This window comes from Chiloscyllium plagiosum, chromosome 2, assembly GCF_004010195.1.
Source record: "Chiloscyllium plagiosum isolate BGI_BamShark_2017 chromosome 2, ASM401019v2, whole genome shotgun sequence".
Lineage (NCBI taxonomy): Eukaryota > Metazoa > Chordata > Chondrichthyes > Orectolobiformes > Hemiscylliidae > Chiloscyllium > Chiloscyllium plagiosum.
This window is the reverse complement of record NC_057711.1, coordinates 73,869,079-73,941,167: the sequence shown is the minus strand read 5'-3', so window position 1 is coordinate 73,941,167 and position 72,089 is coordinate 73,869,079. Positions and strand designations below refer to the sequence as shown.

Below are 72,089 nucleotides of genomic sequence, written 5' to 3'. Positions count from 1 at the left end.
GAATTTGTTCAATGGCAGAATCACATCTAATGTTGGACACTATGTTCTCTGTTTTGCAATGATGGGATGGTTGCCCACAACCAGCCTGCCGTCTGCTGTGAACTGTTATTTGATATGGTCTGACAGTCATTAGTGCATATTGCCTCCATACCTCACATCCTATTAGTCGTAAAACTCAAAAACCACATTTCTCATTTGTGTGGTAAACAGAACATCCTTTTGGCTTGAATGTCATTATCCTGTTAATGGAGAATATCACTCATGCATTTACTGCAACGTAGGAGCATGAAATGGCAAGCTTCAAATGTTTCTCAAATGTTTGACGCCACTTTTCCTTCCAGCGATTTGACGCCACTTTTCCTTCCAGCGATTTGACTTCATATAACATATTAGCAACAGCTACATTAATGTACTCAGAGCTGACTCTGCTTTTGAGAAACAGAATACATACACAAGAACATCCACTAAATTGAGATGGGAAGGCTCAGCCTGCTGAGATAAAAAAAATCAAAGTAATACATTGCGATGAATGTGTACCTTTTTTATTTGCGAGCAGGAAGCAGATACCTGTCTCAGTCAAGTCCACAACTGAGTGAACACAACAGAATGACAAGTGATCCCTCTGGTTTCCCCTGAAGTCACTCATCTTACTATTGTATGAAATGTTTGTATAATACAGAACTGTCACACCCATGTACTCAATAACATTTCAGTTCACTATTACTGAGACTGCTGTTGGGGTTAGAGTTCATGGCTGAATTAAGTGATGTAGTATTATAAAGTATGATAAGTTAATAGAAAGTGATGGGTAACCTGGATACAATGACATCTCCCACAGATCTGTACAAGTGCAATGTATTCAAGGATGGTTCTAGAAAAAAAAAACAATGTAGAGAACGAAAGATGTGCATTTTGCATATTATGTTAAAAATCCACCTTTCTGTTTAACACAGTTACTCCATCTTTAAAACCAGTAATTTATTTCTATTTTCCACCAGCTTCATTTCATTTACAATGAAATTCCAGAAGCACAGCAACTCATTGACAACCTTTTGCATGACAGTCTTCGAAAGACAATAGAAGCCAAGGAATCTTTGGACAAAGTACAACAAGATATGATAAATGCTGAAAGGGTAACTGATGGAAAATCCACAGATTTTACTAGGTACAACATCTTTTAACAAAATAAGTACTTCAGATGAAATCTAGTTCAGTCAGTCTACCTTGTAAGTTATACCATCGCTCAGGGAGTTTCTGCTCATTTTACCCTTTTCATTTTCACATAGCACAGGGGATGACAGTTAGACATTGGCCTGGATGTTCACCAAGTCTGGGATTCCTCCCAGGATTCCCAATTTTATGTCTGTTCCCTTCACAAAATGCATGTTGACTCTTGTCTGATCTCCTTCAACTTAGCCAGATGCTCTGCCATAATATCTCTAATATGATTTCCTACGTTTTCACTCTGACCTAAGTTAAGTAACTCACCTATAGAAGCCGAAAGGACTGTGGATGCTGTAAGTCAGAAACAAAAACAGAACTTGCTGGAAAAGCTCAGCAGGTCTGGCAGCATTTGTGAAGAGTAATCAGCGTTAACGTTTCATGTCTGGTGACCATTCCTCAGCCCCTTGCTGAAGAGAGGAGTTTTGGAAATTTGAAATTAATGCATGAATTATCTCACTATCCACTTTTTAAGAAGATCTCCAAGAACCACACTGCAGGTCTTTTTTATTCATGAGAATGATTTTCCTGAGTTTCTCCCTCACTTACCATTATAGCTTATGCCAACTACCAACTTAATTAATCTTCATTTCCTTATTTTCTATTATTAAGACTCCACTTTCTAGACTGTCAGTGTTCTCTTTGCTATCTCTTTTCTTTAGTAACATGTTAAATGTAATATTTCTCACTAGCTTTTCCCCATGCACTTTAATTCTATGATCATATTCGGTTGATGTCAATGATTCAGAGCTAATTGACATATTTTGCAGGGATCAGATTCCAGAGGAATTCCTGAGTTTGGAAGAAGCCCAAGTTGATCTTTGGGAAGCAGAAATTCTGCTGGAAGTATTAAGTACAATCAGGTCTGGATGTATTAATGATCGACTGAACTTTATTATCGCAGGTAGGATACTTACATTTGAATGAATAGAATTATTTAACAAGATTACCTATTGTACTATTAATTTTAAATCCCTTTGAAATAATTACTTTAAAACTGTTGAACTTCCTTTAGATTTTTTTCTACACTTAGAGTCATAGAGATGTATGGCACAGAAACAGACCATTTGGTCCAAATCATTTATGCCTCCTATTGTTTCTCTTGTGTTCTTTCAAAACTAGAGGTACAGCTCTGTTATTTCATCCACCCAGACAGATTCCACTGTCCCTTTATGACAGCATCCAACTTTTCCTTTCTGATTTCCCTGCAATAGCCTCCATTACGTCTGCCAAAGAAACTATTCCTAAATTTACTGGATCGATGCATCCTAGCATTCTTATCTGTAGTAAAGCCTTCTATGAGTCTGTTCTCTCCAAAAGTGACTCAAAGATACAACATTGACCAAGCTGATTTGAATTCTGAAGATTAGAAATAGACTAAAACTGAGAGGGAGTGATCTAACCTGAAGAAGTAACCTGCATGACTTCATGCTCACTAATCGATGATGTAGATAGATCTGTCGTGATGTTACTGGGAAGGAGTGACCACTAGATAGTCTGAACTCTGTACTGAGTTCACCCCTGGCAGCAGCAAATTTGTTTCCTAGGAGTGTCAGCAGACCATGTAGCCTTTTGGAAATGCTCCACCATTCAAAACGAGCATGATTGATCAATGCCATTTGCCCACCCCATCCCCATAACCCCATTTTCCATTGATAATCAGAAATCTGTCAATCTCTACCTTAAACATACTCAAAGACTGAGCTTCTATCAGCCCCTGTGATAGAGAATTTGAAAGGTTCACAACCCTCTGAGAGTGCAAATTCTTCTCATATCGGAAATCAATGGTCTTCCTTTATTTTTAAATTGCCCCCCTGGTTCCAGACTTACCAAGCAAGTGAACCATCTTACATATATCCAACCCATCTATCCCTTTAAGTAGTTTGTATGTTTCAACAAGATCACTTCTGAAGGGAAGGGACAGGAAGTTTGGTAGGGATGTGAGGGCATGTATTTTCACACAGAGGATGGTGGGGAATCTGAAACTCGCTGCCCAGAATGGTATTAGAGGCAGGAACCCCCATAACATTTAAGAATTATTTAAATGTGCACTTACATTGTCAAGGTATTCAAGGCTATTGGCCAAGTTCTGGAAAATGAGATTAGAATAAATAGGTGGCTGCTTTTGACTGGTTCAAACTAGATGAGCTGGTATCAGGCCATATTCAGTGCCTCTATGACTATGACTCATTCTTTCACGATAATCTGTAGCTCCTGACATCAATCCTTTCACTAAGTCTTCCTGTCTACCCTCTCTATGCCCCTCATAATTGTATACATCTCTGTCACAGTTCCTTCAGTCTCCTCTGCTCCAAGGAAATCAACCCCAGTCTGTCCAAACTCTCTTCATAACTAAAACTCTCCAGTCCAGGAAACATTCTGGTTAATCTCCTCTGCACCCTCTCCAGCTGAATCACATCCTTCCTATCATGTGGATTCCTGTACTGTACACAATGCTCTCTAGCCTTTGTCTAACCAATTCTTTTTATGCAGCTCCAGGGTAACCTCCCTGCTCTTATAATCTATGCCTTAGCCGATAAAGACAAATATCCCATATGCCTACTTAGCCATTTTACCTACCTGTCCTGCCCCATTAAGGAACCAATGAAAATGCATGTCAATGATCCTCTGATCATCAAAATGTGTTCACTTGCTTTGTTTATCTTGCCCAATGGTCTTCTTGAACAAGAGATAATCTAACCATCTCCCTATCACTGAATACCTCACTGCAATATCCTAGGAGCTGCCTTTGACCAAAAATGAAATGTCAGTAGCCATAGAGGTATTCTGGTTACAAGAGCAAGGCAAATGCATGGAATTCTGTAGTGAGTAGCTTACTCCTTACTTCCCAAAGTTAGTCCACTATTTGCAAGGCTCATTTCAGGAAAGTGATGGATTACACTGTATTGTCTGGATGAGTGTACCTCCAATAGCACTGAAAAAACTGAGGGTCAACCTCGCCTCCTTGATCAGCAACTCACTTGCACCATCTTCAAATTCATTCCCACAACACCAGTTCACAGTGGCCATGTACCACATATAAGGTGCACTGCAGCAATTTTCTAAGCCTCACTCAATAGTACCTTCCAAACCCCAAACCTCTACTACCTCTCAGGTCAAGGGAAGCAGATTCACTGGAACACTGCCACTTCCAGGTTCCCCTCAGAGTCCTACACCATCCAGACTTGGAACGATATCACTATTTCTTAACTATCTCAAGGCCAAAAGCCTGGAGCTCCCTTCTGAACCATACACTGAATGTACCTATCCTAAACAGACTGCAGAATTTCAAGTTAACAGTTCACCAATACCTTCTTAAGAGTCAGTCAATTTAGGCAATAAATGCTGGCCTAGCCAGTGAACTCAATATGAATGAAATTGTTTGCTTAGCACAGGCAGTGTTGGAGATGAGAAACTGGCAGCAGGGCACATGAGCAGATGGTACTTCCATCTTATACCATAGTCTCTTTTTCCATTCACCTTATGATCACATAGAATCCACAGTGGGATTATCTTTCACTTCAAGCAGTCTGGCATTCCCATGTCCTCAAGCTGTGAGCTGTCCTTTTGTAAATGATGCTCACAGAGGCAATTTCTTACTTGACCTCCTCCAGAAATATCTTTGATGCCCCATAACTCTTACATCTAGCTTCATTAGCTTGAACTCAGCCCAAAGCCAAGCTAATGACTTGAACAGGAAAATATAGCTCATTGTGTTGGCTAACAGTGAATAATGAGACCTGACATTTTAAAACAAAAGCTAAGCTTTGGAATGGTAAGAATGCAGAACAAACATGTGTTGAATATAACGTACAATATCTATTGGCTTTTAGTTGCCTTTCTTTTGCTCTGTGCCTAACATGCATATTTTTCTGGCAGAAACTCTAATCAGGCTTTCAATGCAGAGAAAAAGCATGTTTTCTTTGCTTGAATTCATTTAAAATGGTGGTTTTTGCTTTCAGCTTGGATAATTCATGCTGAAGTGTTACTTCTATTTTTTCATTCAACTCAATAGAAGCCCTCCATCTTTATTAATTACATTAAGTAATGTTCATAAGTTACAGCAATTTCAATAATTCTTTTTTAAATGATATGTTTAAAAGGTTCTCAAAAAATACAAGAGCCAAAGTTCGGGTTTGATCTGGGTCGAGAGAAAATTAAACATCCGTTTGCTGCTGATATCAACATTAGTCATGGACAGGTGAGTAAAAAATACACTATTGCTTAAAGAAAGCAGCATTTTATTAGAAAAGTGATTTTTGTTTGTGTCGATTCTTGTGAAATTGGTTAGGTTTGAAAATGGAACATTTCAACTTACCTCAGTGCCAAGTACCCCTCATAAACAAAATATTTAAGTACAGCTTAAGTTTCACTCAATCACTTCATCTTAGAGTCATAGAATCATAGAGTCATACAGCACAGAAACAGACCCTTCAGTCCAACTAATCCATGCCAAACATAATCCCAAACTAAACTAATCCCACCTCCCTGCACTTGGTCAAATCCCTCCAAACATTATTTGTTCATGTACTTATCGAAACATCTTTTCAACATTGTAACTGTACCTCTGCATTCATCACTTCCTCTGTCAGCTCATTCCACGCCCGAACCACTCTCTACATAAAAAATTGCACCTTTTTAAAATCTTTTTCTCTCTTTAAAAATATGCCCTCTAGTCTTGAAATCTCCCACGTTAGGGAAAAGATACCTGCCATCCACCTTATCATGATTTTATAAACCTCTATAAGGTCACTTCTCTATCTCCTACACTCCAGTAAAAAAAATGTCGCAGCTATCCAGCGTCTCCCCATAATTCAAAGCGTCCATTCCCAGCAACATCCTGATAAATCTCTTCTGAGCCCTCTCCATCTTAATAATATCCTTCCTATGATAGGATAATCAGAACTGGGCAGAATACTCCAGGAGATGCCTCACCAACATCTTGTACAACCTCAACATACCATTTCAATTCGTATACTGAAAGATTTGAGCAATAAAGGCAAGCTTGCTAAATGCTGCCTTAACCACCCTGAGTTTATGTGACACAAACATCAAAGAATTATGCACCTGAGCCCCTCGATCTGTGTTCCACAGCACTACCCAAGGTCCTATGTTTAATTGTCTAATGTGTGTATGCAACTACAGAAGTGTACTGCATTCCTCAAATCAGAGCTTACTACCAGCTATATCATCTGAAAGTTGACTCACCAATTATTTTTGTAACCAGTCCAAGGGTGTTTCCAATTTGTGTATATTCCTCCTAACACATGCACAAAGCTTATATCTTTATTTCTACAATTCACAAGCACTGACTTATTGGCTTCAGATAGACCTTTTTTAGTTCATTGACACAGCATTCGTATTTCACAAGAAATAACGAAAGTTGGAAGATGACTTGAATGCGAAATCTGAGGACCAACTTGAAAGCAAGACTCCAACCTCCAAACGTCTCTCCAGTCATTCACTCAGGCATAAGATTGGATGATGATACTACATTCTGGCTACAGTTACACAAACATTAAAGCATTGCTGTAATATAGTTCATGTGGATGCTACAGCTATATCATAGAGGTCATATTAAGAGGAGAGTTGCTCCCTTTGCGATGCAGAGTGATCCCAACAGAGTGAGTTCTATTCCCACTCTGGCTGAAGTTACCTTGAAGGACTCTCCTTCTCATCCTTTCCTATCAACTGACCCTCAGAATAAACCACCATCAGTCATCTCTCTCTAATGAGAGAACATCCCTGTGGTCTGGTAAGACTTTGGTGACTTTTATCAGGAAGGCGCAATTGGCCAATGGACTGAGGTGTGGCACTTGGAGTTTAATTTAGATGAATGTGAGGACTTATACACTTACTGGCAAAGTCCTGAGGAGTGTTGCTGAAAAAAAGAGACCTTGAAGTGCAGGTTCATAGTTCCTTAAAAGTGGAGTCGCAGGTAGATAGGATAGTGAAGAAAGCATTTGGTATGCTTTCCTTTATTGATCAGTGCTTGAGTATAGGAATTAGGAGGTCATGTTGCAGCTATATAGGACATTGGTTAGACCACGTTTGGAGTATTATTGTGTTCAGTTCTGGTCTTCCTCATATCGGAAGGATGTTGTGAAACTTGAAAGGGTTCATAAAAGGTTTACAAGGATATTGCCAGGTTTGGAGGATTTGAGCTATAGGGAGAGGTTGAATAGGCTGGAGCTGTTTTCCCTGGAGCATGGAGGGATGAGGGGTATAAGGTAAATAGACAAGGTCTTTTCCCTGGGGTAGGGGAGTCCAGAACTAAAATGCATAGGTTTAGGGTGAGAGGGGAAAAATTTAAAAGGGACCTAAGGGGCAACCTTTTCACGCAGAGGGTGGTACGTGTATGGAATGAGCTGCCAGAGGAAGGTGGCTGGATGGGTATATGAATAGGAAGGGTTTAGAGGGATATGGGCCAAGTGCTGGATAAATGGGACTAGATTTTGTTATGATATCTGGTTGGCATGGACAAGTTGGACCAAAGGGTCTGTTTCCATGCTGTACATCTCTGACTCTATGACTCTAAATAAAACATTTAAAGCAAAGAAAGTTTAGGGCATTGGAAAACAAAAATTAGATCATGGAATATCTTCATAGTAGTACTAAACTACTTATACTGAACATGGAAATGAATGTGTCAACTTGTGTTCCATTGCTCAAAAACTTATTGTTGCCTGACACAGAAACAATATATATATATTTTGAATGCTACTATGTAAGTGCTTAATGTAATAGGAACCAGCAGTTCAATTGAATAAAGTTCATAATTCAAAATGTTTTGATAATTAAAATTCAATTTTGCTTTATTTCACTGGTTGCAATTCACTGTCTTGTCTCTCCTGGCTATTCACTTATGTCCTCATCAAAGTAAGCAAAATAACTCTTGGCAAAACTCTGACCACAGTAACATTTTCTACTATATTTTCTAATTTTTGAGGGATCGATCTATGTTTGAAACATAGATTATTGAAGCAGAGAAAGGGGTCATGTGGTGAATCAACACCCAAAAGTGAAACATAATTACAGTAAATCAAGAGTAATTTAGCAGAGGAAAGGTAAATGTCAGTAGCTGAGAAAGAATCTGGCCTAGCTGAATTGGAGTTGACGGGCAAAATGGTGTCTGAATAATGTGGGCATGCACAAAGTATATTCCCAAGAAGTGGAAATGGATGGAAAACAAATATAGAACTCTGCATGCGCGAACAGATTCGAAATGAAGATGAAGAAGAAAACTTGTGTCAGGGGAGCAATACAACCAAGAACAGGCTGAGTATAGAAGAATCCAGTAGGAAATGAAAATGGAAATGAGAAAAACAAAGATAAAAAATGAGAAAAGACTGGCTACTAAAATAAAAGGGAGTCCCATAGATTTTCTATCAGAACATAAATAATAAAAAATTAACACCATTTCTTTCCTTTTCTCTAACTGAACTTAAGAGGTTGAAAGATAACTTGGATGGAAGGACATTAGGGGAACAAAATTCAACATCAGCAGGATGGATGAGCAGTGCTAATAAGCTGCAGACTCTACAAGATGAGGTTGGTAAGCATTCTCTCACTTGAGCTTAATGATAATATCTGTACTTTAACCTTTGATGCATAACAGAATTCTCAATGCATATTTTTCAGTGATGTTTTATGAAAGCACTCATAATACAACAGAGATTGAGCAGATTGCAATGTGTTGACAATTTTATATCATTCAGTCAATGTTAGAAGTGGGACTGAATGTAAATAATCTTTTAAATTGACTAACTGTGACTTAATCCATGGGTTAGAATGCAGAGTTTCCTTCCAGTTGCACCACATTTCCAACAAGTACTTTTAATGCCCAATGTACAATATTAAAAGCAGAATTGTCTAATGGACACATACTTCTGGTGCATAATTGCTAACGTAGTACAGGGCGTAATGTTCCATTTCACATTTAAATGCTTTGGTTAGTAATTTTATGATGCAAGCCTAAGAAAGCCTAATGCCAGAGTATGAGTTTTCATTAATTTCTCATTTGGGACCAAATGATATCAGGACCTGAAAGGTTTGGCTGCTCAATGGGGCACCCAGATGCCCCACTTTGTGTTCTGCCCTTGAATATTTTCCAAAGTGCCAATGAAAGCAAATCCCCCAAACCTACTCACCCCAACTGGTGAAGCAATTATTTGCATTGTGGATTCATTGGAAGCTTTAATATGATAGTTCTTTTAATGTTCATGGAGATGACCTGTTGGTTTTTATACCAGTTGTGTGGAAATGGAAACCATGCATTGGAGATGGGAAGTGTTTAAAAAGTAAGTGAAATGCTTTTGATTTTTTTACCATTCAACATTTAATGCTGTAACATGAATTGAATCTCTATTTTTTTAAGGTGGATCATGACAGTGCTGTGATTGAAAGATGTAACTAACTAACCCTTAAAAAAATGTTTGCCAGATTGTTACTTATACAAACATACAGCTGTCAAATAAAATAATTAGCACTGCAAATGTGGGAAAGTCTTCTGATGAATTAAAATTGTTCAGAATAAAATGGTAGAATTTTAATGTGTGAAAATGTAGCCTGGAATAATAACAATGTCTAATTGTTTCAAATTCGCACTTTCTGTTTTTGTATTTGGCCTGAATATCTGTTGCAACTGTAGTTCTGAAGTCTGTTTGTTCATTGGCGAGTTTTATGAGCTTTTTATCAGCTGCTGACTGTAATAATGTAGTGTGTTCATAATGTGTATAGTGGATGAGGATGTGGGGACTGTCTGAAGGGTAATTTAGGGATTCAATTGGTCAGAAAGTTTAACTCTGAATAGAGGAGCTGCTGACAACATCAGAAAAATACAGCCAAGAGTGCTTTTGGAAATGAATGTGGCCCTATGAACCTATCACTTACTTCCATTCCTACTTCAGGGATGTAGGTCCATCACCAAATCACTTAGGGCCTGAATTGCCAAACAAAATTCCAGCAGTCTCTAGACAGAGATGGAGAAAGGTAGCAGGAACATTATGTGAGATTAGGTCCATCTCCCACAAGAAATTCTGGCTATAGGGTGACATGTTACATACCACAATTTCAACATAATGAAGGCAATTTGTTTTATGAAGAGATTAAAAAGGGTATGTGAGCGGAAGTAAGTTATTTTAATGAATAACTTTAAATAACAAAATGTAAACAGGAGAAATGTTTTTAGCATCACTAGTCTGCAAAGAGAGAAAGTTGACATTTTCATAGGAAAGTGGCCTTTCCTGTATCAATAACATGCAAATACTCGGCGTTAAATGTACAATCCAAGATCTGTCTCTTGGAGACATCTGTCGAAATTTCAGTTCTTGTGGAAGAAGTCAGACATCCAATGTTAGAGGTGTCCACTGCTTACTGACTTGCACATATGAGAAATGTTTTCACATTGAGGATACATTTCACTCTGCGCTAAATGGATTAAGTGCAAATCAAATCTAGTATCTCAAAACAGGGCATCTATGAGGAACTTTGGGCCTTTAGCAGCAGCAGAATTGGATTCAACTACAATCTGCAACCTGATGGTTTAGCATGATCACTGTTCTAAAACTGTCATTGTGCCGGGTGATCAACTTTAGTTCAATGAAACGTACAGGAAGATATGTGAAGAACAGCACCAGACATATTCAAGACAAAAATGAAAATTGCTGGACAAGCTCAGCACGTCTGGCAGCATCTGTGAAGACAAATCAGAGATTATGTTTCAGGTTGAGTGACTCTCCCACAGAGTCATTCTGATGAAGGGTCAGTTGACCCGAAACATTATCTCTGAACTGTCTCCACAGATGCTGCCAGACCTGTTGAGCTTTTCTAGCAATTTCTATTTTTGCTTCTGATTCACTGCATCTGCAGTTCTTTCTGTTTTTATTAAGCCTAAAAATTAGATGTAAATCTGAAAAACCTAAAAAAAAGGACTGTTTACATGCAGAAACAACATGCAATAAACTGACATAGGCAATCCCACAACCAGCAAATCAGATCCAAGCTCTGCAGTCTAGTCACATCCGGTCCAGTAAAATGGTGAATGTTTATGCAATGGTGTGGAGGAAGAGAATCCATAAATATCTCCCTACTCAATCATGAGGGAGCCCAGTACATCATTGCAAAAGACAAGGCTAATGTCGTTGCAACCATTTTCAGCCAGACGTGCCAAGTGGCTGAACCATATTGTCTTCTCCTGAGGTCCAATCATCATTGATGCCAGATTTCAGCCAACTCGACTCATTCCACAGATATGATTTGTAATGCAAAGTGACTTGTCAGTATTTCTGGAGCCCTAGATTCTTAAAACTTATGTATGGGTAAGAGAGTGAGTTCCGAGAGACCTAATGGGAATTTCTTTGCATTGGAAAAGTTTTACAAATAGAGGGATTAAACACTGAAGAACATTACCCTGTTCTGTTAGAAGGATCTGGAATTGTTCTTTTTTGTTCACATGAAGGCTTTTAGGTTTAGTACACTGGTGAAGTAGACTATGTGCATTTGTTGTAAGAGCTGGACAATGTTCAGATTGTGCTGATAAGTGTAAGTAAATTCACATCACAATGCCAAGAGAGAATCTAATAATTTCCCTACAATATTCAACAGAATTGCCATCACTGAATCTCCCACGATGATCATTCTGGGGAGTTACCATTGACCAGAAAAGAACTGCACCAGCTATAGAAATGACTGCTGATTACTAGATCAAACAGGGAATTCTGCAGCATGTAACTTACCACCTATCTACAAGGCACAAGCCAGGAGTGTGATGGAATGCTTTCCACTTTTCAGCTCCAGAATATTCGAGAGCTTGATACCAGTCAGGATAAAGTATCTCAGTTTGGCAACTCATATACCACATTAAACATGCACTCCCTCCACCAAGCAGCAGCGTGTATCATATGTATGATGCAGAAACTCACGAAGTCTCACAGACAGTTGACTGAGGGGACAATCAAACCCGGGTCCCTGGTACTGTGAGGCAGCTGTACTAACCATCATGCCCCCCCCTCAATAGCATCCTCTAAAACCATGACCTCTACTAATTACAAAGATAAGGACAGCTGATTCACAGCAACACAACCACCTGCAAGTTCCTCATGCTAGTCTGACTTGGAACTATATTACTGTTTCTTCAATGTTGCTGGATGACAATTTCTGAAACTTCCTTCCTAACAGCAACATGTTGTACCGATGCCACCTGATTTGCAGAAATCAGTTCACCACCATTTTCTCAAATACAAATGGAGATGGGAAAGTAAACGCTGACCCACCCAGCAATGCTCACATCCTGCAAATGAATAAATTTAATAAATTATGTTCTCTCGTCAAAATTCTGGTAAACTGAATCCTTTATTATCATCACCAAAAGGTGATCAATTCACCACTGGTATATAGATTTAATTTTTAAAAATATTCTTTTTGTTGTAAACAATGAAGATCTTTTCACCAACATCCATTTTTATTTTCTGTGCAGTTGGAACAGCTGAAGTTGGAAAATAAAAATCTGGTGAAGAATTTGAATACTGAGAAGACTCTGAGAAAGAAATACTGCAATATGGTGGAGGATTTGAAAGGTGCGGCTGAGCATTATGCGTGGATGAAATTCATGTCAGATTTGACAACTCTCATCAATTTGTTCAGAATTAATATTGCTTTCTGCAAAATACAAAGGAAGAGCAGGCAAAATAAACATCACCATTGATTCACTAGGTCAAGTGTGACTTATCTGTGATCTCATATCTGAGGTACATCACCTGAATGAGATGTAATAAATATGTACTCATTGACCGTTTTTCATTTGTTACCAAAGTCCCAATACTTAAAATATTTTCAGTGATTTGGTCATAACGTCATAACTATTAATTCATCAGTGTAGACATCATTGCATAACAGCACAATACCATTGCTATTCATTCTGAGGGCTGCTTCACTAATGTTCTTTAATGAAGGAAATCTAGAATCCTTACCCAGTCTGGCTTATATGTGACACAGCAATGTTGTTGATTCTGTGCTGCCCTCTGCACTTGTCAAGCAAGCTTCTCAGTTCAAGGATATTTTGGGCTGGGCAACAAATGCCAGGCTTGTCAGTGACATCCGCATTCCTCAAAGGATTTTTTTAAATAAAAAGTCAGCAAACAAACTGAATGAAATCAGAATGTCATAAAAAACTATATCAATAACATTTTAGTGATTTAGGCAACAATTGCAAACATTTTCTCATCTCTTGACATCCATTAACTTCTTGTTCACTTCTATTCAATTTTCAGCTTATGGATTATTTATGCCCCCTATTCATAGCTGACCAAGAACCACTGTTGATAATAATGACGGTCTTGTGAACAGACATACCTTCCGCTCTTCTCCAGAATACCCTGGCCAAAAACCAAACAGGCAAGATCATAGTGCGGATTTTGCACAATGTAAGGGCTTTACATGGGTTCTATTCTTTATTTCCTAATTGCTGAATGAAATCTGGCAATTGCTTGCTCGATCTATGGGAATGCTATTGTAGCAGCACTCAGAGTTACCACAGATCCCAGAATAAATTCACAGAGATCATTATTGGTGATAAATGTAGCAAGTCATTTTATGCAGTAAAAGGATTACACTAGAGTTGAAAATGGTGAAACTGTGCTTGCACGTACCACTTTCCATTATACAGGAAAAATCCACGTCTTCTGTCGTATACGGCCTTTGAGTAAATCTGAGCTAACTCACGGAAGCCAGTGTATTGTCCAATCTCCTGATGAGTATACGGTGACCATCAAAAGTAGCCATGGAGTGAAGGAGTTCCAATTTGATCAAGTATTTGACGGTTCCACATCACAGGAAGAATCCTTCAGAGATATAAATAGGTTGGTTTTAATTATTAATCAAAATTTCAGAAAGTTGTCCTCAGAGAGATTGCAGTCTATTAAACATAACATAGGAGCAAAATACTGTGGATGCTGGAATCTGCTCTGATGAAGAGTAATCTAGACTCAAAACTTTAGCTTGCTGTCTCTCCACGGATGTTGGACAATAGGCAACCAACTAAGTAAGTTCTATTGTCTATGCTGAACTGTTCTCCCATTATCACACATTTTAACACATTCCTCACTTTTACAAAAACTGCTTCACCTTATCCTTTTCATGCAGGTACGAGCCGAACGCAGAAAACCACCAACACAAAAGACATCAGGCTCTACTTTCACCTCCTGAGGAGAAAGCCAGTGAAGCCTCAGATTATGTCATGGCACTTTTGCGATTGGCATTTATTTGGAAGAGTTGCTCCACTGATCATATGACAAACGCATACTATACAGTGAAAGTGTGTCATGCGTACTGAACCTTTTGCTTCCCAGGAGAGTTATCATTGCATATTCGAGAATCCTGCATAATACTTACAGGCGAGGTGGCAAGGGATTCAGGTCCATTCCCCCACTGCACCCTTTGATGTCTCACAAGAATTGAGTTCATTGTTGCCTCTAGACTTCTCTAAATGTTGCCGTGATTACTTCTGCTTCATGGAAATCTACATGTGATTTGCAAGCACTAATAACATAGTGTCCATTGCTTATGACTAGCATTTTCACCCCACATACTTGTACACTACATGCATGAATGGTGATATGATTGCAAATGATGTGTGCCTGCATTCTGCAAGTGGATTATTTATACCTTTGCCCTTTCATTGTCCTCCCAGCGAGCAAAGGTACCCATCAAACTGACACTGACTCCACAATCCTAGGCATTTTCCCAAGTATTTTCCAGTTGCACATCACTTCTAGGCATCGGAAAGTGATGGCAGGGAATGCAATATGGAATATACGCATCAGTACTAGGCTCAGCCACTGCAGTTCAGTAATGCCTAATGTTATGTGCCACTGTCTGTTGGTGGTGACTACCTATAACATTCCCTCCCACAGCATTCTGTACTCAGCTATTCATGGACCCTAGCACTGTCTGGTCTCCACCTCCCATCAACGGACAGCCCTGAGTAATAACTGACAAGAACCGTGTCCACTCTGCTTCCAGGTCCCAATTGATGATTCACTATTCTCCTGACTGCTTGCACTGGACCTGCATAGCTGAATATGGCCCACTTCCTACTCTGCAGTGAGGCGGGACCCTTCACCATGACTGTCCTTAGTGGATGACTGACCCTGGAATGTGGGCAGACACTCACACTGAGTAACCAGACCAGGACCCCCGCCTGACAACAGCTCCCTTGACTTGACTGAGGCCAACTCCCCACAGACAATTGAACATGGCTATTTGGTTGCAGCACAGGCAGTGTTTAGCACACAGGTGCATGATGTAGGTGTGCGATTGGTATAGCACAGTGTAACACACACTGGACTGATTACAGTTAACATGCAGTCTGGCTCAGTGTCTGTGCTAAACAGCAATTCAGACTCTGGCTAATAAACCAACATACTAAAAAGCAATGCAGGACAAGGCTTTGAGAATCCAACTAGATGCTAGGTGAATCCTAAGAGAACAAGCTAGCAGCCCTCAGGTGCAACCCAGTCCAGTCTAGCAGCTGGGCGTCTGCTCTTGTGTGCAATGTGTCGTTGCTGAAGCATTTCAATGGGTGCTCCCATTGCAGCATTAAAACATAGCATTTTAGGCAAGTGCGTTGGAGATGTACTATGATGGGACAAAGACAGTGGAATGTTATAGACACCACTGCTGTGAACAACAGGTATGTGCAACTGCTACCTGGAAGCGTACCCATAAACATTAGTGCTAGGTGTCCAAGATAATTGTCCAGAGGTGCAAGTAGCAAGCTGGAATTACTAGGTTCCCGCTTGGATTTTCACGTCAGGACGTCTTGGCTTCCAGTTTCTAACCATTCTGTGATACAATAGGAGGGTGTTATTAATAAGGAGAGGTTTGCAGTTAATGAGAATGTTAACCCCCATTATAATCGCCATTAGTGGATCTCTCACCACACCCTAGTGAGAATCTCATCCTGATGTCTGGACCTCTTTGGGAAAATGTAACTGATTGCCCTGATGTCACGAAAGACTTCACTGGATTTCTCAAACAATTCTCCTAAATTTTGCTCTGTAGCTCATGTCTCTCAAGGCACTATCAGGTTCCACGTTCAGGTTTCAGTCACATGACTGGGGTTCCTGGATGAGTCACTGTATGAAAGGATTGCCTTTGCATCTGGTCAAAGCCTTTGTGTGCTATAGAAGATACCTATGGGGGCTATTATCGATATTGCAGAGAGTTTCAATGGTTACCTCTCAAAACAAACCTGGCTGGGGAGATGCAATATCTGTGGCTTCTTCATGGAGTTTGATTAGAATGCCTATACAACGCAGGGGGATGTGCCATTCCTTGTATTATTCTAGCAAGTCTGCCCGTGAGCATGGTCTCACTCTTGTCGCTGATACAATAGATGTTTAGGTACTTTCTAATCAACCTGTTCAGAGATGTTATTTCTGAAGACATTGGGACTTAAACCTGGGCCTGCAGATTCAGAGGCAGGGATATTACCCTGGCTTAATTTGGGATGTTTGTGTGAAACTGGAGAAGGCCTTCCACCTCACACCTTATTAAATAGGTCCCCTGGCTTCTAACTGTTTTGCAGGGAAGTGGGAGGGGACATTAAATTCAATCCCTAAACTCTCTTTCTCTTGCCACAGATGCTGCCAGAGTTACTGTGTATTTCCAGCATCTTTTCTTTCATTTCAAAGTTTACCCATCTGTCATGTTTTGTTGTTATTTATTTTTTCTGTGTGACCATTGCTTAAGATATTAAGTATTTCAAGAGAAGGTCAAATTCAATAAAGATTATTTGCAACCAAGTTATCACCAAGTTCAAGAAACGTATAACATGTCATCACACCTTGGTGTCTCAATAGTATCGCTGATGGAATTTGGAACAAGTTGGAAGACTTTTGTCATAGTCCATTTCTTAAAAAGTCCTATATTTCATTCACCATTTCACTTTAAAAGACTGATCAATTGACCCTATCTGTGCTGTTGCTGATTTTGTTTGATGCATATACATGGAAACGTTAAATGTTCTCTTCGGGGCATAATAGGAAGTCAGTGCATAAAAATCATCTATACGTGAACCAATGTTTTGTGTATGTATTGTATTAATGTAGGACTGTCCTATACTATTGGAAGGTAATTATTCTGGTTAACCGTTGAATCAGTAATTAATGCATTGTGCACCTACAGGCTAATTGAGTCAGCTGTCGATGGCTACAATGTGTGCATCTTTGCTTATGGTCAGACAGGCTCTGGGAAAACATTCACAATGATTGGAGAGAAGGAACCAGCAAATCTAGGAATAATACCCAGAGCATTCAAGAGAATATTTCAAATTATACATGAAAACCAAGCAAACTTTACATTTAAGGTGAGATGGTAAAACAATATAATTTTTTTTTAAAACTTACTCATAAACCTTGAATGTTTTAGTACTTGTCTCTAATTTCAAATATTCTGTGTAACAAATTCTGTATGTCTGAGGTTCTGATGTATGGTATTGAAAGCATGAAGATATCTTTGGAGTGAATGACAACTCTCGGATCATCTGATTCACAGCCCCTTAAAGTTGAAATAAAAACAGGAAGCACTGGGAATACTCTGCAGGTTTGGTGGCATCTGTGTCGAGAGAAACAAAGAATAAGATTTCTTCAGAGCACGTGCACTTAACTCTGCTTCTCTCACCACAGAGTCTGCCGAACGTGCTGGGAATTTCCAGTTTCTTGCTGTAACTTACATTTATTTTAGTGTCTAATTCATTGCCAATTCTCTTCCAGTTCAACTGTCCAACTGGAATTCTTTTACACTGTTTTATCTTGTTCACCTTCATTGCTTTCAACTTGGTTTCTTTCACCATAGATCCTCCCAGACCTTCTGATTATTTCCAGCACTTACAGGTTTTATTTCAGATTTCCAGTATCTGCAGTATTTTTGCTTTTACTTTACCTTAGGGCTCAATCCTTATTGCCAGCTCAATGGTTGCTGCAATACAAGCCTTCCATTCCACTTCTCACCAAAGAAACAAATCAAATAAAAAGGAGATAACATGAAGGGCCTGCATTTGCAGTGACCATTGACATATTGAGTATTGACACCTTATTTTGAAGTGCAGTACAGCAAAAAAAATGGAAGTTGTGCAAAAGTTCCATTAAAATTTTTGAAAGTGCATTGTTAAAGGCAAAACCTGGAAAGGGAAAAATATTCTAACATAGAGAAAACAACATATCTGCTTCATGAATGATTACTAAGTAGATCTCACTGTCTGTCACACTAATGTTTTTACAAACGCATGGAGCCACACAAACCCGACTTCTTTAGCAGAATTGATTAAGTGCTAGTTGTTTTCTATGAAAGCCTCTTGAACTGCTGAGTGTTCCCAGGATTTTCTGTTTCTGTTGCAGTTTTCCAACATCTACAGTTTTGTTTCTTTCCTTCACCAAGAAGAAATGGATGCATATTAAACTAAAAGAAACCCCAAGCTCCTGGAGTTTAATGTCCACCATAAGACACTGATTCAAATAGCCTGAGGAGCTAGGAGAGAAAGTAGTACACAAAATAATTGGATGTGATTCATTTCAGAGCATTTAGTCTATTTCTTCAGTAAACCCTATTATTATGGGATGATTTTTGGATTTTCCCAACAAAGGGCTGGATCATACCAGAAAACTGTCAGTTTCAGGGTGTTTCATGGAGGGTTTCTCTCTGTAAACTCTAGCAAGTTATCTTATTCAATTCTTCACAGTTTACCTCATTCCACTACAGTGCCCACTAGCATTCAGTCCCAACAGTGGAAGTATTTGGCATTGTCAATACCTCAGGATTCCTGAAACCATGCTTACAGTCCAGCCATGTTCAGATCAAGCACTGCCAGCCAGGAGCTGCCCTTCAGTGTGTGCATAGTGCTTCAGCTACAAAAATGATGCTGCCATAGTGCCATAGCATGTAAAAAAACCTGTCTAAGGGTGTGCTACCGCCCCCCGCCTCCTCAATATCTGAGGTAGTGAAATGCTTAGCTTATTAGGGACAGCATGTCTTTTGATAAACAACAAGTTTCCAGTCAATGAGTGATTAATGCACCCAGCTCTCAATTGCTGGAACCTGATGTCAATTATGTCCTGACTGGCTTGTTGTGCCTGATGTTGCACAGCTCTATCCTACTGAAAATGATGTACCTCCAGCTCAAAGTCCTCATCTTCCTCTTTGGAAGACTGAAGTCATTCTTCCAGCAATTCTGTGTCCAGCACACCATCTCTTTGCCTGCTCCAGCTGTGTAGAACATAGAATGCAAGGACAATACAGTAGACTGTGTTTGGAGTGAACTGTTAGACCCCTGTCCATGGAACTTAGTTGTGAGGTTGGGACTGCTGGACTGCTGTCCAAGATGGAAGTCCGGTGGAGCAAGTGGTGCCAAGGAGTTGCCATGGACCCACTGTGACTTTCATGTTGAGAATTGTCACAATCAAGTTTTTCTCTAGCACATGGGAGAATAGGTAACTGAATGAGGAGAGATTAGGCACTCACGTAAGTTCATGCAAATAGGCCACTTGATGCTCATTAGCAAGATTCTTGATTCCCCATTCAAAACCTACTTTCAGAGTCGGACATTTTCTATCAGTGAATGCTCTTTTTGCCAATCTTGTAACATTCTCCGTTCTGACTTATGATTGCCTGTTTCATTCAGGGGCTGAGAAAATTCAGCCTGTAGTGCCAGATGTAGAGCTTGGTTCTTCTGGTGGGTGTATCGTTGATTATAGTAACATTAAATTAGTTCATTTAATATGTACGTCTGTTATTTCCCACTCATAGTACAAGAACGTCCTACCTGATTGCCAGGCCTGGGGTCTTCCATATTGTTTCAATAGCGATTCTGTTTTAAATGGAAGGTACATTCGTCTCAGTCCATTATTTTGGCATTTTGTTGACTGGCTTCTGTATCATTGTTTAACTTAGGTCTTGACTTACATGTTGGAGTTACATAATGATCAACTTTTGGACCTTTTCATCAACCCTTGTGAAGGTTCCACTACAAAGCTTGAAGTAAGGAGGGATAGAAAAGGATTTGTATACATCCAAGGAGCAGAAATAAAGGAGGTCACCAGTGCAGAAATGCTCTATGCATTGTTTGAGCAGGGTTGTACAAATCGCCACACAGCAGCCACAAGTAAGATGGGACATGTCACAGAAAACCATCTATTTATCAAATAAGGCCAAAGTTTGTGTAACTGTTAGTTTAATGCATCATATGATTTTAATGGAGGGGATTGCAAGTGTCTTGTTTATTTCATCATATTATCTAAGGTTGACACCTATTTGGTAATTATGCATTGTACTTGTATTGAAGAAGGGGAGATGGGTGAGTTATATGTTCATTAAAAATCTATCAGACATATAAAGCATGCATTAAATTAAATATGCCACATGGTTGTATGTGCATTAAAAGATCCTGAATAGTTAGAAGTGTATCCTCATCCCATCTTTTTTCTCAATATCTTGGACATTCACCTTTTTATTGTGATTCTTTCTTCTACATCCAAAAAAAAAGCATACAAATCTAAGTGCAGAGTTCTAATCTCTTAACCTTACCTTCTGTTATTACAAAGATCTTTTTTTTAAACAGAAAAATAATTTCATTCTTAGGTCCAGGAAATGGATTTGCAGAATTAGTTTCTAGAATTCCCGAATGCAAAACTACTTGCCAGCAGCTAATGAGTTTTTCTTTGTTGATGATTCCTATTTAAATATCTCAGACTGATAGACAAAATGCATACATGTCATTTAGGTCATAACGTACTTGTGTAGATAACCAAGATGCCCTCTAGCACTCTCCTGATCAGTTCTAAGAGCTTTGCAGGAATTTAACATAAATCCAGATAGATCTACAAACAGATCCATTTCCAAAAATATTTTTTAAAAGTACTGGCAAAGCTAGGGAATGTATCGGGGTCAAGTTCATCCAGCATGGCATGAGAAAAAACATATTGTCAGGTTGTTTCACAGTCTTTCTCATTTTTCTTTTCAGGATCTGAATTAGAGTGAAAAATCAGGGAATTATTTGAAGGAAAACAGTGGGAATATGCTTGGTAGGACGGTAGTCTGATAGAAAGACGTCTGTGCCAGACCATCAACATTTTACAATTGATATCAATAACTTAGATTAGAGGAGTGAAAGTATGTTAACTAAACTTCCAGATGATCTAAAAATAGCTAAGAATGAAAGTTGTGCAAAGGACACAAGGAAGTTGCAGACCATAATATACATTGGGTAAAAATCTGACTGATGATAATGTGGAAAAATGTGAATTTGTTCACACTGGCAGGGAGAATAATAAAGCATGGTAGCCATACTGTGTTAAAGCAGAGCATTTGGCCCACTGATCCTCTGAAGAGCATTTCACCCTGTCCCCGTATCCCAACATTTCCCATGTCTAATCCACATCCCTGGACATTATGGGCAATATAGTATGGCCAGTCTACCTAATCTGCAAATCTTTGTTTGTGGAAACAAACTGGAGCACCCAAAAGAAAACAATACAGACTCAGGGAGAATGTTCAAATTCCACACGGGCAGTCATCTGAGAGTGAAATTGAACCTGGGTCCCTGGTGCTATAAGACATCAGTTCTAACCACAGAGTCACCATGCCACCCTATTAAATAGAAAGTGACTGCAGAATTCCAAAGTGGGATCTAGGTTTTCTAGTACATGAATCAGAAGATGTTAGCATACAGGTACAGTATGTAATCAAGAAAGCTAATGGAATGCTATCCTTTACTATGAAAGGAATTGAAACTAAAAGTTTGATTTAGTGAGACATGACATTGGTGAGACCAAACGTAGAATAATGCATGCAGCTTTGCTCTTCTTATTTAAAAGATGTTGATGCTACTGAGATATTTTGGAGGAAGCTTGCTAGACTTAAACCTGGGAAGAGTGTGTTCTCTTATGTTGATAGGTTGGGTAGACTGGATACATGTCCACTAGAATTTAGAAAAGTTACTTAACTGAATAGATAAGACGCCTGAACATTCTTGACAAGGTGGATGTAGAGGTGATGTTTCCCCTTGTGAGTGAGTCCAGAAGTAGGAGCACAGTTAAAAAATGAGGGGCTTCTCCTTTAGGACAGAAATAAAGGGAAAACAATTATGAGCGTTGTACAACTTTCAAACTCTCTGCCTCAGAAGGCAGTAGAGGTAATTTCTTTGGACATTGTTAAGGTGGAAATGGACAGATTCTTGTTAGGCAACAGAATCAAAGGTTATCAAGGAGCATGTGTGAATGTTGAATTTGAAACATAAACATGAATTTGCTGAAAGGCAGATCAGGCTTGAGGGGCTGAAAGGCCGATTCCTGCTCCTCATTTGTGCATTCCTGTGTACAAAGTTTTGGGTGGCATGAAGGCTCAGTGGTTAGCACTGCTGCCTCACAGCACCAGGGACCCAGGTTTGATTCCCGCCTTGGGCATCTGTCTGTGTGGAGTTTGCGCATTCACCCCATGTCTGAGTGAGTTCCCTCTGGGTGCTCTGGTTTCCTTCCACACTCCAAAGATGTGCAGGTCAGGTGAATTGGTCATGCTGAATTACCCATAATGTTAGATGCACTAGTCAGGGGTAAATATAGGGTAGAGGAAGGGGTCTGGGTAGGTTACTCTTCAGAGGGTTGGTGTGCACTTGTTGTGCTGAAGGGCCTGTTTCCATACTGTAGGGAATGTTCTAACTTCAAAATATGCAACAGTGGAAATAGTTGTTAGATTACTGGAACCCAAACTGAGTTATTTAACCAATAGTTAGTAACAGGTGATCAAAACCTAAATAGTACTGTCTTAGTGCTTTGTTGCTGGAGTTTACCCTCACCTTTGCTCTGCTCCAAATTCTAGGGCGAGGGCCATTTAAAAAATAACATAGGTACTTACTCACTCCAATACCAGTGCCATTTAGGCTCCAGCTCATGGACTCAGGAAGATTTTAACATGACTTCCTCTCAGAGGCAGAATGTTTCTGACAATCCTGTCTCTTGATGTTAGTACAGAGAAAATACCAGGATAAGAAGCCCTATCGCTATTTGCCTCAGAGTCAGAATGGAACAGAAACTTAGCATAAATGGGTCTTGACCCAAATCAGGGGGCTACTCCCCTCTCACTTTACTAATTCTCATTTTTTATGTGGTATAAATTGATTTTCCTAGATATAACAAGTAATCCCAAAATGTGTAATGCCAACTTTGTAGTCACATGCAGCCTGTTGTATGTCAGTTCATTCATTTTCTCATTTTTTTCCAGAAACGAACAATGAAAATTCACGATCCCATCTGATTGTTGGAGTGACAATAAAAAGTACCAGTCTCAGTGATGGAGCTGTAACTTATGGAAAGCTCAGTATGATTGATTTAGCAGGAAGTGAGAGAGCATTCAAAACAGGAGCAACAGATGATCAGCTGAAGGTCATTCTCTTCCACATTTTCATTAGTTTTCTCTCTTTCAAATCGCTACTTGTTATTTATGATAGCAAGGTATCTAACTGACTGATCCTTCCAAAACATTATTGAGTCACTAGAAAATTGAGAATTGAAAATGGTTTGTCCTTCCTTTTAAATATCATTTTGTTGTACTAAATTTATTGTTACTGAATAGATAGTATACTGGTCTATTGAACTTCTTACTCTGTTTCTCTGCTCAGTCTGCCATGGATCCATCACATATGATGATAAGTTTCATGCTGTCGTAAACTATTCAGATTCTCTCATAGACATGCCTGTCCTTCTATGCCTTGAATTTCTATGATTTCCAACTTTGTGCCAACAATGGAAATATATGTTAGGAATTGAGGAATGGACTTTGTCACATTTGTCATTAATTTAAATAGTGCATGGGGAGGTACCTGACTTTTCAATGTGACAATCACTCATTAACTGCACAATTAGAAAACCACAACTTACAGATATAGTGTACCTCCCACAGTATTGCACAGACTGAACATTTTAATTGTGGGTAGTTCTGTCATGTCAACTTAGTTAAGCCCACAGCATTGTCACGTCTAAATCAAAAGGTCATGGAATTAAACCCTGTCCATATCCCTCTGCAAATTCATAAGCTAATCTTTACTGAAGAGGAAGTGTTGCATCGTTCAAGATGTCATTCTCTGGATAAGGCATTAAACTATAGTTTCACTCAGGGATTGAATATTTTGTGACACAATTTGAAGAAGAGCAGGGAATTTTCTAAGTCTGCCAGCCAAATTTTCTTTCTCAGTCACCACCAAGACATTAACTCTTCTCACATTGCTATTTAATCGGGTATTTGCTGTGCACAATAATCATCATTTCAAAGGAAGAAAACATTTTTTTACATTACCACTGATATAATAAGATGCCATATATTAGCAAATGCTTATTTGGTGTACACCTGGGAGTTCTGCTGCTTAAGGTAAACCTAATCGATGGTACTTGCTGACAGCTGTTAGCTGACAGCAAAATAAAATGATTTTAAAAAAGATTGGTTGGCATTAAAACAAAACAGGCATAATTTTTCCAAGAGTTCCTACATTAAGAACAGTGTAATGGATAAGGTCTTGCAAATCTCATTGACTTCTGTGATTGTAAACTGGGGTAATGTTGCTATTGCTGATTGATCTTTTGTTTATGGATGACATCACCTAAGAGTCACAAATTTCTCCAATGGATTTTCATGTGACTGAACGGGCTGACTCCCCGCAGATCTTTGAGCACTTGAGATGTGATAAGGAGGATGGAGTTTAGGACTTGTTTCTTCTTCTTTCCTTTTCCACTTCTGCTGCTGCTAACACTGAGGCATTTGGACTCAAAGCTTGATGGGTGAATTGTCAACAGTTTGAATGATTGCTAACAAGCTCCTCCTACTCATTAATGTAAATACCACATCTCAACTATAAACTTAGTTTGTGTTGCCATGAGGCTTGTCACTTGAAGCTCTAGTCTACAGATTGTAGATTTGGCTGTCCTGCTGATCACCTAGTACTATGTCTATGATACATGGCCCATAGCTTCTTCTTACTGAAGGGTGTCTACCTACTGCCCCTGGTAGGCATTTGGGTTACACCTTGTACTTAATATGGTTTTCTGTCAGTACATCACTCACCTGTACAGACTATTCCATCCTTGCTTCATGGCATCTTGTGGACATCACTGACAGATTTACACAAATCTCCAACTCATTATATCCTTTTGCAATACTGCATTCCCTCTGCAGTGTATAGAATCATAGATACCAATTTTTTGGATTTCCACCTTATTCTGTGCTTGAGCACCAAATTTGCTGCCAATTTCATCGCAACAATAATGTTGACAATACACCGTCATTATTAGTGCAAGAACTGGCCTGCTAATAAACAAGAACCTGCAATTTTTTGAATGAGCACAACCCAACAGAAGTGACAGACATTGTATCGATTTCATCTCAGCCGAAGGTGCCAATCCTACTAGCTGTGGGTTTTTTCTTTGAGTCTTAAACTTGAAAGTATCAACTCACTTAATCTTTAGTATTGCACATCAGGTACAGCAGGTTTAAGAATCTGCACTTCGTTGGTGAGTTTTTCCATTTTTAGTAGAACTTTGAGTTTACTGTGAAAATGTTAAAACAAAACAAATACAGAGCAGACCACAATGAGAATACATTTATATAAAGTGGTCAAAAATTGTAATTAAGGGACTGCAGGATAAATTATTTCCTTCCCATACTTAAAATCTGGATGTAATATTGAGGAACACCTGACCCAAATATGTGTTGAGGTGGTGATTTATTCTGATGAAAGGTTGGATGGATGAATGTGAAAGACAGAGGAGAGTTAGACAGATTGTATAATTACACCATTAACTCTCTTGCATCCAAGGTTTCACTACTGTCTAAGCTACATAATTGGTTTGTGACCAGATCATATGTCTCTTTGTGGTATGCGGAGGAAACACTATCTGCAACAAAATTAAAAATTGAAACACTACTAATGAAAAGAAAATGATTTTTAAAAAATAATTTTTCAATAGCATGCAGAAATCATTAATTAAAAGTTTACCTGTGTACTTTTATCTTCTGAGGATCACAGGAAGCTAATTCCATCAACGAGTCTCTGAGATCATTGGGCGATGTCATCTCTGCTCTCTCAGGGGAACAATCCTTCATTCCATACCACAGTAACAAACTCACATTGCTGATGCAGGACTCATTGGGTGGGAATTCAAAGACACTCATGTTTGTGAACATTTCCCCAGCAGATTACAATGCTGAGGAAAGCATCAGCTCATTGACGTGAGTATTCAACTTCAAACAAAAGAGTAGAGTAAAGCAGAAGAAGTGTGTTGTTGTGGTTTGACACACTGGCAAACAAAAAGCTATCCACCATTCCAAACTGATGCTTAGGATTCTATAATATTTTTTATAGACTAAGAGGAATGGTAATATCATATTTCACACCAAGGGGTAAGCTGTTCTGGCCCCAAAACAAGGATCAAAATTCTGGCCTGTGTGATAGTTTAGAGATATCTGCCTAATCTATACAAAACTATGATCACATATACTTTGGGAACTAACAAATTTAGTAATGTTTGTTTTAAGTGATACCTTTGAAACCTGATTTTTCATATATGTAAACAGGCATGCAGATAATAAGCAGAGTGACTACTGCTATTTGATTGTTTGACTCATTAAATTGAGTGAACTGACCGAATTTCACATTGGCCCTGTAATGGTGGTGCGTTGCAAATAGTGCCACGGACAATGAAAGCCATAAAATGTTGGCACTGGTGAACACTTCCACTTCTCTGGCCACACAATTCCCCAAGAAAGGTCCCAAATTAAGGAAGTAATAGCAGAACATTTGGAAAGCTGTAAACTAATCAAGCAGAACCAGCATGGCTTCATGAAAGGGAAATCCTGTCTGACTAATTTATGAGTTTTTTTGAAGAAGTCTCAACCAGAGTGGATAGATGGGAACCAGTAAATGCATTGTTTTTGGACTTCCAGAAAGTGTTCAACAAGTACAATGTATATTAATCACCTGCAGGAAGTGAGCCAAATTTGCAAATGGCACAAAAATAGGTGGAAAGAAAGTTGCAAGAGGACTACAAACTGTTTGCAGAGAGATATTTATAAATTAAGTACGTTTGCAAAAAGTTGGCATTTTGACTATAATTTAGGAAAGTGAAAGGTTGTTAACTTTGGGAGGGAGAACCGAGCTTAAAAATGTGTTGCTGGAAAAGTGCAGCAGGTCAGGCAGCATCAAAGGAACAGGAGAATCGACGTTTTGGGCATATTTTTAAGCTCTGATCTCCAGCATCTACAGTCCTCACTTTCTCCAAGGGAGAACCGAGTCTTATTTAAATGGAGAAGAACTGTAGAAAGCTGTAATACAAAGGGACTTGGGCATATTTGTGCATGAAGGCTCACACACAAGTGCAGCAGATAATCAGGAAAGCTAATGGAAGGTTGGCTGTTATTTCAAAGGGTTGGAGTACGAGTAGGGAACTCTTACTGCAACTCTGGTTGCATGATCTCTGGTATAGAGGGATTATCTTATGAGCAAAAGTTAAATATCTAAATTTAGAAAAATGAGAGGTGATCTCATTGAAAAATGTAGGATCTCTAAAGGACTTGACACGATAAATGTTGAGAGGACGGTTCCACTCAATGGAGAGTCTAGGACCAGAGGGCATAGTCTCAGAATAAAGAGACTCCAGTTTAAGACTGGGACAAGAGGAATCTCTTTTCTCAAAGGGTTGTCAGTCTTGGGAACTCCTTGTCACAATCGAACCATGGAGGCAGAGTTGTCATCTTAATTTAATGCTGATATAGTTTGATTCTGGATCAGCACTGAAACCAAGGGTTATGGGAAATGCAGGAAAGTAGATGGGAGGAATGTTTGATCAGCTATGATTGTACTGAATGGCGGGAGCAGGCTGAAGGGCCAACAGCCTATTCCTGTTCCTATTTCTTATGGTCTTATTGACTATGCTGAGTAATTGATAACATTAAGAGTGGAAGATTGTATGAGTAAATTCACTCAAGCCATAGCAGGATAGGCAGAATGAATCTCACACAACCAAAACCTTCAACTAAAAATGGCAAAATTAGAATCTCAGCTCATTCTTGAGACAACAACAGAGATTCCTGGCACACAATGCTAACAACATCTGGGCCTATCTATACTTATGCAATTGATTCCTGGTGGCCATCATTAACGGTATTGTGCATTTGGAACACACACTCTGTTTTAACTAAAAGTTGCAGTCACCATTATCAATGAGATGAGGTCAGGAAAACTTTACAAAGACTATCAGTGCACCACCTCCTGTACCACCACAGGATGGCGAGAGATGTAACAACCTGGATTATATATTTGCCATGCATTTAGTCCTGTTTTAGAATGAACAGATGGCACTAACTTAAATTGTTGTTCAAACCTGTGAACAGATTTCCTAATTATTTTAAGCAGAGCAAGCAAATTGTATCATTCTGTATGTCCTTATTCACTATTTATTATTATTCTAATGTGTTCAATAATCTGTAGGTGAGTTGGATATTACCAGTAAACATTGTTAACTACTATAAAATGTTTCATTTTATTATAGTATTTAATTGACATGCGGATGTGACTGCAAATAAATATTTTCATGATTTATTTTTAAACATGAGAACTTTTTCTGCTTTTCTGAAGTACTGATTTAACTTACTAATTCTTAACATGTAGTTGTTAATTTGATGTGCAAATCCAGCAGTTTTTCTACATTACTAACTGTCCATTAAAAGGTGATGGGGATCTTGAATCACTATAGTTCATTTTGGCCATTTTGATACAATCGAAGAGCTTGCTGGGCCATTTCAAGGCAGGTTATGAATCAATTATGCTGGCACAGAACTTAAGTCACAGAGTGGTCAAACTGGGTAAGAAAAGCAAATATTCTTCCATAAAATGCTGAAATTTAAATAATATTTCTATTTTGCTTTTGAAACAGTTATGCATCTCGTGTTAAATTGATAACAAACAATGCACAGAAGAATTCTGAGATCTAAGAGGTAGCTCAACTCAAGCAGGTAAGAAAGAAAGTCAGCCATTTTAAACACACAAAAGCAGGTAAGTGCAAGACAAAAAGCTTCAACAGCATGTCTCTTTTCTCAGCAATTCTCAAGTTCAGTGCTTCATCAAGTGAGGGATAATATGACCATGTTGAGGAGGAGGGTGTTCTGATGGATGTAGCAGATGAGTGGCACAGTAGTCGGTATTGTTGCCTCATAGCGCAAGGGACCCGAGTTCAATACTAGCCTCAGGCAACTGTCTGTGTGGAGTTTGTACATTCTCCTTGTGTCTGTGTGGGTTTCTTCTGGATGCTCTGAGTTCCTCCCACAGTCCAAAGATATGCAGGTTAGATGGATTGGCCATGCTAAATTGCCCAAAGTGTTCAGGAATGTGTAGGCTAGGTGAATTAGCTGTGGGGATAGGGTAGAGGCATGAATTTGGTTGGATGCTTTTCGGAGGGTGGGTGCAGACTCAATGGGCCGAAAAGCATCTATCTGCACGGTAGGGATTCTATGATTCTATAAAGGAGGTACCACCCTTGGCTAATCACTGGCCTCTGGTGTAAACAGTGAGACCTTCCAGTCGAGGAATTTAACATCAGCTTCCCTTGCCGTATATAGAAACCCACAAGAGTCAGGAGAAGGTATGTCACTGGTCATTAATTAGCCACTTCAGGGCTTTAGTTGACCCACAAGTGGGTGAGCATCCCAATGCCTTTGGTAAAATTGTGGCAGCAGTGTGGTGTGGCATCAGGAATGGGGCCAATGGGGTGCTCAATTCTACAAATGCCCAGCACTTGCTAATTCTGTCCACAGGACTATAAAATTCACAGAATAACAAACCTCAAACTTAGTACCTGGATTATTTTTTGTACAACACTCTAGTGAGTACAAGACTAGTAAGATGAAACTGGTTCATGCATGGCCAGAGGAGTTGGGCAGGAGGTAGGACAACAGATTTCAGGGGGTATTAGGATCAGTTCTGAACCTGTAGGAATCTGCCAAAGGTAGATGTGTTGCACCTCCATGGAGCTCAGTCCAATGTTATGGATGTGTGTTATCTAGTACTGGGGAGAATTATAAACTGATTTGACAGAGGATTCAGCACCAGGGTGTAACATCAAAAACTGCAGCATGCACTGCTGCCTGGAAATAGCAAATTAAACTCAATTCTGACATAGGAAAGATCAGTGATTGAAGCCAATTTGAAGCATTCTAAGATGGCTTTGAAGTGCATGTATATAAATGAGTTTTCTGTGCTACAGACACTATGATATAGCAACATTACCAGCAACCTAGTTCAAAGATGGAGAGGATTGGCAATTTAATGTTCTTGACTAAAACGCATTCAGGATAGATAGGAAAGGATTGGTGGTAGTATTATTCAACAAAGCTATTATAATAACAAGAGTGTAAAGATGATGATCAGTGACCAAAGCATAATGTATATTTGGATGGAATTAAAGAACAGTAGAGGAGCTATTGTGCTGGCAGGAGTAAATATAGACTGGGAAATAGTGGGAAATAGTGGGAAAAAGATACAAGAGCTGTGTAAAAAAACAATGAAATCTCACTGCTGGCATGTAAGTACAGGATGATGAAAATCCAGAATATTTCCTGCCATATGAATGTTGGTCCATATTCTGGCTACCAGGTGGGATTTCTAATTTGAAGCAAAACAAAAGAAGAACATTTGTTTGCAAGAGACTGGATGGCACAAGAATCCCTACAGTATGGAAACAGGCCCTTTGACCCAAAAAGTCCACACCAACTCTCCCAAGCCCATTCCCCTACATTTATCCCTGACTAATGTACCTAACCTCTACAAACACCATGGGCAATTTAGCATAGCCAATTCACCTAACCTACACAGGTTTGGATTGTGGGAGGAAATCGACGTAGACATAGGGAGAATGTGCAAACTCCATACAGACAGTCACCTGAGGCTGGAATCGAACCCAGGTGCCTGGTGCTGTGATGCAGCAGTGTTAATCACTGAGCCACCATGCCACCCCTGCAGTGGTGTCATTTATCAGTGAACCCAACTGAAAGATAATGTACACGATGTAAACTTCATATACATATAATGTTATAACCTGAAATAAGTTAACACAAGAAGCTTCTCGGAGATGAGTGACATGTAAGCTATTTGTTTGTAGCCTTTAGTTTATTTCATATCTCCTTCACCTCATAACCACCATCACCATTTCGACCCAACTCCTACTTTGAACAGGTGAATCTGGGAGAGTTGTTGAGTGTCCAAAATACAGTCACAAGCCAAGAATCCCGATACAGCAAGTATACTAAACTTCACCAAAGTAGAAAAAAATTGAAATTAGTTAGTGGATCTTTCAGAAGAGAGTTAGAATTAAATTTTACTGGTTCATCTCAAAATTGTTCTCAATATTTCAGCATATTTTGAAGTCACTTATTTTAAAAAATGAACACATTGTTCACTTTCTTTTTAGATTTTTGCAAAATTGAAACATGAAGAATGGCTGGAAGAAGTGTATTGAGTGGTGTTCCGGCTTTGACTTGAAACAACAAATTGATAAATTAAGCAAACATAATGAAATGTTTTGATTGCCATTATGAGAACAGCTTTTCACTCTATTGAAAGACAGATAAAATGTGCCTTTTGCAACATCCTTTGTCCCCTGGTTGTTTTTAGGTTTTATTTATTTACTGTTTTTTAAATTCACTGCCAATTTTTGCACTGCACCTCTCGTATTGTTTTTGAACTTCAATATCTGCAGACTGTCCTCTTACAAATACATGTTTTGAATGGTTTTCTCAGTTATTGGAGAAATTTCTGACACGCTAGGAATAAAGCCAGTATTTACAATGTTCATTTGTAATGCCCATCTGTGCTTTCCCTGTGAGAGTGGTATTGGACATTTTTCCTTGGTTGATGGTATTGGGTAGGAGACATTGCGGCATTTTAACCCAGTAGTGATGAAGTCCAAATGAGAACAGTGTGTGTCTGAGAGGAGAAAATGTGATGGCATGCACCTGACCTTGTTGCTCTTGTCCAATTTCTTGGTCAAAATCATAGAGTTGGGACGTATTGTCAAAGTAAATAAATTTGCAGATGATGAAAGCATGGGCAAACGTCCCCATGCCTTCGGTAAAATTGTGGCGGGAGGGTGGTGTGACATCAGGAATGGGGCCAATGGGGCATTCGAGTCTACAAATGCCCAGCACTTGCCAACTGACCAATCACATTACCCCGATCTTCTTGTTGAGCAGTGTTAAAGTATCATGAGGTGAACCAGTTGATACTGTATACCCAGCCTGTGCCCATCTCTTATAGCCCGGTTATTGATATAGCTAATGCAGTTAAACCTCTAGCCTGTGATGTTTCTGAGGAGGTTGAGGATGTATACATCATCCTGGAAATGCTATTGAAGGTCAACAGGAAGGGGTGGATGAGTCTTTTCATGTTAGTCATTTGTCACTCCAAGCCTTGATTTAATCTAGGTTCTGCTGCAAGTTGAGCTGCTTAATAGCAAAGCAGAACATGGTACATTTACAATGGGAAGAGTTTTGCTGATCGGCAGGATTGTGATGTTGCTGAGAACATTGACATGTTGTGGACAACATTGATAAACTGTATGGGTTTTCAATAACAACAATAACTAAACAAATTTCTTTTGCCAGCCAGTGATAAAGTCCTTAGAAGTGTAATAGCACTTAAAATCTTGCTGGATATTTTACGAAAGAAGAAATAAATGTAATTAAAATCCAGGTTTGATGTAATTTTTCTCAAGATTAATTTTTAGGGTATGAAGATCTCTGGCAAAGTCAGCACTTTTTCACGCATTTATGAGATGTAGGTTTCACAGGTGGGGTCAGCATTTATTGTCTATTCCTAACTGTCCTTATGCATCTGGGGATGAGCAAATTTCTTGAATTGTTGCAGTCTGTCCTTTGGACTCTTTGACAAGTTTACATACTAAAACACTTGACCCACGTGTTCTTGTTAGTGAGATGGGGCATAGAATTCGGTTTGTGATTCCTCGATTTTATTAGTAAGATATTCCTTATTAACAACACAATGTGAACTTTTTCACACATTATTTACTCTTTATACGACTCTATCCAAATAAGAGAGGATGTTACACACAACAATTCATGAGTTTGAGCTGGGCAGCTGGAATCCCCTTCCTCTCTGACATGGGTCTTGGTCTCTTCCACGACAGTGGGTCTCGCAGGTCAGGCTGGACCTTGTCCTGGATCTTATAAGGTGCTGCATAATGTTTTTTCATGACTCTTCCCTGCAGCTCTTCCCTGACAGAATGACTTCCAGATCTGTGTTCTTATCTCCCCTCACCAGGACCTCTAGTGCCTCAGCCTCATTCTGAGGGTGTGCCGCATTATCAAAGGTACTGTGTTGCAGATGCAATATTTAAATAATGTGTCCTGTCAGGCAAATGTAAAAGATTGAAGTCCATGACGTGGTAAAAAAACAGAGAAATAGGCCCCATTATGTCAACAAATATTTATCCCTCAACCACACCACTAGAAGCAAAGAATGATCTGATGTGATATAACTACATAGGATCACTGTGTTCCCTTTGTTATAAGATCTCAAAAACGTGTTGGGGTGTTTTGAGGTAATTAAAGATATTATATAGTTCAATGTTTTTCTTCTTTAACTGACATTTGCTGTTTGGAGTTGAGACAAAATACGGACAAAGCATCTTAATTTAATTCAATGCTTATTGTTAACACTTGTTTGGTATTGTAAATAAACATTAATAGAAAGATTGGATATCCAAGAATACTCTTTTGTTTGTAAGCAAGTATTGTGTTGGAATGGTTGCTTAAATTAATACTCACAGCCTGCAGTGCCATCTGGTGACCATTTAATAAATTTCTTCTGTCTAATTTTATACAGTTAAAAACTACACAACACCAGGTTATAGACCAACAAGTTTATTTGGGGCACTAGCTTTCAGAGTGCTGCTCCTTCATCAGGTAGTTGTGAGGTAGGTGAAGGAGCAGCACACCGAAAGCTAGTGCTTCCAAATAAACCTGTTGATGACAACCTGGTGTTGTGTGATTTTTAACTTTGTCCACCCCAGTCCAACACCGACTCCTGCGCAACATAATTTTATTTGTTTTTTTTTAAATTAATGAGATGGTTATGGAGGTTCTAAGATGAAAAAGCATGAATTGGTACGTACTGTAAGCTGAGATGGGATCAAAAAGTTGAAAAGAGTTTGTAGATCTTTATATCATGTTGGCTGGCACCAGTTTAAATGGGGCAGACATGGACAGTTCTAGCAAGTCAATGCTGAGCAGATATGAGGTTCTGTGAGCCATCAGCAGCAGCAGAATTGTATTCAGCTTCAATCTGTAGCCTGATGGTCTGGCTAAAGTATCACTACTGTACCAATACCATCAAGTCAGTAACTCAATCCTGGTTTACTGAATGGTGTAGGAGCAAACCAGGAGCAGCACCAGGAGAACAATTCATACTGTGAAAAGGAACTTCACCATTAATCTCCCTCAGACAGGGTTTCTTGGGTTGTTTTTTCTGAGTTGATTCAAGTCCATTATCTTGTATAAGATATAAATGTGTACCCAAGCTTGCTCCTTGTCGACCCTATCAGTCGGCATTTCTTTGAAGTGTAGATGGGAGCCAAAGTAAGCTGCAGATGGGAGAAAAGAGAGAAAAATAATTAGTGACTATGTACATAGCAACGTCATAAGGCAAGTGGAGCATTAAGAGCTGGGATATTGATTTCAGATCTGAACGTATTTAGATTAGTGTCCAAGAGAAGCTCATATTTAAGTGTCTTAAAAGAGAGAAAAATAATTAGTGACTATGTACATAGCAACGTCATAAGGCAAGTGGAGCATTAAGAGCTGGGATATTGATTTCAGATGCTGAACGTATTTAGATTAGTGCTGGAAATGTGTTGCTGGAAAAGCGCAGCAGGTCAGACAGCATCCAGGGAACAGGAGAATCGACGTTTCGGGCATAAGCCCTTCGATATTTAGATTAGTGTCCAAGAGAAGCTCATATTTAAGTGTCTTCAGCTTTACTGGGAACAGTGCAACTTTGGCTCTTAAGGATTGTCCATATTGGTGAACTGGGAGCATAGCTGCCATGGATGGGTCTGTTCTGTAATATGTCTGAGCTCCAAATGACAGAAGCCAGGACCTTCAGAAACATTAAGTTTGTCTTTGCACCATGGACATTCTCCCATTGTTGCTTTGTCATCTGCAAACCACCCACCATTGCATGTACTGGGGGAGAAAAACATAAGATTTCAACTTTGAAAATCAGAGAACAATGATGACTGATCTTGTCTTGATTATGTGGACATAGATGAAACAGTTTGGAGCTGTATGAGCAATGATTGTATTCTTGCTCACCTACATAATACTAGACATGCTGTATGAAACATGACCTGGTGCAATGTGAGTATATTTAACACTCTACTGATGAGAGTATAAAAGGTTTCTGATTGGGCACTGGGCTCCCTTTCAATGCCAGTCACTTGGCCATAAGGTGATTGGCCACCTGCACCAAGCTGGGCAGGGCATCACTTATTGCAGCCATGGTCTATGCAAGTCATGCTGCAACAAGAAACAAAAAGAAGAGCATTGGGTACTGTATCCTGATCTGAACTAAGGAATCCAAGCAGCAATGTTGGAAATGAAATCGCACACACTTTGTAGTGCATGGTGATGACAATTGTGTCCTTCAGCTGGTCTGTTCTGCAAATGGTTTCTGCAAATGGTTTCTGCCAGATGCTGGGGATCCAGCATCTGTTAGAACAAGGAATCACCGGGATCTGGGATTAGTGAAGGAAGCTCGTTGGCCAGAGGCCATGATCTATATGGATAGGGAGTCAAGGGGCCAGGGTGAGTGAAAATGAGCATCTAATATAGGGACCAGGATCTGAGAGCACGGAGCGTTAGAGAAGAAGAATACCGATGTGCAGAATGAAATAGTCTTGAGACAACCACTAAAAGAGACAGTTTGGGTTTTGAGCAGGACATCTCTGCAAGTTTGTGCTGAAAAGTTGTGATAGCAACTGATGCTACCTCTCTTCACAATGACCTGGTCACTTCCAATACAAATCCAAATTGGATCAGATCAAAACCCAGGTGCCAGTATATCCTAAACTGGTTTCATACTGGTTTTACACTGGTCTATACATTCTTTCCCCTGTGGCATATTTCCTTTAAACTGCAGGATGAATGTGTGATGTTTTTCTTTCAGTTTTCTTCTCTCAGCGAGAGTCAGGGAGTCATGTTGATTATCAGCCTATCACAATTCATGTCGATCACGGCCATCTTGTGTATGTTATCGATGAGCTGCACAGAATTTGTCAATCCCATGCACATGATCCTGGCATTCCAGCTTATCCTTCCATGACATATCACCTTCTTTCTGTTTGTTTGTTTGCCTGGTATGATGGATTCCAGTTGCCTGTTGATCAGAGGCTCTGAGCTCTAGCCGCATAGTGAAGTAAATAGGCCTTATTGATCAGGGGGTTTGAGATGGGCAGTGAGTACCTCAGTAGATCATGGGGATTCCTCCCATAATTGGATGCAGGCCCCAATGCCCATTTCTGGCTGGGCTGAACTGCCCCCCTCATGATATCTCCCATACTTTGTTCATGATGTAACCTATGTAGTTATTATCACATCAGATCATTCTTTGCTTCTAGTGGTGTGGTTGAGGGATAAATTTTCATTAACATAATGGGGCCTATTCACTCTTTTTTTCCACATTATGGACTTCAATCTTTTACATTTGCCTGACAGGACACATTATTTTAATGTTGCATCTGCAACACAGTACCTTTGATAATGCAGCACACCCTCAGAATGAGGCTAAGACACTAGAGGTCCTAGTGAGGGGAGATAAGAACACACACCTGGAAGTCACTCTGTCAGGGAAGAGCTGCAGGGAAGCGTCGTGGAAAAACACTATGCAGCACCTTATAAGATCCAGGACAAGGTCCAGCCTGACTAGTGAGGGGAGATAAGAACACACACCTGGAAGTCACTCTGTCAGGGAAGAGCTGCAGGGAAGCGTCGTGGAAAAACACTGTGCAGCAACCTTATAAGATCCAGGACAAGGTCCAGCCTGACCTGCGAGACCCACTGTCGTGGAAGAGACCAAGACCCATGTCAGAGAGGAAGGGGATTCCAGCTGCCCAGCTCAAACTCATGGAACGTTGTGAGTAATATCCTCTCTTATTTGGATAGTGTCATATAAAGAGTAAATAATGTGTGAAAATGTTCACATTGTCTTGTTAATAAGGAATATCTTATTAATAAAATCTCTCTAGGACGCAGTCCTGAGCAAAATTTATGGAGACCCTGGACCACCCAAATATTGGGGTCTCTTCTCAGCTTCCCTGGTTGAATCCAAAGGAAACAAATCACTGTGATTAACATGATCCTGGTTGCTGGAGATGCTGGAAAAGAAATGCGTTTACATGTCAGTCCACCTTTGTCCCCACACCAGGGCTAAGATTTTCAGAATACCATGTTTCCCAGCTACTCACTGCTGTTCCAAAGAGCATCAATTGCATGAAAGTGGTTTTCTGCCCCTCACCCTCCAAAAAACTGCAGGGGGCAGGACTGTGATTGTAAGTGGTACCTAGAGCAAATGCTCCAGAGGTTTCAGGTTGAGTTAGGGAGGTGATGTCTATTTGGCAGAGGTGAGATACTGGGTGGAGAGGGGTGTAAGGGTATGTGTGGAGAAAGGGGGTTCCTGTAGGAGGTAGACCTTGAGGGGTTGAGGGGACACTCAATATTGGAAGAAGGACATTAAAGTAAGGCTTCCAAACTGAAGCCTGAATGGGGCCATTTTGCAAATAATCTCCCTGCTCCTGTTCCTACGGCCAGCCATAAAATTGAAGTTTGGTGGGTCGTTCATTGGCTTCCTAAGGGTCACAATTAGAGATATGTCCTAGCCCACTCCCCACCATCCCCCCAGTGAGGTCCACTCCTACTGGAATGGGACCGTAAAATTGAGCCCCAGTTTTGTTTTGTCAGGCCTTGGTCCATTGACCTTCTACTGTCCTGAGGTAACCAAAGGGCAGTGAAGCTAATCTTGCATGTGGATCATAAGTACCAGGATATGACCACACACTTGTGGACCAGCACACCACATGTATGGGAGACAAAGCTCCTCGGACGTTCCTCTGCAGCTTTAGTCTGGGACCTCGAAGAACCAGTTACCACAAGGAGTCACAGTCAAGGAGGTGATGATCGGGAGGCTGTGTGCTGATAGGGAAGGATTTGCAGACAGGGCTCTTTCTCTTCGTATTACTGTGAGCCACTGATGTGGGCTAAGAATGAAAAGCAAACAAACACAAAAACGAAAGAGAGACTAATGCTCTTTACCCACAAATAGATGGATCACATTAACTTATTAGAGGCATAAATTCACAATTCAAATGCAAAGGTACTATTGCACTGCAAGAATGTTGGCTCATTCCAACAAAATTGATACAGATCTAGTTCCCCCTGTTCAGTGAGAAGGAAATCTTGTCCTTATCATTTTGATTACATTAGTTATGATATTAGCAATTCAAGTCCACCACATTAGTCAGTGTGTTCCCTCAGATTCCAGTCACAGGCACCACTTGCCCAACCAGTTCATATGATTATGGAGATAGCGATGTTAGCAGCCTCGTCTACAAGTACACTATTGTGGTCAAATTCCTTCAAACCCTTAAAGTGTGGAAGTGTTCATCAATTCACAATGGTATTTCCAACTCAAGGGAGAAAAGTGTCTGTAACTATTTCAACAAAGTGTGCAAGTTAAAAAGAGGACTTCATTGGTTCAACACCTTGGTAGAGTCTCTTCCTGAGAGTGAGATAGAATGTTCCAAACAATGTATAGCTTTAAGGTGAAATTATATAGTTTGCATTTTGTGTGCTAAGAAGGGGCAGAAAAAGTTTATAGTTTCATTTTTTCAGATTGTTCTGGGTTTGCAGCCAAACAATCTGGAGCTTAGTGAATATTTGAAGTTCTCTACCCAGACAGTCAAGGAAGTTGAATTCATTAAGTAATTTCAAGATAGAGATTGATAGATTTTCATTTAATAATGACATCAAAAGACATAGGGGACCACAGGAATATAGCAGATGACCAGCCATTGTCAAAACAGCAAAGCAGGCTCAGAGGTTCTCTGTTCCTTTATAGATCTTGATTGAAGGAGTTGTGAGTGACTGGAATATTGAGCTGTAACTAGGGATAGTCATCCAGTTTGTAGGGTATGGAATACGAAGATGCATCCATTGACTTTGACCCCTCTCGTGTGAGATCATTGCAGTTTTAGTGGCTCTACAAATCTCAGGGCTTGGATCATGGCTTTAATCTCCATTACCAGCTGCTCCTAGTGTTTGTTGTTTATGTGCTAGAAGAACCTTTTGGATCTGTCGAGCACAGAACATCCTTCTTGCTTGCTACCTCCTCTAACAACGTTTCTGGTAAAGTATCTGAAAGCCTTGGAGCTCAATGTCTCCTGTATTTGACTTCCAATACTTCCAGAACGTAAGCTCACTTTAAATGATAAACAACAGACAGCGGCCAGAGTGCAGATGCCAGTGAAAAGCAACTGGAGCAGGAATACCAATAGACAGTGGCTGGAGCGGGGATCCCAGTACACAGTGACTGAAATGGGAATGCCAGCAGACACTAGCCGGAGTGGGGATGCCAGTAGTCCCAGTGTGGAGCGTGGTGGCAGCCAGCAGTCCGACTCCGTGGAGGCCCCCTGCTGTGGAAAGCCTTTGGAGAGATATTGTAATGTTTGTCTTTTTAACTTTGCCTCTTGTTTTTCTGAATTGTGGTTAGTTGTGTATAGCTGTAATGTAACTTATTTTTTTCTTCATTTCTCTATTCTGTAATGAAGGATGGCTCTGTAAGTGGCAACTTATAAACTTTTCACAATAAAGCTAATTCAATTCAATTCCTTCCATTCATTTGGCATTGGGAAATTTTAATTTTGGTCTCCCTGCTGGTGGACGCAGTCCATGAACAGTACAGTCCACATAGACTGCATTCCAATACACCAGTGGAACAAAGTCAGTATGCTGCCTATTTCAATCAATGGGAAGAGGTAACATGAGTCTAACTTCCATTTTCAGGAACTGTCCAATGTAATAGTCCCTTCAGTGCAATGCAGAGACAAAGACCAGTATCTGTGGGCAAGTAGAAGAGATTCCATAGACCCACTTTCTAATGTTTGGCAACATGTATATTCTCAGCTCTGATGTTTGAGCAGGATCAGTGACCCTGGTCAGATTCAAAATTACCCATTTACATTTAGATGTCTCCTGCGGAGAAAAGTCCTGCTCAGGGCCCTGCTGAGCTATGTAGCTATGTACATCCAAACATATGAAGACAAACAGATAATATGGATCCTGGATAATTGGAGCATGGATAGTTCAAAGGCAACAAACTGTGCTCGAATATAAAACTGATTATCCATTCATGATCTTTTCCATACCAGAAAACGTATCAGTTGGTAATAGTGATGAAGTCAAAACTATTGTTGTGGAAAGGCAAGTTGCAAGAGGGATGCAAACAGTTTACAGAGATATTGATTTGTTAAGTAATTGACAAAGAAGTTGGCAAGTGAAGTATACTGTGGGAAAATGTAAAGTTCTTCATTTTGGAAGGAAGAACAAAAGAAGAGAATGTTATTTAAATGGAGGAATACTGCAGAGAGCTACAGAGGGACATGGGGGTGCTCCTTTGCACAACACAGAAAGCAAGCACCCAGTACAGTCGATAATCAGGAAGGCAAATGAAATGTTGGCCCTCATTTCAAGGGGGTTGGAGTATAAGAGTAGGGAAGTGTTACTGCAACTGCATAAGGTGCTGATGAGGCCACATCTAGAGTACTGTGAGCAGTTTTGGTACCTTTATTTAAAAATCAATGTTATTTCAATCTAAGCAGTTGAGAAAAGTTCATTGGGATGATCCCAAGTATTGAGGGATTATGTTATGAGCAAAGGCTGAAATAGGTTGGGCTATTTACTGGATTCTAGAAGAATGAGAGGTCATCTCATTGAAAGATATAGGATTCTATAAGGAGCTTGACAGAGTAAATGCTGAGAGGATGTTTCCCCTCATGGTAGTGTCTAGGACCAGAGGGCATAGTCTCAGAATGAAGGGGCACCATCTTAAGACTGAGATGAGGAGGAATTTCTTCTCTGAGAGGTTTGAGAGTCTTGGAACTCCTTACCACAGAGATCTGTGGTGGCAGAGTCCTTGTGTACATTTAAGGCTGAGATAGTTATATTCTTGATCAGTAGGGAAATCAACGGTTACAGGGCAAATGCAGGAACATGGATGTGAGAAATGTGGTACCAGGCATGATCCTATTGAATGGCTCGAGGGACTGAACAGCCTCTTCCTATTTCTTATGGTGTTACGATCTCACTGTCATTTTTCTTTGCAGCGGGTGAGCAAATCAAAAAGAAAACATAGACATGACATCTGCTTGAATTATTGATTTATAAAAACAGAAAATAATTGAAATGCACAATAGGTCAATCAACATCGGCATCCAATACAAAACAACGGTATTAATCTAAAATATCTTTTTTTTCACATCCTAAGATCCTGAATCATGGGAATAGTCTCAGATTATGGAAAAAATAATGTTATGAAACTAAGACAGTAAAATGAAATTGAGAACATAATAAATGAATGATAGAGATCTATATAACTATGTGCAACCATATAAATAAAGATAAATAGATAATCTGGATGCTGGATAAGTGGAGCATGGATGGTTCAAAGACAGCAGGTTGTGCTTGAATATAAAGCTGATTATCATTGCATGATCTTTGCCATCATCATTGTGCTGAGGTCTAACTGTCCATGACAGTTTCCTCCCAGATCAGAGGTTTCTGTCTGTTTGTCCTCATCTACACCAACAGCACAAGTAGTATTTGTGGCCAGCAGTTGTGATGAAAGAGCTAACAAGAAAGCGTAGTGAACATAAAAATCGGAGCCAGGATAATACTGTCTTTATGATAAGTATTAGAGAGAATGGCAATTTTAAAAGAAAAGAGGAAATTGTGTAGAACAAGTACTTGAGTTGTTGCAAGTGAAAATTGAGAAGAATAGGAACAGAAATGTGATTCTGACCAGAATTAATTCATATTTAAATAAGTGAGCTTGCATAAAGATTTCTCCTTAATTGGTGCATTACATACACAGACTTAGCAAGACTGAACAGATTACTCTGGGTTTTATTTTTCAAAGAAATGTCAGATATATTAAAATTCAATCACAAAACACGTTTCCCTGACAGAACACAACACCTCCTTTGACCTGTTATGCCAGATCGCTTCATTTCTTTTCAAAAACAGTTGGCAGCAAAGAATTGCTTGATAAATGTCAGAAAGGATGTAAGACTAAATGCTTAGTCATATAAACAAAAGTAATTCAGGTGGAATGGTGAATTTTGTCCTGTCTTTCACATTTATAAGGCATTTCTTAAAATACGCAACATTGTTGGAATTACTATTTCTTTATAAGATTTTAACCAGCTGGATTTAAGCAAGCTTTTCAATTTATTTTTAGTTCTGAGTAGTTTATTGATATGTTATTTTGTACTCTTATTACCATTTAGTTAAGGCAATCAATTTTGCTTTGGAGTCAAATGCCCTTCGTTCTTTAGTTGAGGAAATTTGTACATTCAAAAGATAAACTAATTTCAAATCTTATCATAATTTTCTTTTTATACTGAGTGTATTTTAATTAGCTTTGCCTACTGATTTTAACTGCTTTTCAAGGTTTCAGATGGGTATACCATTAACAAACCTATACCATACCATTAAAATATTCCTTCAAAATCTTTATAATTCCAGAGAAAATTGAGTAAATACAGAGTATGTCACACCATGAAGTGGAAATTGAACTTTTGCACACATTGTACAGACATAAAATGTCCACAATTAAGGTCATTTAACCGACATCGATCCAATGATATACAATTTGCCCAGGTAGGTCCAGACCACAAAAATCAGAACAAATTCAGCACATCCAGTTGCCACCTTATCAGCCTCCTTGAAATTAAGAACAACTTGTAAAGGAATAATCTGCTTACTGGCACTCAGTTTGGGTTCTGCTTGATCCATTCAACTGCTGACCTCATTACAGCTTCGGTAGAAACATGGAAAAAAAATCAGCTGAGCTCATAAAATGTGAAGGCGACTGATCTTGATGTCAAGGCACAATTTAACCAAATGTGGCATCATGGGACCTTAGAAATATTGGAGTCAATAGAAATCAGGGGCAAATCATTTGCCTGGTTGTAGTCCTAACTAGCTTGAAGAATGTGGAAATGTTCATTGCTAATTGTACAATGCATTAGTACCATTCATAATTCCTCATAAATTAAAATAGTTCACGTCCAAATGCAGCAAGATCCAAACAAAATTTAGGATTATACTGCTGAACGGCAAGTAACATTCATGTTACACAAGTGCCAGACAATGGCCATCTCTAATAAAAGAGTCTTCAGCCATTCTTCCTTGACATTCAATGGCATTACTACTGTTGAAATCCCCACTGACAACATTTTGGAAGTCATCAGTGACAAGAAACTAAACTGAAATAGATGTGGCTACAAGCGCAGGTGGGAGGCTGGGAATTCTGCAGCAAATAATTCACATCCTGATTCCTCAAAGCCTGTCCTCCATCTACAAGTCAGGACTGTGTGGAACCCTCTCCAGTTGTCAGAACGTCTGTGACTCCAACAATACGCAAGAAGCTTGAGAGAGGGGAAAGAAGCCCACCAAATTACAACCCCATCTAGCACCTCCTTTCATCACTGAGGCATGGTGGCAGCACGAGTGCACCACTTACCATATGCACTGCAACAACTTATCAAGTTTCATTTGACAATACCTTCCAAATATGCAACCCCTAACAAGTTGAAGGAGAAAGACCATAGATACACCGACAATTTCCCCTCAAAATCACCATGCTGACAGTACAAAATTACTGTTCCTCCCCTGTCACTGGGTTAAAGTCCTGAAACTCTCTTGTTAATGCATCGATGTCACACGCAGTTCAACAGATAGCTCATCACCAACTTTTCATGGACAACAAAGGATGTAAGATAAATGCTAGTCATTGTTTAAAAACGTTTCTGTGGATCCAAGAGGATTAGAGAGTCATAGAGCTGTTGAGTACAGAAACAGACCCTTTGGTCCAACTCATCCATGCCAACTAGACATCGTAAATTAATCTCGTCCCATTTGCCTCTAAACCCTTCCTATTCATATACCCATCCAGATGCCTTTTAAATGTTGTAATTGTACCAGCCTCCACCATTTCTTCTGGCAGCTTATTTCATGCAAGCACCACCCTCTGCATGAAAAAGCTACCCCTTAGATCTCTTTTAATCTCTAACTTCTCACCTTAAACCTCTGCTGTCTAGTTTTGGACTGTCCATCCCTATTCACCCTACCCATGCCTCTCACAATGTTATAAATTTCTATAATATCACCCCTTAGCCTCCAATGTTCCAGGGAAAATAGCTCTAGCCTATTCAGCCTCTCCCTATAGCTGAAACTCTCCAACCCCTGGCAACATCCTTGTAAATCATTCCTAAACCCTTTCAAGTTTCACAACATCTTTCCTATAACAGGGAGACAAGAATTGCAAGCAATATTCCAAAGGTGACCTAACCAATCTCCTGTACAGCCACACATGACCTCCCAATTCCTATACTCAATACACTGACCAATAAAGATAAGCATACCAAATGTCTTCTTCATTATTCTAACTACCTGGTGCTCCTAGTCAATAAACTATGAACCTGCATTCTGAGGTCTCTTTGTTTGGCACCTTACTATTACACGTATAAGTCATGCCCTGGTTTGCCTTTCCAAAATGCAGCATCTCACATTTATCTAAATTAAACTCCATCTATCAATCCTCAGCCCACTGGCCCATCTGATCAAGATCCCATTGTACTCAGAGGTAACCTTCTTCGTTCTCCTCTACACATCCAATTTTGATGTCATCCACAATTTTCCTAACCATATCACCTATATTCGCATCTAAATCGTTGATATAAATGACAAAAAGCAGTGGACCCAGCACCAATCATTGTGGCACATCACTGGTCACAGGCCTCCAGTCTGAAAAGCAACCTTCCACCACCATCCTCTGTATTCTATCTTCAAGCCAATTCTGTATCCAGATGGTTAGTTCTCCGTGATCTAACTTTGCTAAGCAGTCTACCATGAGAAACCTTGTCAAACGCCTTGCTGCATTCCTTATAGATCATCTCCAGCACTCTGTCTTCATCAATTTTCTTTGTTACTTTAGATAGAATCCCTACAGTGTGGAAACAGGCCTTTTGGCCCAACAAGTCTACACCGACTCTGAAGAGCATCCCACCCAGAGTCAGCCCCCTACCCTATCCCTGTAATCCTGCATTTTCCATGTTAATCACCTAGGCTGCACATCTTTGGATTCTGGGGGGAAACCAGAGTACCCAGAGAAAACCAGAGCACCAGGAGGAAACCCACACAGACATGGGGAGAATGTGCAAACTCCACACAGTCGCCCAAGGCTGGAATTGACATCCCTGGCACTGTGAAGTAACTGTGCTAACTACTGAGCCACCATGTTGCCTGCTTTTTTCAAAAAACTCAGTCAAGTTAGTGAAGCATGATTTTCCACACATAAATCATGTGACTATCCCTAATCAGTCCTTGCCTCCCCAAATACATGTAAATCCTGTCCGTCAGGATTCCCTCCAACAACTTGCCTACCGTTGATGTCAGGCTCACCGGTCTATAGTTTCCTGGCTTTTCCTTACCACCTTTCTTAAATACAGGCACCATGTTAGCCAAACTCCAGTCTTCTGGGACCTCACCTGCGACTATCAATTATAAAGGCATCTCAGCAAGGAGCCTAGTAATTACTTCCCTGGTTTCCTCACAGAGTTCTAGGGTACACCTGATCAGATCCCAGGGATTTATCTACCTTTATGCGTTTTAGGATATCCAGCACCTCAGCCTCTTCAATATGGACAATTTTCAAGATGCCATGATTTTTTTCCCACTTTCTCTATCTTCCATGGTCTTCTCCACAGTAATTACTGATGCAAAATATTTGTTTAGTATGTCTCCCATCTCCTGCAGTTCTATACATAGGTGGCCTTGCTGATCTTTAAAGGGCCTTATCCTCTCCCTTGTTACTCTTTTGTCCTGAATGTATTTATAGAATCCCTTTGGATTCTCCTTCATTTTATATGCCAAAGCTATCTTATGTCCCTTTTTGCCCTCCTGATTTTCCTGTAAAGTACAGTCCTACACTTCTAGGGATTCTCTCGATCTCTGCTGTCTATACCTGACATATGCTTCCTTTTTATTCTTGACCAAAACCTCAGTTTCTCTAGTCATCCAGCATTGCCCTTCATGCTAACAGGAACATGCTGTCTCCAGACACTTGTTATGTCATTTTTAAAAGCTTCCCATTTTCCAACCATCACTTTACCTGTGGATATCTGCCTCCAGTTAGCTTTTGAAAATTCTTGCCTAATATCATCTAACTTGGCCTTCCTCCAATTTAGAACTTCAACTTTTAGATCCAGTCTATCTTTTTCCATCACTATTTTCAAACTAATAGAATTATGGTTACTGGCCCCAAAGTGCTCCCCCATTGACACCTCAGTCACCTGCCCTGCCTTATTTCCTAAGAGTAGGTCAAGTTTCAAACTTCTCTAGTAGATATATCCACATACTGAATTAGAAAACTTCCTTGTATATCCTTAGTAAAATCCTCTCCAGCCAAGCCCAGTCTATGTTTGAAAAGTTAAAATCCCCTACCATAACCACCCTATTTTTCTTTGATGACTAAGATCTCCTTAAAGGTTTGCTTCTCAATTTCCCGTTGACTGTTGGGGGTGTGATGAGGGTGGTGGGGGGGGGGCCTGTAGTACAATCCCAATAAGATGATCATCCCTTTCTTATTTCTCACTTTCACCCAAAGAATTTCCCTACATGTACTTCCAGCAATATCCTCCTTAAGTACAGCCATAATGCTATCCCTTAGCAAAAATGTCACTCATGCTCCTCTCTTGCCTCCCTTTCTATCCTTCGTATAAAATTTGTATACTGGAACATTAAGCTGCCAATCATGTCCAGCCCTGAGCCACATTTCTGTAATCGCTATGATATCCCAGTCTCATTTTCCTAACCATGTCCTGAGCTCATCTGCCTTACCTGTTAGGCCTCATATATTGAAATGAATGCACTTTAGTTCATCAGTCCTACTTCATTCTCTGTTTTGTTCCTGCTTGCCCTGATTGTTTGAGTCACTCCTTTTCCCACTGTACCACTCTCAAACTGATCTCCTTTCTTGTTTTCTCACTGCCTCCCTGGGAATCACCCCACCCCCACCTCGCCAACCCTCAAACTAGTTTAAATCTTTCCAAGCAGCTCTAGCAAATCTCCCCACCAGTATGTTAGTCCCTTTCCAATTCAGGTGCAGTTCATCCTTCTTATACAGGTCACGTCTACCCCAGAAGAGATTCCAATGATCCAAAAATGTCAATCCTTCTCCCCTGTCCTAGCTCCTCAGCCATGCACTCATCTGCTTTATCATTCTTTTTCTACCCTCACTAGCTTGTGGCACCAGGAGTAATCAAGAGTATTCTCAAGGACTACTTTCTAAATTCCTGCCTAACTTCCTATATTTTCTCCTCAGCATCTCTATATTTTTTTTCCCATGTCATTAGTTCCAATATGTAGAATGACTCCTACTGGTCCCGCTCCACTTTGAGAATATTCTGCACCCTGGCTAAGATATTCCTGATCCTGGCATCAGGGAGGCAACATAAAATTCTGATGTCTCTTTTTGGCCAAAGAAACATCTGTCTGTGCCTCTGACTAGAGAGTCCCCTATCACAATCGATCGCTTGGAACCTAACCAATGCCTCATTACATTAGAGCCAGTCTTGGTACCAGAAACCTAGTTGTCAGTGCTACATTCCCCTGACTCCTAAAATGGTCTCTCTAGCCTCAAATGATGCTGATCTAGCTAACGTTCATCTCTCTTGCACACCCAAGCAATGTTACCTGGAAGCTTCTGTCTAAATCATTTTTATCTGTACACCCTTGCTTACTACGATCTGTCTGCACTGCTCATAAACAAAGATTTTCAATGTACTTTGGTATAAGTGACAATAAATAAATCAGAGTGCATCGCCCCCAAAATTTTCCAAAACAACATTATTGTTTGAGATAGGGATAACCACAGGAGAGTCCTGCACTATCTGCCTCCATCTCCTGCCATTTCTGGAGGTAACCAATCTACCTGACTGTATCTGTGGTTTATCTCCCTTCCTGCAACTGCCATCTGTCATACTCTTAGCTCCTGCAAATTCCTTATTGCCTCTAACTGCAGCTTTAACCGATCCATGTGATCCAATAGGATTCACAATCAAACATACTTCTTGCGAACATAATCATCAGAAACATGGAAACTCCTGCTAATCTCTCATATCCTACAGGAAGAGGACATCACTCTACTAAAGGCCATTTTTGCTACAGATGCAGAAAACAACACAGTCTTACTGCTCTAAAACACTGCTCCGGGCTAACTTAGTACCAATGTTTTATATTTTTAACATTTAATCAAGAGACAGATCGCAATAAAAACATATAATCGAAAGTAAAACACTCTACTCACCATTGTAGATTTGCAAAATAGAACAATAAAGTTATACTTTAAAAACTAGCCACTTAGCTGCTCCCCTGCTGTGTTCTCCCCTACACAGGTTTCTCTAAGGTCAGCCCTAAATTTCACTGGTTGTTTATTTTTCTGAGATGAATTCCAATATCCAGAATACTTGAAACTAAACAGCAGAGGCAGTCAGCTGTGCCGGTTCACTGCTAGGTCAGAGAGCCATATAAGCTTACTGCTCCATTTGTGTCACTTCCCATGTGGTCACTGTTTTGTCTCTCTTCCTCCTTTTTAAAGGATCATTGTTTGATCTTCTTTTTCCAAAGTTCAAAAACAATGCAATAGCTTGCAAAGTACAGCTCCTAGAATTTGAGAAATCAGCACCAACACTGAAAATACCTCAAAAAAGGAACAGCTCTTACAGCCACAATTTTTCCCGTCCTCCATCTTGGATTTCCCAGAATCCCCCTACCTGTGTAATACTTCAAGTGAGCCCATTCCTCACCATTGCTACTATTGTGACCGAGGACTTTTCATTAACCACACCCAAAAATGTTTGCTGTCTCAAGCCCTAACTTTTGACCACTTGAGCTGCTTGTGCAGTTTCAGCAGCTTCTCCAAATCATGCTAATGAGGTTTACAAAACTAGTACATGTGCAGCAACCCTGGACAGCTATCCCACTGAGGCCAAAGTTCAGCAGGTGTCTGGAGATAGCTTGCTGACAACTAACCACAAGTTTGTGAGGCCCCCTGCAGCTACACTTTCACTACAGTTGCAGGAATTCTGGGCCCAGAGGGGAAAACACAGCTAATAATCAGTAATAATTGGAAATATGCACATTGATGGTACCGGTTTTGAACTACAAACGATGAGTCGGAGGTGTACGTCACATTTGCCATTTTTATTGGATTTTTCTTCTGGTGAATCACTATGCTGCCAAAAGAGCAGCCTGTGAAAAAGTTTCCCCTCTACATGGATGGACTGGCAATTATAATGAAAATAAATGTACCAAAAGTTGAAACCTCTTCAGAACTTCCTACCCTGTATTGGCAGCACCCAGCCTACTTGGCTTTGTAGCTCAGGAACCCAATAACTATCTTCAATTCAGTGGTGAACATTGAGGCAGCCAATTAGCAGGCTGTATTCCATAAGTTTGCATGCTTGGCAAACATGGTTGAAATTGTACCGAAGATATCTATTTGAAAATGGATGAAATCCCATCCATAGTCTCAGGCCACAGAGTTGGCTATACAGGACCGAGCAGAGGAGAATACTCTTCACTCAGATTGTTGAATCTTGTCATGTTCAAGTTTGGAATAGATAGATATTTTGGTTTTAAAAGATCCAGGGATATGGAGCCTGACGAAAAAAAATGGAGTTGAAGTTGAAGATTGGCCACAATCTTTTTGTATGGCAGTACAGATTCAAGAGATCAGCACATATTTCATACTCCAGCTCATATTTCATTCCTTCCATTGTTATATGATGTGTAATGTACAGAAGTCAGTGAAAACATTGAATGCAGACATATTGTAAAAGGGAATTTAGCCACATTCATAAGGACTTTATGAAACAATTTTCTAAGAAAATGCAAGAGATTATGATTACAAAGCAGGAAATCATTGTTTTCAACGTGGTTTCTGGGTAAAATTTGAGATGCAGAAATAAAATTGACCTCATCGAAGAAACTGAGTGAGACTAAATAGCAACTGAATCAGAGAACAGCGACCTCTTGAAAGTGACGGTTTTCAAAGCAAATCCATTTTGCGGAATAATTTATAATTTTGTGCCAAAAATTACTTGAACTTTGATGTAAAGTGCACTTTAGAAATGGTAATCAGGTTAAAACAGTAAACTTTGCCATTGTGTTACATTGTTTTGGAATTTTTCTTTGAATATTAACATGCAACTTTTGATGTAAAGTTAATATTATGTTTAGCATTGGAAATAAATGATAAGGGAAGGTGAGAGTGATCTTACAATTGTGACAGTAATCCTTTTATAGCATCATGCAGCACAGAAGAGGATCTTCAGCCCATTAAGTCAGTACTGCCAAAACTAGACTAAATCGAGATTAATCTGACCTTCCAGTATGAGGCTCATAAGTACTTTTTAAAACTTGTGAGGTTTCCCACCTCAACTTGAGCATTCCAAAGATTCTACCATCTGAGTGAAAACTATTTTCCCCTGTTTGGTCCTATATAGCCAGCTCTTTGTCCTGAGACTGTGGATGGAATATCATCTATTTTCAACAGACAGAGCAATCCAGAGTCCTACCAGCTTCTGGGTGAATTTTCTTTTCCTCAAATCCCTTCCAAATATTCTGCCTTTCACTTGAGAATAATGCTTCTTATATTGACCCTTCAACTAAGAGCACAGCTGCTTTCCATCCACCCTGCCCATGTTCTTTATAATCTTACCCACCTCTATCAGGTCTCCCCTACCCTCAACAAACCTTGCCTCTCTAAATGACGATTAATTCTCTCCTTCAGAACTTCCTCCAATAGCTTCCCTACTGCTAATGTGAGACTCAACTTCCCTTTCACCTCACTTATCACAACAGTCTATTACTTTCCAGACAATCAGTTCAAGGTGAGGTGAGTCCTAAAGCTGCCAAATGCAACAAGTAAACAGATCCAAGAAAACTTTCTTGAAAGGTGATTTGCTTGTGCAATTAGAAAAGATTTAACTTAATTTGGCAGGGATGTGAAAACTAGGAACAATTATTCTCGGGACAGATATCAAGGTCATATAGTACAGACAATAGAAAATAATAATAGCAATATTATTTGGTTTCATTGTAAAAGGAGAAGTAGTAAAGCCCAAATTACAGTTATAGCATGTAAATGTATACAGTGTGGTAATTAAGATTGGTGAATTGAAGATGTAGGTAGCCTTGTGAAAATGTAACATTTTGATAATAGAGTTAGGGCGCAAAGGAGGACAAGACTGAATTTAAATATCCCTAGGTATTTAAATGGAAATAAGATGTTGAGGGAAGTTAGAAAAAGAGGAGGGAAGGCAATACTGGTGAAGAAGAACATTGCACTGCTGGTGAGATAGAATGTCCAGCAGAGATCAAGGACAGAATCTATTTCACCAGATCTAAAGAACAAAAAATTGCCATACATTACGTGGTGCAATCAAAAGACCACTAACCAGCAGGAAAGATGTCGAACAACAAATTTGCAAAGGAATTTCAGAGAAGGAGAAGTATAATGAAGTTGAGATATAAATATCCAATATAGACGCAAATAGTCGTAGTGTAGAGGAGATCATCGGAACGAGGATGTAGAATATGTTCAGGAAAATTTTCAACAATGGTATATTTCAAGCCTAATGAGAAAAGGAGGCATTGCTAAATCTAGTCTTGGGGGATGGGGTGGACCAAATGGATGAAATCAACTAGGAGAAAGTGAGGACTGCAGGTGCTGGAGATCAGAGTTGAGAGTGTGGTGCTGGAAAAGCGCAGCAGATTAGGCAGCATCCGAGGAGCAGGAGAATCAACATTTCGGGCAAGAACCCTACATGGGAATGAGGCTTGTTTCTGATGAAGGGATCTTGCCCAAAACATCAATTCTCCTGCTCCTCGGATACTGCCTGACCTGCTGTGCTTTTCCAGCACCACACTTTTGACAAATGGATGAAATGTCAGTGGAGGAGCACTTGGAGGGCAGTGCTCATTGTACTGTAAGTTTTAAGGTAGCATTAGAAAATAACAAGAAACAGTCAAGAGTAAGAAAGTTTTACTGGAGAAAGCCACCTTTAATAATTTAGGTTAAAAATCACCCAACACCAGGTTATAGTCCAACAGGTTTATTTGGGAGCACTAGCTTTGGGAGCGCCGATCTTTCATCAGGTGGTTGTGAAATAAGACTGGAGCTTAAGTCAGAATCAAAGATTTACAGACGAACTGTAACTGAACAATGAGCCATCTTTAAAGCATAAATTATTCAAGTGCAGTGATGGATGGGTGTAATTCCAACAATACCCCAAGACAATCAACATCATCCAGGACAAAGTATGCCACTTGATTAACTCCCCACCCGCTCTTTCAACATTCACTTGCTTCAGCACCAAGGAACAGTTGTCTGTAGTGTGCACTATGTACAAGATGTTTTTCTGTAACTCACCAAGGTTCCTATATCAACATCTTTCAAACCCACAACCTCTATCTCCTAGAAAGACAAGGGCAGCAGATGCATGAAAATACAACTATCAGAAAGTTTACCTTCAGGGCAAACACCATCTCGACTTGGAAATATATCATTACTATTTCAGTGTAATGGGTCAAAATCCTGGAGCTTCATTCCTAACTGCATTGGAGTGTTCCTACACCAAGGATCTCAGTGGTTCAAGAAGGCAGCTCATCACCACCTTCTCCAAGACAGGTAGGAATATGCAATGAATGCTGCCTACTCAGAGATACCTATGTCCAATGAACAAAAAAAAACAAGATATATTCCTATATAGGACAAAAATAAGGTAGCAAATCCAGAGTTGGTTGACAAAAGATATATGTGCTTATGAAATGTCAGATGAATAATACAATTGAGAACCAGGCTGAATATTGTAGGTACAAAGCAAAATTAAAAGACAAATAACAGAAGAAAATGGAGAGTTCATGAGGAGCGTGGCAGTCATCATAAAAGGGAATCTAAAATTCTACAGTGGTACAAGTAGTAAAAGAGTAATAATTGGAAGGGTGGTGTCAAATAGTGACCAAAATGGGGATTGATATATTGTGACAGGGTGCTTGGCTGAAGTATTAAATATTTTGCATCTGCTTTTACCAATGAAGAACATGCTGTTCAGGTTATGATATAAGAAGAGCTATTTCAGGCACTTGAATGATTTAAAATTGATAAGGAGGACATATTCGATTACTTAATAATGCGTCAGCGCTGTATGAGAAGCCCTCAAGGATACTGAAGGAAGTGAAACTGGAAAGGCAGTGGTCATAATTTTCCAGTTGTTTCTTAAATTCACAGGTGGTGCAATTTATTTTTGAAAATATAGGTGTGAGTGCAGTAATGATAGGCCAGTTTAAACTTGGCAGGGAAGAAGCTCTTAGAAATAATAATTTTCAAAAAATTAGGAATCATTTTGACAAATGTAATTTAGAAAAGTCAGAATAGAATTTTTTTTTTCATTTGTTCTAATTAGGCCAACATTTATGGCCTTATCGCTCAGAGAATCAACTACATTGCTGTGGTCTGGGGTCACATGTAGGTCAGGATGGCAGATTTCTTTCTCCAAAGAATGTTAGTAAACCAGAAGCATTTGTATGATAATCAGCAGTGGCTAAAAGGTTGCAATTAGACCAGTTCTCTATTCCAGATTTTATTGAACTCAAATCTAACCACCTGCTATGGTGGGATTTTAACCCATGACTCCAGAACTTTGGCCTCGGGTTATGGAGTACCAGTCCAAATACATCATCACTGTTCTGCCACTTCCCCTGGTTTTATTAAGGGCAAATCATGTTTAACTAACTTACTGAAATGTTTTTGATGAGGTAACAGATGTTTGATGATTGTATTATCATTGATGTGGTCTATACGAACTCCCAAAACGCAGTTAACTAAGGGCTGCTCCACAGACCCGTGAGCAAAGTTAGGGCTCATGAAGTAAAAGCAATGCTTTGACACTGAGTGACAGGAAAGAAGGTGTAGTGACAAATGATTACTTTTATACTGGATTAATGTTTCTACATTGACTGGAGTTCCATCAGATTTGGTATTGTTATTCTGAACAAATATAATGACTTAAACTTTGATATATTTGGCACCATCTGTGAATAATATGAAACTTGCAATGTTTGAATACCATAAGGAGGATAGTATAACTTCATAAGGACATAGACAAGTTACAGGAATGAGTAAATAAGTGATACATGAAATTTAATGCAGAAAAGTGCATGTTATGTGATTCATTTTGGTTGGATGAGGACAGAGAGACACCATGAAATAGAGTATACAGTTCTAAGGGAATGCAGGAAAAGAGGGGCATGGTTTTATATCTGCATAAATCAGAGAAAATACCAGGACAGGTTGAGAGAGTGTTTAATAAAGTACCTGGCATCCTGGATTAATAATCGATATATAGAATGTAGAAGTAAGATTGTTACGTTAAACCTGTATAGAATATTGGTTCCACATTATCTGAAATATTTCATCCAGTTCTGGGTGCTGTTTTTTTCCTTCTGTATGTGCTTATTTAGTAGACAAGCATTAAAGCACAAACAATGCATCCAGGATTTCTTAAACAAAAATACATAGATTAGGTTATTAAAGATTTGAGAAGTAGGTAGCAGTGTTAACATCACTACATAGTTATAGCATTTGTCAGAATTGGTTGCTTCCTATGAACAAAATTGTCTAAATCTCATGATACATTGCCTCTTTTGTAATATACAGTAGCGCCTCGACATACGAACGACCCCGTTCATGAACAAATCGGTTTACGAACAGGATTGTATGTAAAATTTTGCTTCAACATATGTACGAAATTCAAGGTACCAACGAAGGTAGGAACGCAAAAAGCCCGTGTGCGACCCGTGGCTTCATTGTTCTGCTCTGCTATGCACTTGTTGAACACAAAAGCTCTCGGGCCCTGCGTGATCTCATTCAGTTCGTCTTTGGCGCGTGCACTGTGAACAGCGTTCATCGCTACGTCCAAGCATTCTTACGTTATCCGAACAATGGGAAAAATTGATTCAGTTCGCAAACATTTCGGTTCGCGAACCGGGTCCCGGAACGGATTAAGTTCGTAAGTCAAGGCGCTAGTGTATATAGAAAACATAACCACACCTGCTTAAAGCTACAGTCCAATACTGGGCACCACACTTGATGAAGGATGTTTTGGCATTAAAGCAGATGCAGAAAAGATTTGCAAGAGTGGTTTCAGAGATCAGGAACTTCAGAAATTCAGAAAGAATGGAGAAGTTGGGACTGTTTTCCTTCAAGAAAAGAAGTTTAGAGGAGAATTGACAGAGATACTCAAAAATAACAGCGATCTAGATAAGAGTGGTTGGGGAGAAGTCATTCCCAGTGATAGAAGAAATGAGAACCAGTGCACACAGGTTTAAGAGAAAAGCAAAAGAAGCATAAGGAAAAATATTTGTGTACCTTGAGTGATTAGGATCTGGAATGCATTGCAGATTCAAATGAGGATTATTATTAGAGAAGGAGGGGTGTTTAGGCCTACAAGGAGACAGCTGGGAAATGATTGACAGCTTTTGACAGCCACCACAGGCACGACAGGCTGAATGGCTTCCTTGTGTGCTGTAACCAAACAATGATTCCATAATTCTATATCACTAATCCTTAGGAAAGGAAGCAGTCTCAGTTGATCCATGGACACGCTCTCAGGCAATACTGTATTTACTGATACCCATTTTGTAGACAGATTCCACAGCCAATTCGAGAAATTGGAGCTCATCATCATATTTCACACATGATACAAAATGTACTGCCTCACAGATTTGTGAATAGTTTGCAACATTAATCTGTTTCAATTTAGATTTCACACATCGTACACAATTGTTTCCATTAGCTAAAATTTTAAAGCAATTGAGATGGCAATTTTATATAATTGATTATGAATGAAAAATTCAAGTCATGATGTCTTCAACTTTTGGTTGAATGGAATAAATCTAACTGAGGACAATGGATTAGAATATTTGTGCTTGATTTCAGAGTGCTGGGTGCATACTAGGGCGGACTGATAGAAGGGAAGACTTATTCATTTATTATAAGTAAAGGTCCTCAACGACATGACTCAAGCAATCTTTATCCATTTATTGAATACAGTAACCATATATTTGGGAATAATTGGCAAATTGAGTGCATAGCTCACCAAGGCTCCTTTGCCAGGACCTACTAATCAATCCTATGACACCTATCAACCAAGCAAAGTAGATGGCTGGGAACACCAACACTCACAAGTTCTCCTCCAACACACACTCACACCATCCTAATTTGTAACTAGAGTGCTAACCCTTCACTGTTGCTGAGTCCAAATCCTGGGATCCCCCTCCCTAACAGCATTGTGTATCTACCAACTGCACATGGACTGCAGAAGCTCAAGAACACAGATCTCCACCACCTTCTGAAGGGCAGCTAAGGATAGGCAACAAGTGCTGGCCTACCAACACTGCCCACATCCTAGGAACCACGACAAAAATGTGCTTCACTTAAAATTGAAGTTCTAGCTTAATTTTCTCCATAAATTGTTTTAGATAATCGCAAACATTATTTTTTTTATGAACCATAGAAATAGGTCAGCATAATGATAAATAGTTATTTTGTTGCTTTCACTTTGCATTAAGCATATTCATCGATCTATTGAAGAGTAGTGACATTTTCAGCTTTATTGATATAGTAAAAATGGGTTTATTCCAAAAATAAGCATTTTAAATTAGTCTAAATCTTGTCCTCCATCTGTAAGTAACCTGATTTCTTCCCTCCCTATCATCACTCATCCTTAAAAAAAACCTTTCAGGGCTACACTGTCTTTGCAAATCACTATTCCATGTCTAATATCCTTTATCTCTCAAAGTACTTGAAAATGCTGTCCCATCCAAATGCATAAGCAATTTTCCTAGAACTCCATGTTTGAATCTATCTCATCAGGTTCTTTGCTCATAATCCTCATAGTCAAATCACAAGTCACATGTGACCATGGGGAATGACCCTCCCCTAAGATCCTCACAAGCTGAGCACCATCTTTGACAACGTCATCCTCCTTCGGCGCCCTTTCTCCCGGTTAAGTAGAAGTGTCTTTGCCTGGTTCCATTCTTAACTATCCATTCACTGTTGGAGAATCACCTTCAATGATTTCTCTTCTTGCTTCTACTGGAGTTGGATTCTTTGCTGCTTCCCATTTCTCATACACATACCCACCCCAGGATGATACTCTCTGAAAGCACAAATTCAGCTTCCAAATGTGCTTCCTAATGATACTTTCACTATGTCAACACCATCTCTCTGAACTGCTTCACAGACTCCAATTTGTTGGCTTGCATGTACCAAATTCAGTAATGCAGGAACAAAAATTTGCTCCAATTTAATATTGGGAAGATGGAAGCCTTGTTTTCTTAACCTGTCACAAATTCTGTTCCATAGCCATTGGCTACATCCCTCTGCTAGGTAACAACCTACAAACATTGGTCATAGCATTGATGTTGTAATAGGCCTCAATTTGTTTTGCTGACTGCATCTTCAACTCATCATGATGAACATTTACTTCCACCTTCAGAATATCAACTGAATCTCAGCTCTTCTGTTGCTCAAGTCTCATCCATGTTTGTCTTTACCTCTAGACTTCACTAATCTACTGCTGTCCCAGCTGGTCGCCTATCTACCACTCTACATAACCTTGTGGTCATCCAAACTCTTGATGCCCACGTCCTTATTGTCAGCACGTGACAATGAATTATTGATCCTCTGCTCGTTGATATACCTTGGTTCCCATTCTAACTTCTGAATGATGTCAGCTCCAATGAATTATTTGGGAGATTTGCCTGAAAACCCGAATGAAGTCTGTCTCAATGTTGGGAGCAATTAGTTGCATTTTTCAACTGAAATCAAAATGAAGTACTCGTTAGTGAATGCAAAGACCTACTGACAAGGATTATCAATCATTATTAGCCTCATTCTTACTTCATTAAATCCACTTTCCTACTCTACTACCTCCTGATAGAAACTAGGCACCAAGATATCTCCACATGAAAGTATGTCAGATTCCTGGCCACTCCAGCTCACTGCTTGCTTCACTGGGTCTCCACCTTGGAGTCCAGGCACTAACATCTCAGAGCACACTTAATGGGCTGTGGATATTTGCATTCCATATCCATGTGCACTGGCATCCCACATATGCCAGCCTCTCTGCACCATCATAGCACATCTCCGATGCACTTCCTGTATGCTTCTGCTCTTTCATGCTGCACTTGCAATGCTATTGTAAGGACATTGCACCTACAGGTAGGTATCCAGCTCATGAATTAGACCAAGCTGTATCTCAGGGCTGCTCACTTGCTTTCTTATTTCTCACACATTTACCATTTACCCAGCTGCTCACAGCATCCCTGCGTAGATTTGCCTTTTAGAATCTTGTCCTCTCAGTTAGAACTAACAGGCAAACAGCACTTATATCGTGACTTGCCCTTTACCACAAAGGCAAAGCAAGGAAGCTTGTCTTGATTGTCAGCACTCATGCATCAAAGGGGTGGACATAGCATCATGCTTTTTCCATCTGCTAGTAGAGATCATATATCCTGAGTGAATGTAGAGGGTCATTGACTTTCTTCCTCCAGTCCTGTGTATTCCTCCAAATGGCTGATATAATACTGACATGGGTGACAACCTCAGACCAGATTGGTGCGATCTGATAGAGTCTTAGAGTCATTGAGATGTACAGCACGGAATCAGACCCTTCGTCCATGCCAACCAGATATCCCAACCCAATCTAGTCCCACTTGCCAGTACCTGGCCCATATCCATCCAAACCCTTCCTGTTCATATAGCCATCCAAATACTTTTTAAATGTTGCAATTGTACTAGCCTCCATCACTTCCTCTGGCAGCTCATTCCATATACGTACCACCCTCTGTGTGAAAGCATTGCCCCTTAGGTCTCTTTTATATCTTTCCCCTCTCACCCTAAACCTTCTGTTTCTGGACTCCCCACCCCAGGGAAAAGACTTTGTCTATTTATCCTATCCATGCCCCTCATGATTTTATAAATCCCTATAAGGTCACCCCTCAGTCTCCATCACTCCAGAGAAAACAGATCTAACCTATTCAACCTCTCCCTATAGCTCAAATCCTCCAACTCTGGCAACATCCTTGTAAATCTTTTCTGAATCCTTTCAAGTTTCACAACATCTTTCCGACAGGAAGGAGACCAGAATTGCACACAATGTTCCAACAGTGACATAACCAATGTCCTGTACAGCCACAACATGACCTCCCAACTCCTGTACTCAGTACTCTGACCAATAAAGGAAAGCATACCAAATGCATTCTTCACTATCCTATCTACCTGCGACTCCACTTTCAAGGAGCTATGAATCTGCAGTCCAAGGTTTCTTTGTTCAGGGACACTCCCCAGTAATTTAAGTGTATAAATCCTACTAAGATTTGCCTTCCCAAAATTCAGCACCTCGCATTTATCTAAATTAAACTCTATCTGCCACTTCTCAGCTCATTGGCCCATCTGGTCAAGATCCCATTGTAATCTAAGGTAACCTTCTTCACTGTCCTCTACACCTCCAATTGTGGTGTCACCTGCAAACTTATTAACTATACCTCTGATGCTTACATCCAAATCATTTATATCAATGATGAAAAGTAGTGAACCCAGCACCGATCCTTGTGGCACTCCACTGGTCACAGGCCTCCAGTCTGAAAAATGATCCTCTACCACCACCCTCTGTCTTCTACCTTCGAGCCAGTTCTGCATCCAAATGGCTAGTCCCCCTTGTATTCCAGGAGATCTAACCTTGTTAACCGGTCTCCAGTGGGGAACCGTGTTGAATGCCTTACTGAAGTCCATATAGATCACATCCACCGCTGTGCCCTCATCAATCCTCTTTGTTACTTCTTCAAAAAACTCAGTCAGGTTTGTGAGACATGATTTCCCATGCACAAAGCCATGTTGACTATCCCTAATCAGTCCTTGTGTTTCCAAATACATGTACATCCTGTCCCTCAGGATTCCGTCCAACAACTTGCCCACCACCGATGTCAGGCTCACTGGTTTATAATTTCCTGACTTGTCCTTACCACCTTTCTCAAACAGTGGCACCACATTAGCCAACCTCCAGTCTTCTGGCACCTCACCTGTGACTATTGATGACACAAATATCTCAGCAAGAGGCCCAGCAATCACTTCACTAGCTTTCCACAGAGTTCTAGGGTACACCTGATGTTGTGGCTTCTTCTGCTAGTCCTGTGGGAAGAAGATAACTCTCCATTGCACCATCAAGTCCAGCAGGACCTCCAAGTCCTTGTTCGCAGAACAAGGTTTTCATTTCCCTTTTCAGTCACGTCCAAGGCAAAGTTACAAAGCAAGCAGAACAACTCTGGATCAACAATATAACTAGATGCACAATGGCCTTTTAAAGATGCCACAGGCATCAGTGATCCCTAAATATCCTGACAGTTGTGATTACTTCCGGCTATAGTGAGTGGAAGAATGCAGCTAGCGTTGGATGACAGGAGCACCATAGGGGAGTTGAGGGTAGTTAATGAAGTGAGTTTACAATGTTAGTAGGACAAAACCCATTTGGCTTTGTAGAGAGAAACCATCCATGAAATTGGATGAAAGTGCCACTTTGCCAAACTATGGTAAAATTAATCTCAGAGTAACTTTACTGACATGTACTACTACGAGAACTAAATATTAACTAAACTTACAAAAACAATGATCCTTCAAACATCTGTGAAGGCTGCCTGATCAAAATTTGACAGATATTTGAAAAGCAGGTGACCAGGTATCACTATTTTGAACAGATTGCACAAAAGATTGATGAAATTCAATTTGGATATTGTTGTGGTTCTGTCTTTGATCAATTTGGGTATTTCTGCAATGATACTGGCACTTAAATTACTAGATGATGCTAACATATCTGACGTGGACAGGTTATTGATTCTGACAGGTACTTTGTTCCCAAAGAAGGAGACTCTGTTGGATCAGATGTCTGAAAAATGTTAATTGAAACAGTCATTTCTTCCAACATTTGTAGAACATACGTTTGTCCCACACATGAATCAGAGACCAATGATTTCCAAATTTTGATATAACCCAGATACTGGATGTGGGCTTCAAAACAACGGCAGAATTAAAAACAGAGAGAAGGAAGATGAAAGAAATCTTTAGTAGATCGAGCGATACAATTGAAACCAGGATTGTTCAGCAATAGTGAATCAATGAATCACAGGAACATGGAAGGAAAAGCTAATAGATTCTTTGGATTTGATTTCAAAGTATATTTATATGATTCATCACCAAACACAAAGGTGAGGTGCTCAAAATATTAGATATCAAAGATAAATCAGAGGAAGAGAATGAAGAGATGAATATAGGAAGAACAAATTATATTGGTTATAAGGAGTTTAAGTTCTGTGGTGCATAGATTCATTGCAGATTTCTTTGACTCTGCAATTCTAGAAAAGACATTCACTTTGAGATAAGATGAAAAGATTAGTTAAAATATTACCTTGATTCACAATCTAATGAACATTACCAAAACGTTAAGGAATATTGATGTACTAATTTCTTTTTCTTTTGTCATAAAACATTGGGTCTCTAAAGAAAGCTAAAATAACTGTAATAAATTATTTTATAAGTCAAGATGTAGAGGTGGATTTCAAAGTATATTCAGGAACATGACAATCAGATAAAATCTCAATCTCTATTTTGTATCTGAACAATATGCTCTCACAGCACTATTTGTAAACAGACAGGACTGATCAGACAAGTGACAAGCTTAGCACTCCCAAGAGGTGTGAGCAATCTGTCTGGTACCAATGAAAAGGTAGGAAGCAACCAATTTGGAGGCAACCTAGCCTTGCCAAGAACAGGACAGGGCCATGAGGATAGAGGTAGTGCTCGTTAGCTACACCCACCTTTCACTTAAAAATCATAACTGGAAACAAAATTCATTTTGCCTCACAGTTATCCAAACAGCTGTGCCATGAAGTGTATCAGATGTTTTTGCTTCATATCATTGTTATCCAAATCAATCCTTGATAACATCCTTATAGAGGTTAAGAAACTGTTGATTGGTAGCGAGCAAGTTTCCTCTTCACTCCTTCATGAGGTCCCTTGCAAATTGCAAACGTTCCTGCAGCCAATGGATTCTAGGACACAATCCAACCCACAGTCTCTAATGACATACCTATGCAATTGAGTGAACTTCAAAGAAAAGCGCACAGTTGAATCTTCACATGGAGTATGGTAAGCCAATTATTTTGAACTCGTGGACCTACAGATTACCCAGCCAGGTACTCCCAATCAAATCATGATGGGTGAACCTTAAAGCAATCCTCAGGAGCAGGCTGCAAGTTGCAGAGGTGCAGAAGGTTGGGGATGGGGGTGTGTAGGTGGGAAGAGGCAAGGTTTGGTGGGGTTTAGTGCAATCAGTGTAGGGAAATAAGGCCAAGGATCGAGTGTCTGTCATATTCCCAACCCCCTGGAATTCAGTTGGTGTGACAATGTCTTCATCCCACTATAGCTGGCATTCTATTAGCAGCAGGGTGTGGAAAGCCTATGCCAAGAAGGGAGATTATCCAGTAAAAACTCTCCATACGCCCAGGGATGGGATTTTCTTCTGATCAGGCACTTTGTGGTTCCCATGGCAAGGAACAATCTCTTAGAAAAAAACATCATTTGTCTCAAAAGCATACCACATTAACTGAGCCTACTTGACTGAAACTGAAGAGCTACAAGCCCTCTGATTCACTCTAATAGGCAGATTACCATCATTCAAGAGTTAGAAACTCCACCTCCAGCCAGTGAATTGCTTATTGACTCCAAATCACACCAGGGCTCCCAGAAATGGCAACATGGGGTTCACTCTGACTCTCCAGCCCACTGATGGAGTCAGTATTGCTGCCATTAAACTTAGTTCGGTATCTCTAATCTGAGCATTAGACTGATACATTCACTATACTTAGTTATAAAAATCAGAGCAAAAAAAGTTTTAAAGCTACATTGTTAATTTGCTCTCCTTCAATGTCGAAAGTTAAAAATTCTACTAAGGTGACAGGTATGATAAAGAAGGAAGATTTGCAGCCAATAGGAGCAAAGAGCAAGAAGATCTGTAACAACTATTGGACAATGCCTCCATTCTCTTTTGCAAGTCTTCCATTGGCACGTGGCTTTAAAAGGTAGTTGCCATAGATCTAACGATATAGGACAAACAGAAATATTTTCATTCTACAAGGTGACCATATTTAGTCTTTCTACAGTGATACTCAGTAAGGACAAAAGAATTATCATATTTAAAATGATGGAGATCTTTTAGCAATAGGCATGCCGGATGTAAAATTCTAAATAGTGGTTATAGTTTGAATGGATTCAATAATGACTTGTTAGCCATAGAACAGTCTAGCTTGTCCAAAGGTTGAGACCGAGCTAAAGCAGAAATCTTCATGTGGATCCAATAAGTCTGAATAGAAACTAACTAGAGTGGCAACATAAAGGTGATTAGGTTGTTATGCAGTTTTAAGTTTATTGCAAAACTAACTTTTTCACATGGGTGAATTAGTGCTGAATAAATCCATGAAGACTGAATAGTTAAATATAAACTAATTGCTAATAGTTTTAAACAATGCTTAAGGGATGCAGATGTTTAAATGACTCTTCCACAGTTGAGAAAGTAATCTTGAAATCCTATTTAGTGCCATATTTATGGAAGCATAGCTCAATCAGGAGAATGTGTAGGGTATTGGTAATGCCCCTACTTCTAAGCCAGAAGCAATGGGTTCAAGTCCCACTCCAGAACTTGATGACCAAATAAACACAGCAAACACAGTAAAGGAGTCCAGGAGGTTGAGAGTAGTAGGTCAGAAATATGGTTTCAAGGTCGCAAGAGATCACCGGCAAGCAGGAAGGTGGTTTGAAATGTGTCTACTTCAATATCAGGAGGTTTAGGAATTAGGTGGATGAACTTGCAGCATGGGTCGGTACCTGGGACTTTGAGGTTGTGGCCATTTTGGAAACATGGATACAGCAGGGACAAGAATGGTTGTTGCAGGTTCTGGGATTTAGATGTTTCAGTAAGAACAGAGAAGATGGTAAAAGAGGGGGAGGTGTGGCATTGTTTGTCAAGGACAGTATTACGGTAGCAGAAAGGACGTTTGAGGTCTTGTCTACTGAGGTAGTATAGGCTGGGGTTAGAAACAGGAAAGGAGAGGTCACCCTGTTGGGAGTTTTTTACAGGTCTCCAAATAGTTCCAGAGACGTAGAGGAAAGGATAGCAAAGACAATTCTGGACAGGAGTGAGAGTAACAGGGTAGTTGTTATGGGGGGCTTTAACTTTCCAAAAATAGACTGGAAATGCTATATTTTGATTACTTTAGATGGGTCAGTTTTTGTCCAATGTGTGTGGGATGGTGTCTTGACACAGTATGTAGACAAGCCAACAAGGCGAGGCCACATTGGATTTGGTACTGGGTAATGAACCTGGCAGATTTTAGATTTGGAGGTGGGTAAGGTAGGTGATAGTGACCACAATTCGGTTATGTTCATTTTAGCGATGGAAAGGGATAGGTGCATAGCGCAGGGCAAGAGTTATTGCTGGGGGGAAAGGCATTTAAGATGCAATTAGGGAAGATTTATGATGTATAGGATGGGAAAGGAAACTGCAGGAGATGGGCACAATTAAAATGTAGAGCTTATTCAAGTAAGAGCTACTGTGTGTCCTTGATAGGTATGTACCTGTCAGGCAGGGAGGCAGTGGTCAAAGGAGGGAGCTGTGGTTTACTAAAGAAATTGAATCTTTTGTCAAGAGGAAGAAGAAGGCTTATGTTAGGATGAGACATGAAGCTCAGTTTAGGGGCTTGAGAGTTACAAGTTATCCAGGAAAGACCTAAAGAGAGAGTTAAGAAGAGCCAGGAGAGGACATGAGAAGTCATTGGCAGGTAGGATCAAGGAAAACCCTAAAGCTTTCTATAGCTATATCAGGAATAAAAGAATGACTAGAGAAAAAATAGGGCCATCAAGAATAGTAGTGGAGTCCGAGGAGGTAGGGGAAGCACTAAATGAATATTTGTCATCAATATTCAAACTGGAAAAAGACAATATTTTCTAGAAGAATACTGAGATACAGGCTATTAGACTAGAGAGGATTGACGTTCGCAAGGAGGAGGTGTTAGCAATTCTGGAAAGTGTGAAAATAGATAAGTCTACTGGGCCAGATGGGATTTATCCTAGGATTCTTGTGGAGACCAGGGAAAAGATTGCAGAGTCTTTGGCTTTGATCATTGTTTACAGGAATAGTGCCAGAAGACTGGAGGATAGCAAATGTTGTCCCCTTGTTGAAGAAAAGGAGTAGAGACAACCCTGGTAATTATAGACCAGTAAGCCTTAGTTCAGTTGTGAGTAAAGTATTAGAAAAGGTCAGAAGAGATAGAATTTATAATTACCGAGAGAGGAATAAGTTGATTAGTCAACAAGGTTTTGTGAAGGGTAGGTCATGCCTCCCCAGCCTTATTGAGTTTTTTGAAGATGGTGACCAAACAGGTGGATGAGGGTAAAGCAGTTGATGTGGTTTGTATAGATTACTGTAAGGTGTTTGATAAAGTTCTCCATGGTAAGCTATTGCACAAAATATGGCGGCATGGGATTGGGAGTGATTTAGCAGTTTGTTTCAGAAGTTGGCGAGCTGACAGAAGACAAAGAGTGGTGGTTGATGGGAAATGTTCATCCTGGAGTTCAGTTACTAATGGTGAGCCACAAGGATTTGTTTTGGGTCCACTGTTGTTGGTCATTTTTATAAATTACCTAGGTGTGGGTGTAGAAGGATGGGTTAGTAAATTTCCGAATGACACTAAGGTCGGTGGAGTTGTGAATAGTGCAGAAGGATATTGTAGGTTACAGAGCGACATAGAGAAGCTGCAGAGCTTGGCTGAGAGGTGGTAAATGGAGATTAATGTGGAAAAGAGTGAGGTGATTCATTTTGGAAGAAGCAACAGGAATAAGGAGTACTGGGCTAATGGTAAGATTCTTGGTAGTGTAGATGAGTAGAGAGATCTTGGTGTCCATGTACATAGATCCCTGAAAGTTGCCACCCAGGTTGATAGGATTGTTAAGAAGGCATATGGTGTGTTAGCTTTTATTGGTAGAGGGATTGAGTTTCGGAGCCACAAGGTCATGCTGCAGCTGTACAAATCTTGGTGCGGCCACACTTGGAGTATTGCATACAGTTCTGGTCACCGCATTATAAGAAGGATGTGAAAGCTTTGGAAAGGGTTCACAGGAGATTTACCCTGGTAGGGTTGAAAGCTCTTATGAGGAAAGGCTGAGGGACTTGAAGCTGTTTTTGTTAGAGAAAAGAAGGTTGAGAGCTGACTTAATTGAGATATACAAGGTAATCAGAGTGCGAGATAGGGTGGACAGTGAGACCCTTTTTTCTCAATTAATGATGACGAGCATGAGGGGACATAGCTTTAAATTGCGGGGTGATAGATATAGGACAGATGTCAGAGGTAGTTTCTTTACTCAGAGAGGAGTAGGGGCATGCAGCTCACTGCCTGCAACAGTAATAGATTCACCAACTTTAAGGGCATTTAAATGGTCATTGGATAGACATATGGATGAAAACAGAATAGTGTAGGACAGATGGGCTTCAAATTGGTTCCACAGGTTGGTGCAACATGGAGTGCTGAAGGGCCTGTACTGTGCTGTAGTGTTCTATGTTCTATGAAATAACCACCTAATTATTCTAAGGCCATTTTCTAGCACTTGGCCCGTAGCTTTGATGCATTTGAATCACAGAATATGATCAAAGGGCTGAATTGCTTACTCCTGTTTCTATGTTTGAATGATGATTAAGCATGGCTCTTCCTTGTAGCTCAGTGGTTAGCACTGCTGTCTCACAGTGCCAGGGCCCAGGGTCAATTCCAGCCTTGAGTGACTGTATAGAGTTTACACATTCTCCCTGTGTCTGCATGGGTTTCCTCACGTGCTCTGGTTTCCTCCCACAGTCCAGAGATGTGCAGGTTAGCTGGATTGACCATGCTAAATCGCCCATAGTGTCCAGGGATATGCAGGTTAGATGGATTAGCCATGGGACATCCAGCATATAAAATGGAGAGGTGAGTCTGTATGTGTGGGATGCTTTTAGGATAGTCAATGTGGGCTTCTTCTTTAATCTGGGAGTGCATTTAAATATAGCTTGTGAACAATTCTTACTGAACATTCTTCTTATGAATGACTGAATGTTTTGCAGAAGTGACAGTTGAGGTGTGCAATGACATCTATATGGCAGCATATGTTTCGTCAGTAAGAAACATTGCATTGAGGTATTCAAATTTTGTGAAATTTTGATTTTCCCTCCAAATTAACAGAAAACGTGAAGTTATGTAAGGTGAGTGACATGAATTGGAAGATGGACAATATAACACCCTTATTCAAAAAGGGAGGGCGGCAAATTCTGGGAAATTACAGACCAGTTAGTTTAACATCTGTTGTTGGGAAAATTTTAGAATCAATTATCAAGGTAGCAATATAGGGACATTTGGAAAATCAAAACGCTATCCATCAGAGTCAGCATGGTTTTATGAGGGGAAAATCATGTTTGACTAATCTGTTAGGGTTCTTCAAATATGTAACAAGAAAAGTGGATAATGGGAATGCTGTAGATGTAATTTATCTGGACTTCTGGAAGGTGTTTGATAAGATGCCACACAAAAGGTTAATTCACAAAGTTGGATCATATGGGATTAGGGTAATTTATTAGCCTGGATAGATGACTGGCTAATGGACAGAAGACAGAGAGTTGGGATAAATGGATTATTTTCCAGGTGTCAAAATGTAGCTAGTGGAGTGCCACAGGGTTCAGTTCTTGGACCCCAGCAATTTGCCAACTACATTAATGGCTTGGGTGCTAGGATTGAAGGCTCTATAGCCAAATTTGCAGGATAGTAAGTTGCAATGAGGAAATAAGAACCTTACCAATGGATATGGATAGGTTAGGAGAGTAGACCAAAATGTGGCAGATGAAGTTTAATGTGGATAACCAATAAATGTAGGGAGAAGTAAGACAGATTTTTAATTGGTAGTAGGTTGAAGGGAAATGGAGAGAAGGCAGGAAAATGGGGGTGAAAGGCATATCAGCCATGACCGAACGGCGGAGCAGACTCCAAGGGCTGAATGGTGTAATTCTGCTCCTATATCTAATGAACTTATTGCTAAGGCTACCATTTGCTGCCCAACCCTAACTGCCCTTGAGATGTGTGTGTGTGTGTGGAGGGGGTTCCAGGATTTTTTGATAGGGCTAAATTATATGAATACGCCTTGAGCTATCATAGCCCAATACAAAACTCCTGTAACAATGTTGTGAAACATTGTGTTCAACATCACAATGAGAACAAAAGGCTTTTCTAATTATACATTCCTAAAAGAAGATTGCTTTGATAAAACATAGAGATAGCACAACTTTGTTAATGAATCATATCTGCTATTAAAATAGAATTGTACTAAGATGTCCTAATTCAAGCAGATAATAGTTCCAAAAAGATCTGAGTGTTTTCAAAAATCACATATGAATTAAAACAAGTTGCACATACATCCGCAAACATGAAATGTTTGTATTGTATATGTGTTGTAATGGAAAGTATAAAATAATTGCCATCATTCAATAAATAATGTAATCAAAATAACAGGCCTTTTCTCATTTTATATTTTGTTGTAGACTTAATTGCATCCCCATTCCAACACTGGCTCAATCAGAAGAGTATAGGAAGTTAATTTCAAGTTCAGAATAAATTATATAGATTTAGAGGAGTTTTTTATTTTACAGAATGGAATTTATTTTAACATTGAAATAATCAAAGCCTGTTTCTAAGGAGTAATGAAATAATTGCAGGAGGAACTGTCACACATTGACCAAAGACGTATACCACTGACTGGGTTCCGTGGTGCATGTTATTCCTCCCACCCATCATCCACACACTCACCTTAATGCACAATGCAATACTTATTCCTTGTTCTGTGTTTGCTGCAACCACAGCTCGACAGGGAAATAGAGCTTAAAAGCCTTCCTGGACTGTTGGCACCTTGGTCTGTTGCTGATGTTCATAAGAATGCAGTTGAGATGCAAATCTTCCAATCACATTTGGAATCCAGAGACCAACTTGAAAATCCCAATCACCCTCCTTTAATGCTCCTAAAAAGGCTTTTAATGAGCCTAATTGGTAGCCCCACTGGATCTCAAAACCGCGTCAGCCAAAACGAACAACTTGATAATGGAATTGGGAGACCAGTGTGCCTGCTGATGCCACTACTTTTGGATCCAGCTGCCTCCATTCCCAAACTCAGGTGGGGCTTGAAATAACTCATTCACTCTGTTAATCTCCCCACAAATGTGGTCTGACTGGTTTACTATAATTTATTTTGTTTTAGATTTCACCATATCTAACAGTTTCCTTTTATATTGTAATATGCATAGCAAAGAAAATTATGAATTAGAGTGAGTGAATTAAATACAAAGTCCAAAATGGAAACAACAATAGAGAAAAAAATAAAGAATGGATTAAGAGAGAGAAGTGAAGAACTGAAAACTAAGAAAGAACGAGTAAACAAAATATTCTACAGTTTAATAATTTGTTAAATCAATTCAACCCTGCACTTAGAGTTCACCTTTGGAAAAATAAAGTTCATTAGCAGTCATTGATAATAATTTCATCATTAAGAGGTGCTATCAATTACTAGACTTAATTTCCTAGTTTATTGGACAAAATGTACAAAAGCAGCAAATTGTTGCTAATGGAAGTTAAGATGCTGAATCATGAAACTAACAACAGAAATTCAAGTTGGTCAATAACGTGCAGTGATTCATAGTTATCCTTCTCTTCCTTCTACAAGTTACTGGTCAATTTGTGCATTAATAACATATATCTTGTTTAGTTGTCTTTTTTTCAGCATTGCTGGTCCATTGAAGTGATGTTAACTTTGGAAACAAGTAGACTTTCTCAATTTCTTTCTCTGTACATACAATTGTGTATATTTATGAGTATAAACAGGTATGTAGATATAGTTGTATAATCATTATATATAATATTAAAATTATAAACAATTACTGTAGATTTTTTGCTCACTTTACACCATATTTAGTTTTTCCAAACACTATATACAAACAATTATAAATATCAACTTCCATAGACAATGTTTGAAACCAATTTTCTTCTGTGACAAAAGGAAGACAGTCTGTGGGAAAGGTAATTACTTTAGTTTCCCTGCGTGCAAGAGGGAAAGAATGTTTGATGTGTGTGCGTGTGACAGAGAAAAAGCAAGGGAAAATCTTTGTGTTTTGTGAGAAAGGAACAGTAGATGTCTCTGCTAAGGGATGAATTGCAACAATGTTTCTGTGAGAGATGAGGGGGCAGGATAGTATCTTTGTGTGAATGAAAACTATGTCAATGCTTGTCAAATGTGAAGAATAACTCATCATCTTACTGAATCAGGGCAACATCAACATCTCTGCCAGGAATAAGGCTCCTTTACTGGAAGAAAAAGGGATCAGTTTTAATATTTTGATAGAAATGGTGGAAGGTGGCAAGTAATTTGGAATCAAACCAAACAAATTCCTGAAAATTCCTGTAAAAACACACTTGAATGTTATTGTTTCCTTTAGCAAATCTGGATTCTTCATTCTTTCTTTTGTTCTCACTTTTCCCATTAGGTGAAATCACAGCGCATAATAGCCTTAATCCACTTTCCTTTCTAGATATCCCAACTCCAGGCATCTTTCTCCTCCATATTGTCTTGGATTGTGTCCATCCATCGTCATCTTGGACTTGCTCTTTTCCTCATCCCTGATACACTCCAATCCAACATCTTTTTCATGACTTGATCTTCTGGCTTTCTTTGCCCATACCATCCCAGGCTCCTCTTTTGAGCCTTTTTAGACACTGCAGTAACTTTGATTTTGGTCCAGATACTGTGGTTATGGACCTGGTTTCTTCTTTAGCTGTGTCAGACTTACTTCAACATTCTTAACTCTGCTATATCTAACTTCCCACTTTTCAAGGGCCAGATATCAAACCTATCCAACAGTGTTTACTAAATACAGGTCTTAAGGACTTACTCCTTTAGCTGGGGTCACAATTTTTGATTGGAATGGATGCTAGACTCTACTAGCTCTGTGCAATGCCTATCAGTGTGTGACATCCATCTCCAGCCCACTTTCTTTGTGGACAATTAAGTACAGGTACTTAAGTTTAGTCACTCTTCTATTCCAACAATTGATACAATGCCACTGCCTCCCAGCTGGTTCACAAAAGTACAGATCTATAGACTTTTTGCCACACATCTTCGGTATTGTATTTTTGAGGGTTTTTTAGTATCTTCTTGCACTCTCCTGTAATTCTTTCATACCTGCGATCATAATTGCCACATC

The 72,089-nt window shown here is 39.7% G+C and overlaps 2 protein-coding genes across 4 annotated transcripts in view; both read left to right on the top strand.

The window, feature by feature from the left end:
• The window catches only part of LOC122539255 (kinesin-like protein 2), a 35,484-nt gene extending 20,875 nt beyond the window's left edge, over positions 1–14,609 (top strand). For all 3 annotated transcript variants that reach the window (XM_043673965.1, XM_043673972.1, XM_043673960.1), the window contains 7 exons: positions 999–1,165; positions 1,992–2,125; positions 5,325–5,422; positions 8,671–8,772; positions 12,698–12,797; positions 13,886–14,078; positions 14,362–14,609. In XM_043673965.1, coding sequence (XP_043529900.1) covers positions 999–1,165; positions 1,992–2,125; positions 5,325–5,422; positions 8,671–8,772; positions 12,698–12,797; positions 13,886–14,078; positions 14,362–14,551 — 984 coding nt within the window. In that variant the 3' untranslated portion in view covers positions 14,552–14,609. The remainder of the gene's footprint in view (positions 1–998; positions 1,166–1,991; positions 2,126–5,324; positions 5,423–8,670; positions 8,773–12,697; positions 12,798–13,885; positions 14,079–14,361) is intronic.
• Positions 14,610–15,860: 1,251 nt separating this feature from the next.
• On the top strand, positions 15,861–31,766 carry si:dkey-96l17.6 (kinesin-like protein KIN-14E). Its single transcript, XM_043705010.1, is given in 7 exon segments — positions 15,861–15,910; positions 17,407–17,587; positions 20,167–20,377; positions 23,491–23,651; positions 26,285–26,487; positions 29,190–29,268; positions 31,719–31,766. Coding segments are annotated over 7 exon segments (933 nt in total).
• The last annotated feature ends 40,323 nt before the right edge of the window (positions 31,767–72,089 follow it).